The sequence below is a fragment of the Stegostoma tigrinum genome, chromosome 35 (genome assembly GCF_030684315.1).
Source record: "Stegostoma tigrinum isolate sSteTig4 chromosome 35, sSteTig4.hap1, whole genome shotgun sequence".
Taxonomy (NCBI): domain Eukaryota; kingdom Metazoa; phylum Chordata; class Chondrichthyes; order Orectolobiformes; family Stegostomatidae; genus Stegostoma; species Stegostoma tigrinum.
The window spans coordinates 2,650,788-2,721,892 of NC_081388.1; the positions used below are offsets into that span (position 1 = coordinate 2,650,788).

General features: G+C 48.1%; 2 protein-coding genes across 2 annotated transcripts; both read left to right on the top strand.

The window, feature by feature from the left end:
• Nucleotides 1-9,482: 9,482 nt before the first annotated feature.
• Nucleotides 9,483-12,012, top strand: LOC132206312 (zona pellucida sperm-binding protein 3-like). Its single transcript, XM_059639904.1, has 8 exons — nt 9,483-9,668; nt 10,444-10,559; nt 10,654-10,757; nt 10,849-11,026; nt 11,110-11,236; nt 11,316-11,404; nt 11,488-11,609; nt 11,891-12,012. The coding sequence occupies exons 1-8, from the start codon at nt 9,483-9,485 to the stop codon at nt 12,010-12,012; spliced, it is 1,044 nt and encodes a 347-aa protein (XP_059495887.1).
• Nucleotides 12,013-18,204: 6,192 nt separating this feature from the next.
• Nucleotides 18,205-37,730, top strand: LOC132206313 (zona pellucida sperm-binding protein 3-like). The gene is made up of 11 exons (XM_059639905.1): nt 18,205-18,254; nt 20,673-20,769; nt 34,678-34,869; nt 36,137-36,252; nt 36,342-36,445; nt 36,539-36,716; nt 36,800-36,926; nt 37,007-37,095; nt 37,183-37,304; nt 37,376-37,510; nt 37,597-37,730. Exons 1-11 carry the CDS (start codon nt 18,205-18,207, stop codon nt 37,728-37,730), a joined length of 1,344 nt encoding a protein of 447 aa, XP_059495888.1.
• Nucleotides 37,731-71,105: the final 33,375 nt, after the last annotated feature.

The window sequence follows — 71,105 nt, forward strand, 5'->3', positions numbered from 1 at the left end:
GAAACCTGGTACAGTTAAAGGGTGAGCAGCAGGGGAGCAGGAAAGCTGGTGTTTCAGTTCTCGACCCCCTCTTCAGAAAACATGAAATGGTGCTTGGTCTGCTGTGTTCATCCAGCTGTACACCTTGTTATCTCAGATTCTCCAGCATTGGGAGTTTGCACTTTCTCTGAATCACAGTTACAGAGGGTGCACTGTTGTGGAGGATAATTTTCTTTGTTGTGATTTGGACCAATTGAGTGAGTGGGTAAATAAACAGTAAAGGCAGTTCAAAAAGAACAAAGAAAATTACAGCACAGGAACAGGCCCTTCAGCCTTCGAAGCCTCTGCCGATCCAGGTCCTCTATCCAAACCTCTTCCCCATTTTGCAAGAATCTGTATCCCTCTGCTCCCTGCCCATTCATCAATCTGCTTAGATACATCTTAAATGACGTTAACGTGCCTGCTGCTACCACCTCCGCTGGCAACGTGTTCCAGGCACCCACCACCCTCTGCGTAAAGAACTTCCAAGGTATATCTCCCTTTAAACTTTTCCCCTTTCACCTTGAAATCGTGACCCTGAGTAACTGAGTCCCCACTCTGGAGGTGTGGGTAAGGGGGAAAGAAAGCTTCTTGCTGTCCATGCCTCATGATTTTGTGGACCTCCAATGAGGCTCCCCCAACTCAATCTCCATATTTCTAATGAAAATAATCCGACTCAAGCTTTCTGCATAGCTAGTGCCCTCCATACCAGTCAACATCCTGGTGAACCTCCTCTGCTCCCTTTCCAAAGCATCCACATTCTTTTGGTAATGTGGTGACCAGAAGTGTATGCACTTGCGCTGTACGATGTGGATCAAGATGAGGTTATCCCCTCTGGAAGCAAAAACAGGAAGGCAGGTTTCTATCTGAATAGAAATAGAATGGAGAACAAGGGCGGGTGTGATGAATCCTGGGTCTTTTGACATCAGTTGCTGAAAGTCTGCACGAAGATGCAGCAGATAGTGAAGACAATAAATGGTATGTTGTCCCTCAGTGTTAAAGGACAGAATTAGAGCTGCCTTGCTGCAAATATACAGGGCCTGAGAGCGGCCACACCTGGGATACTGTGCACTGGCAGTGTCTCCTTTCCTGAGGAAGGGTGTATTGGCTACGGAGGGAATGCAGCAAAAAGATTTACCAGACAGATTCCTAGCTTTGTAGCGTTGAGGAAAGAAGAGAACGAACCAGTTAAAACTACATTAATTGGTGCTGAGGTGCTAGAGTTGGAGTGGGGTTGACAAAGTCAGAGGTCACGAGGCACCAGGTTAAGGTCTAACAGGGTTTCCAGCGCCACAAAAGCTTGTGATTAGGGTTCTCCAGTGTACTTCCCCTGACAAAGGAGCAGTGCTCTAAACGCTTAAGATTTCAGTCCTGTTGGATTGTAACCTGGTGTCATGTGACTTCTCAAGTGAATATAGATAGTTTTGAAGAATAAAGGGGAAATCTCATAGAATATTGTAACAGGGCCGAGCAGAGTAAATGCAGGAAGGATATTTCCAATGACCATGGAGTCCAGAAACTGGCAATCTGTCTCAAACTGATTCCTATCAGACTGATTTCTCATCAGCCACTAAAATAATAAGAGTAAGTGACTTGGTTCCACCATTCACTGTGACTGTGGCTGATCTGATGATACTGACATCCACTTTGCTGGATTGTCGCTATGACCTTTCATTTCACCTCATAATCACTGCACTAACCTCTGGATCCAACGCATCATCCTCCGACACTTTCGCCATCTGCCATCCGACCCCACCGCCAAAGACATTTTTCCCTCCCCACCCATATCTGCTTCCCGGAGGGGCCACTCTCTTTGTGACTCCCTTGTTCGCTCCACACTCCCCTCCAACCCCACCAGACCTGCCACTTTTCCCTGCAACTGCAGGAAGTGCTATACCTGCCCCCAAACCTCCTCCCTCATCCCCACCCCAGGCCCCAAGAAGACTTTCCAGATTAAGCAGATGTTCACCTGCATATCTGCCAATGTGGTACACTGCATCCGCTGTAGCCATTGGGGCCGCCTCTATATTGGGGACCACTTTGCAGAGCACCTATGCTCGGTTCACATTAAACAACTGCACCTTCCAGTCACGAACAATTTCAATTACCCCTCCCATTCCTCAGATGACCTGTCCATCCTGGGCCTCCTGCAGCCCTGCAATGACGCCGCCCGAAGGTTGCAGGAACAGCAACTCATATTCCACTTGGGCACCTGCAGCCCAATGGTATCAACGTGGATTTCACAAGCTTCAAAATCTCCCCTCCCTCCACTGCATCTCAAAACCAGCCCAGCTTGTCCCAGCCTCCCTAACCTGTTCTTCCTCTCACCTATCCCCTCTTTCCACATCCAGCTGCACCCCCATCTCCTACCTTCGAACCTCATCCTGCCCCCTTGACCTGTCCATCCCTGAACTGACATAATTCGTCCCTAGCTCCCCACCTACACTCACCTCTACTGGTTCCACCCCCAGCTCTTTGACCTGTCTATCTCGTCTCCACCTATCTTCTCCTTTATACATCTTCTATCCGCCTCCCCTCCTACCTATTTATTTCAGAATCCCCTTTCCCCTCCCCCATTTCTGAAAAAGGGTCGAGGCCAGAAACGTCATCTTCGGCTGCTCTGATGCTGCTTGACCTGCTGTGTTCATCCAGCTCTACACCTTGGTATCTCAGAGACAAAGCAGGAAAGGGGATGAAGTGGATGATCAGCCACAATCATAGCGAATGGCAGAGCAGGTTCAAAGGTCCCAACAGGCTTATCCCTTCCAGTATTTGCTCAGCTTCTGTGTTTCTTTGTTACTGAGAGCATGTTCTCTGGTAATATGCTATTCCACAAGGGGAAACAATCTACCTGCATCGATCTTGAGAATCCCCCTTTATAATCTCTTATTTTTCACAAGATCTTCACTCATTCTTGAAATTCTAATGAGTAGAAGCCTGTTGAATTCAAGTCCTCATGAGAAAATACTTCCATCTTTATCAGCCTGATGAACCTTCTGTGGACAGCTTCCGATGCCAATATATTATCTCAGATAAGGTGACCAAAACTGTTCACAGTATTCTACATGTGGCCTCGTAATCATTTAGCAAGAGTTGCACATTTTTATTTCTTCTCAAATCAAGAATCACCTTCCCTTTGCCTTTCCTGTTAGTTGATGAATTTGTCGATAAGCTTTTTGAGATTCATGCAGGTGGACTCCCCAATCCCTCTGTGCTGTTGCTTTCTGCAGTCTTTCTCCACTTAAATAATGTTCAGATTATCTATTCGTTCTGCCAAAGTGTAACACCAGATTTTTGACCAATCACCAAAACTATCTATATTGCTCTACAAACTCCAAGTGTTATCCCTACTGATTGCCCTCTCACTTCTAGCCAGGTTTGCAACTGATGCTCTCTCACTTCCCTAAACAAAGTCAATAAAACAATTCAAATAATTGAGTCCTTCACTGGCCCATGTGACATGACATGAGAAACAGATTGCCATCCTCAAAGTTTCACCTTTAGTTCACCCCTTGTCTTCTATCAGTTCTCCAATCCTCTATCCATGCTGATATGCTATCCCCAACAGTATGGACTCTTATTAAGGTGCCTGACCTGTAGCCTGTCAAGAACATTTTAAAAATCCAAATATTCTATTTCTACTGATTTCATTTTATCCAATCTGTCTGTGTCCTCTTCTCAAAATATGATAAATTTGAGCAGGAACAATGCCCCCTTCATGCAGCAAGGCTGATGCTGTTTGACCATGTAATGTATTCATGAAAGTTCTCCAATCGAAGGTAACATTATCATTGTCCCGAAGGACCACTTGGCTGCTGTCTCATTAGATAGAGGTGATTGGTGGGGAACTTAACGTGGAGGTCACCATGCTTCAGGTAAGAGGCCAGGATGAGAACGTGGAAACTTCACGGTAAAGTCATACAGCATGGGAATTGAATTTTCTCCATTTGTAATAGACTCTTTTGAAATGGAATTTTGACAAGTCTTCCCCTTTCTCACACCACCCATGACCTTGGCATGAAATGGTCGTTTTAAGATGTCCAAGGTCTTTCTTGATGCTTTCCCACAGGATGGACCCTTTGTAAAGACATTTCAGTTAATTTCCATGTCGCGGGATATGAAACACTGCCCCAATATAATACTTTCCTTTATCTCTGCCATGAGTACACAAAGCCTAATTGGTTAAGCTCAAACTTCTGAGGTGACAGAGGTTCATTTTGTCCGACCCACTTTATTAATTGTTTATCTGACACTGTCTGGGACATGGTGATCATGCAGTTGTAGCACATCAGTCCCAAGCTTGGTCAACATCCAGTGGGTGTATATGGCACACCCCTCGACTTTGTGGGCCTCCTCAGAAGTATTGGCCATAGGCTCAATAATTCCTGTAAAAGATTTAGAAATTCAACCGAGACCAGCGTCACTTGTGACCCATCATGACCTCTCTGGCTGGTCTAAGTTACCTTCCCCAGTCATGAGCTGCATTTTCTTCTGAAGGGATTGTGTCTGACTTTCTAATTCTGCTGTGTCCAAGGTGTTGACAGTTGCCACTCCTGATGCATATCCTGCCCCGTGGCCAACTCCAACAGTCCTCTTTTCTTTCTATTCTAGTTGATCATAAGCTCACTCCCGCTCGATCGTTCATCAAGGAGGTGGGCACATAGTTGTTTTGTAGCGGATGGGCACTGTTGTGGAGCAGTCATTTCAGTCAAATTAACGACCACCTGCACATGCCGATAAACTGGTACCAAAGTGACAGATTCTCCCGCCTCCTCGTGTACCAGACCCACACCTTCCATCCTGTACTGTCACTCACTGCATCTCGGTTCTGGTGTGTTTTTAATCTCTGAGAGACATGGGGTCATCGGCTTCCTACAGGTCATGAAAATGATGAAGGGCCTTGTCCTCATCTCTCAATGCCCTTTATCATCTATCTCGCTCCTGTATCCATTCTGCCCATTACAATTGATAGTGATCCAACCAATTTATTTGAATTGCTTTGAGTAACCACTCCAGCCGATATACCTTTGTCATTTCCCCAGTCGATATTCAGAGGTGAATCATAATTTTACCTCAATTGCCGTTAACCAATGGTTGCTTAATAAATGGTCCGATAAAATGATGTTGAAATTTTTCTTCTGGGATTAGAGCCAATGTCACCTCGAGAACCCTGTTGTATGAAAATAGCACCCCTGTTCCTTCAAGTATACCCAGTGTCATTCCCATCCATGCCAGCCTATCTGCTCCTGTATAATACAAATTTTAGTCCCCTCTGCTTCCTGACTTAGTTCGTATTATCTTGTGCTGCCGACCAAAGTCATTCTTGATCACTGAATATCCTTCCAGCCTTGACACTCCTTGAGGCAAATTCACTCGTCACCATGACTCTAATACCTGCTCAAACATCGTCCCAAACATGATCATTCCGATAGGAATGTGTCACTCCCCTCATCTGAGGTTAAAGCTGCAACGTACAAGTATAATTTCTGTTCTTAGTGACAATTGTTTTCTTCTTTCTAATGAGAAGCCCATGTTTTCTTTACTCTGTACCAGATCATCCCTCCCTGGCTCTGTTTTGGATTCTAATTGTATGTATTGTATTGCCCGCTGACCTTCTCCACCCTTTTTCATTTCCTTTTGTTGTTTTCCTCGGCCCTCCCCATCTCCCTGGGAATCTGTAACTGATCTTGTTCCTGCTCTCCCTGACCTTGGGAACTCAAAACATCGTTAACATCGAGCACCACGTGCCAAGTATGGCCATCCTGTTACCCCCACCTACTGGCTTCAGCACTAACCTGGCAACTGCTAATGCCTTGCATATGGATGTGATAGCTCTATCTGCTTGCTCACAGGGACGAGTGAGCTTTGGGCTGAAGAATGCACTGGGCTGGTATACTCTTATCATGACTCTTTATCCAAGCCTCAATTCTATCACGCTGGCTTTTGTGTCAAACTAGGCCTTACTTTGCTGCTTCTTCTTCCCTTGCTGGTGGGCTGCTACATCATTTGCTTCTTTTACCATTTCTACCAACTGTTGTACCTATTTGTCTGAAAAGTATTGTCTACCTCGAGTTCAATCGAGTCCAAACCGACCAACTTCTCCATTCCTCTCATGTCCCTTCCTGTCATTAGCTTGTAAGGAGTGAAGGATGTAGATGAAGCCACACTGTTCCTCAGTATCATTAACACATGAGGCAGAACAACCTGCCAGGGTGTCTTGTGCTGCTGCTGCTGCTGCTGCTGCTGCTGCACTATTTTGGCGATGATGGTTTTCAGTGTCCGATTCAGTCTTGACCACAATTCCACTCGACTGTGGTCTACAGGGCGTGCGGAATCTCTGTTTGATCCAAAAGTAAAGAGTTGTTACATTTTGCATGACTTGGGCGTAAAATTTGTCCCTGGTCTGATTCTATATTTTGGGGTATACCCAAATGAGTAAATAGACATTGCAACAAAATATTCACTGCATTCAACGCTGTGTTTTTTGTTGTCGGGAAAATTTCAACCCATTTAGTGAAGGTATCCACAATGACCAGGGCATATTTGTATCCTCCTGGAGTTTGGGTTTCGAGGTCCTGTATAGTCTATTTGTAGATTACTCCTTGGCCCTTCTATTGGTCCACTATGTCAGTGAGCCCCTTTCATAATGTTATGCTGTGTGCAGATCAGACAATTCGTAACATAGTGTTCACCATCACCTTTCATTCCAGGACACCCGGACACTTCCTACACCTCATCCAGTGTACTGTCTACCCTTTGTGTCCCCATAAATAGGAGAGGTTCTTAATGAATACTTTTCTTTGGTGTTCACAACTGAGAGGGAACTATTTGTAGGAGAGGACAGTGTGAAACAGGCTGGAAGGCTAGAGGAGGTGGATGTTCGTGAGGAAGATGACTTCTATGGGAAGTGAGGGAAGAGATCACAGACCCCTTGGTGATAATCTTTTTGTCCTCACTGTCCATGGGTTTAGTGCTGGCAGATTGGAGAGAGGCAAATGCCATTTCCATTTCAAAAAAGGGAATAGAGATAACCCCAGAATTTACAGGCCAGTTAGTCTGACTTCAGTGGTGGGCAACCTATTGGAAAGGGCTCTGAGAGATAGGATTTATGATCGCTTCTATAGACACAGATAGATTTATGATATTCAGCATGCCTCACAAACCTTACTCAAATCTTTGAAGAGGTGACCAAACGTGTAGAGAAGGCAGAGCAGTGGATGTGGTATACATGGATTTAAGTAAGGCATTTGATAAGGTTGCCCGTGGTAGGCACATGCAAAAAGTAAGGAGGCATGGGATGCGGGAAATTTGGAAGATTGGATTCAGAATTGGCTGAACCTGAGAAGATAAAAGATGGTAGTTGTCGTAAAATATTCAAAATGGTGCTCAGTTACAAGTGGCGTACCACAAGGGTCTGTTCTGGATCCGCTTCTGTTTGTGATTTTTGTAAATGATTTGGATGTCGGAGTGCAAGTGTGGATTAGTAAGTTTGTGGATGATATGAAGATCGGTCAAGTTGTGGATAGTGCGGTGGGCTGTTCTAGGTTACAAAGGGACATTGATAGGATGCAGAGCTGGGCTGAGAAGTGGCAGATGGAGATTTTCCCTGAAAAGTGTGGGGTAATTCGTTTTGGAAGGAGAAATTTGAAAGCAGAATACAGGGTAAACAGGAAGATTCTTGGCAGTGTGGAGGAGCTGAGAGATCTTGGGATTCATGTCCACAGTTCCCTGAAAGCTGCCACCCAGTTGGATAGAGTTGTTGAGAGGGCCTATGTTGTGTTAGCTTTCATTCATGGAGGGACTGAGTTCAAGAGCTGTGAAGTTATGCTCCAGCTACACAAAAGCCTGGTTTGCCCACATCTGGAGTATTGTGTCCAGTTCTGGTCACCTCATTACAGGGAAGAATGGGGGTGTTGGAAAAGGTGCAGAGGAGAATTACCAGGATGTTGCCTGGAATGGAGGGAAGGTCTTACAACGAAAGGATGAGAGAGGTAGGTTTTTTTTCTTTTGAACGACAAAGGATGAGAAGTGACTTGATAGAAGTGTACAAAATTATCAGAGGTTCAGATGGAGTGGACAGACAGAGTAGCGACTATGATGGGCATAGTTTTAAAGTGCGCGGAGGTAGATACAAAGGAGACGTCAGAGGTAGGTCCTTTCCTCAGGGAGTGGTAGAGACGTGGAGTGCATTGCCGGAGAGGGTAGTGGAGCCGGTCTCATTAGGGGCATTTAAGAGGCGGGTACAACTCAGGGCTTGATACAAGGTAAAGTTCCTTCCACAGTGCGCTATTTTAGCAGGCTGGAAGTAAATCTCCCTCTAACTTTTTAAACTGGAAGGAAAGCTACAGTACACGGTCCTGAGAAACAGTTCTTGGTCAGGGACTGCACATGATTAGTTAAAGATTGCAGCTCCTTCTACACCTATAAACTGAAAGTGAAAGTTTGTCTGCTCCTTTCATCTGAAAGTGCAGCTGCCACCACACTGTTCTGATCAAACATTCCCAGGACGTGTACCGCCCAGAGTTAGATGCAGGAAAATGTTCCCCCTACTGTTTCAAACAGAAAACAATGCTTCAAAACATTCTCTGTTATAGATAGTCAGGAACATTGCGGGATAAGATCCAGAGTAAAGCTGTCTCTACACTGTCCTCACTGACACTCCAAGGAAGAGGACAGCACAGGGTTAGATACAGATTAAAACTACCTCTACACCGTCAGCATCCAAATCGACCAAGGCAGGTAATAGCATGAGGTGCGATAGCCACTCTCTCTTTAAATTCAAAGTAAAGCTCCTCCATGCAGTCTCAAATAAACAGACACAGGGAGGCGCACAGCATGAGGAAAATATAAGGAATGTTCCTTTTGTTCTAGCCAAACCCAGTTTCCAAACACCATCCAGAGACAATCTTTCTGTATTTCTCACTGTCAGACACCTGAGATCAGAGAAATGTTGAAATGATCCATGTTTAATGATTTTACTCAGGGGGCCACACCATGAGGACTTGTGGAGCTGAATGCAGTCAGGTGACAGCACAGCAACTCCCAGGCATTCCTATTGGTCCAAATGGAACAGGCCCTCCTGGTCAGAAATCCATGAGTTTAGTCAGTGCTGGAAATTGTAGTGACTGGGGCTGGTTCATTGGTTCAATGTTGCTGCTTCTGGTCTGATTGGTGTCAGGTGAGTGCAGGTTGTGTGTATAAAAGGAGCTGGGTGGGGGCTGGAAGGGATGCTTGAGTTGTTTGGGATCATGGGGGATTTTGTAGTGAGGGGTTTTTTTCCAGTGCTGGTGTTAGTTGGAGCTGTTTGTTGCTCTGAAACTTGGCAACAGTTTCTGAGCCAGAGGTATCCATGGAGAATAGTGAGAGCCACTCCTGTACCTGAGAGAGTCCCTCCTCATGGGGATCCCACTGGTTCCAGTTTCAGAATGTCTGAGGGTGGGAGTGTGTCTCCACTGCAGACCGTGATGGTGCAGTGTGGAGAGCACAAGCTGTTGGTCAGGGCCCAGTTGGATTTATTTGGAACAAGGCACCTGATTAAAGCTGCTGACCTGACCCTGGGGACAGCAGGTTGTCGGCCGACCAGGATTTACCCTGAGAACCACACTGTTCTCTTTGACTATGGGCTGCATGAGTGTGGCAGCAGGCTGCAGGTAATGAGTCCTCCCATACTTGAAAGTTTGGGCTGGTTGCTGATGCTCACTGTAACCACTGCTTGGATATAATTGGTCTTGAGTGGTCTCCTACTTTAAGAACCTGTAAGCTATCCTTATATTCTGACTGGAATTGGGTTTTTGCTGCTGTCCATTTTTGGTGTTCTGCCATCTTCTGTTTCCTCTTTGCTTCTAGCTCATTCCCCTCAGTAAGACACATGTGAATGTTGAGTTCTTTCAATACAGTTCCCAATAGTTCTTTCTTGAGTCTAAGATGGGTTGAAATAATGATCATGGAATTGAGTGCTGCACTGTTGACTGTCCCTGATGTTGGAATGAATGCACTGATTGGAATATGGACACAGAACAACTTCCATTTTTCCAGACGGCCAATGCGTGCCTTCACTTCCTTTTTTCTGTCCTAACTTGGTAGGACCCAAATGCCTGTCTCTTCATGATCTCTCTTTTAACTGCACCCCATTCATCCTGAATGCCCATGTTCCTGTCTCTCATCATGATTTCACTCCAGAATAAATCAGTGCTTTGACCAGAGTGTTCAGCCTCTGTTAGAGCATTCCAATGATTTGGAGTTCCTTGTTACATTGATCCTGTATGACTGACGACTGACTCCTGACCTGTGACTAGCACTCCAGCAGTGCTAGGAGGAAACTACATCTTGGCACTTGGGTCCCAAAAGAGATGATGTCATTGTGAGCCCTGTGTTGACCCTCCTCATTTCAGATCATTGCTCATTCCTTAACCTGGTGTCTTTCAGATGATGGGAGATTTTCTGATCTACACCACCCACTTGTCACACATCCCAAACTATCCTGGGTCTGTCATTGTGAGAACTAACGGAGCTGTCATTCCCATTGTGTGTCGGTATTTCAGGTGAGAATCTTTACTCGCTTGATCAATATTATTCCCAAGCACAGTTGTTACCTGACCTTGTCCTAAAATGGTTACCTTGTCGCCCTTCCCCCAGGAAGGGCAATGTGAGCAGTAACTCCATCAAGCCCACCTGGATCCCATTCAGCTCCACCAGGTCTGCAGAAGGGCACCTGTCCTTCTCCCTGCGTCTAATGAATGGTATGTGATGGCTGGCTGGGGAGGGATCTCCTGGTGTCACTCACTGGGGGTTGTACCCACTTTCTCCAACCCTTGTCCTCTTGTACTTCAGGTGACTGGCTTACAGAGCGCACTTCCACTGTCTACTCCCTGGGAGACCTCATTCACATTGAGGCATCTGTTTCAATGGACAACCACATGCCCATGAAGCTGTACATTGACCGCTGTGTAGCTACACTGAGCCCAGGCAAGGACTCCAGCCCCAGATACAGCATCATTGACTACAATGGGTAAGGAGCTCTCGGCTTTCTCCAGCTGCTTCCATCTCGATGACTTCACTCCATTCACTTCATGTACCTTTGTTCACCTGCAGTTGCCTCGTGGACAGCAAAGCTGAGGACTCCCTTTCAACCTTTGTGTTGCCGGGAGACCGGCGGGAGCCGGACAAGCTCAGGTTTGACCTGGATGCCTTCCGCTTCTATGGAGATGAGCGTTCCTTGGTAAGAGCAAGCTGCTGATTAGTCACTCAACTCAATGGGCAGAAGCCAAACACTGACTTGTGCTGAATGTGTCCCTCAGATTTTCATCACCTGTCACCTGAGAGTTGCTGCAGTGGGTCAGGGAGATTCCAGGAACAAAGCTTGTACTTTCCAGAAGCTGCACAAGATGTGAGTGTCACCCACTCCCTGTCCCTTCATGATGTTGCAGAGATGTGATGCACCATGTGGTTGATGGGCTGTTTCTCGTTTAGCTGGACCCCACTGGGGGAATCGACCAGTGACATTTGTGCCTGTTGCCATGTGGGGAACTGTGGTAGCACAAGGGAGATCGCGTTTCCCTCCAGAGGCAGGAGAGACCTTGGACTTGAAGCTGGTAGGTCACTGACCCACTGGGGGCTATATCCCATTTTCCCTGACCCTGACCGTACTGTTTGTTCCTGCAGAGAGTGAAGCTGGATTGAGGTGGGAGGGTGAGGCCTCAGTTGGCCCCCTGCTCATTCTGGATCCTGAGCTGACCAGCCTGGCAACTGAGCCCCTGACTGAGGTTGAGCAAAGGATGCAGGAGATGTCTCCAGGCGGTGAGTTGCCTGACTGCTAGTTTCCCTCTTTGTCCCAGTTTCCCTCAGTAACCATTGGTTTCTCCTTGTTGTGTAGGTCTGCAGTCTGAGCTGGTTGTGATGTTGTCCCTGACAGTGACGGCTGTCTCCCTGATCTCTGCTTCGTTGATGGCCTTGTTCATTTACAGGAAACACAAGCAAACTCCTTTCACCTCATGAAATGACCAATAAAGCAGTGATTCTTTGAATTGTCTGTTCAGACCTTGTTTTTTATTTTTCCATCCTCACGGAATTTTTTAGTATTCACAGAGGATTTCTAGTTCTGATTTTGGCATTGACTCCCACAGTTAGGTTTCTCTTGTATCCCCTGGAGATTGAGCTTTCTTTTAACCTCTTGTGTTAAGCTTTGGAGGAATTATTTTCAAGGCTTACATCAAACTGTAACTGCAAACAATAACTTGTAAACCACCTGGTATTTGGTCCCTTTTCAGTATTTAGGGAAAGCTTGTGTTAACTATGACTATGCCCAAATTTGAGGAGGGCACATGGCACTTGGCCCTTGAGTACATCAATAAACAATTGTCTGAGGGAAACATCTGTGTTTAACCCTGAAATAGGCTGAACTGTCAGGTTGCCCTGAGGGGCCCATCTTTCTTCCAAGATTTCCTGAGCAGAGCACAACCTGCTCGCACTTGCTTATTCTCAATCGAACCCTGATGTCACCTGGCAGGGCTGGTGGGTATGAAGGCTTTGTGACTATGCCACACTTCTCCCCTGGTGGTCATCTGAAACTGCCTGCTGTGCCTCTTGTGGTAAAGGAGGGTGTAGCTGACTGTGAACACAAGTTGGCATTCAGAGAAACGAATTCTCAACTTCGGTAGGAAATGCTGAGGAGGTCAGTTCTCATGAACGCAATGTGATGTGTAGCTGAGAATACAGGTATCTGATCTGCCCTGACTGGTGTCTGAAGACTCAGTGGAAAAAGCTTTCTGGCCAAATGCGTCTAACTCCCCTTTTGCTCAGGGCTCGATGTTAAATGGAATGACTGCTCATAGTCAGTGGGAGACTGAGCAAGTTGTCCTGTGTCACTGTAGCCATGACATGGAGTGCTATGTTTTGTACCTGAAATATTCAGCAACTAAGTAGATAAATTGTGGCCAAAACACCATTCTGTTAATATAACTGACCTAACCGCCCTCACCTGGTAGCCTCTCTTTTGGAAGAGGAAGTTTGACACTTGGTGGGTTTAATCCATGTTGCATTCTGACTCTTGGCAGCATGATCTGAGGGGTTGGGAAAGTGCATTTTACGGAAGGCACTGAAACAAGGTCTACAGGCCTCAATACTGTTGTTGTCTTTGTATTTCAGTTGTGCAGCCTGATGTCTGACCGGAGTATGCCAGCTGTGGTCAGGGCATGTGTTAAGCAAGTGTCTGTCTGATGTGGGTGAGGGCTGTTAGTGATTTGAGGGTTACAAATCTGTTTCCTTTAGGGAAGCGGTTCAAATTCCACGAAAGCCTGAGTACCAGATTCCATGGGTTTGAGCTGAGAGCTTTGATTCCTGTGGCAAGGTCCTCAGTAAGAGGGGAGGGTCTGGGGGCAAGGTGGCTCCACAGATCTGTTGTTGGGGGACATTGGAGAGCGATTTCCTGAGATGAGGGGAACATCAATGAACATGGAGATCAGGAAGGGGAAGTTGTGGCCAGCGGTTTTAATGAAGGGAGGATGGATGCAAGATGTGGGCCCAAAAAAGTTGCGGGTGCGGGGGGTGTGTAGGGAGATGATAAAATGGGGAGGACCTCTTTAACTGGCACCACACTGAGTCTTCTGCGTAGAGGGACTGCACTGTTAGCTCCAGAGTTATCCTTTGTCTAAGCTTTTTTTAAATGTGAAGGTACCTTTCTGTCCAGACTTGAGCTCCATCTACAGTACTGAATTCCAACATCCCCAGGAAATGCACCTAACTAGGTTAGGTACAGAGTGCAGTTCCACGTTCCCTGTTCAGACAAGGGTTCAAGAGCAGGTACTGCATGTGTTCATCTGGTATAATGCTGTTTCAAACTGCTCCCTTGACTGTCTCCCTATTAACTATATTGCTAGTTTGGGAAGCAGTTTAGCAAGGTGAACTATTAAGGAGGATAATAACACTCTTCCTTGTGATTTGGACAACTAGAATAAGTGGGTAAATAGTAAAGCGAGTACAACGTGGATAGAGATGAGGTTATCCACTTTGGAAGCAAAAACAGGAAGGCAGGTTTCTATCTGAATAGAAATAGAATGGAGAACAAGGGTGGGCGTGATGAATCCTGTGTCTTTTGACACCAGTTGCTGCAAGTCTGCATCAAGATTCAGCAGGTGAAGACAATCAATGGTATGTGGTCCCTCAGTGTTTAATGACAGAATTAGAGCTGCCTTGTTGCAAATATACAGGGCCTGCGTGGTCATCTGTGGAGTACTGTGCACAGGTATTGTCTCCTTTCCTGAGGAAAGGTGTACTGGCAATGGCGGGGAAGGCAGCCAAAAGATTTACCACAAGATTCCTAGCTCTGCAGAGTTGAGGAAAGAGAATGAACCAGCTAGAACTAGATTAATTGGTGCTGAGGTGCTCGTGTTGGAGTGGGGCTGACAAAGTCAGGTCACTAGGCACCAGGTTACGGTCCATCAAGCTTTTTTCAATGAACCACTTTGTGGTGCTGCGTTCTCCAGTGTACTTGCCCTGACAAAGGAGCAGCGCTCCAACAGCTGAAGCTTTGTGTCCTGTTGGACTGTAACCTGGTGTCATGTATCATGTGACTTCTCAAGTGATACAGATAGATGTGAAGAATAAAGGGGAAATCTCATAGAACCCTGCAATATTGTAATAGGACCAGGCAGAGTAAATGCAGCAAGGATATTCCCAATGACCTTGTAGCTGAATCTTTTAGGATCTTCAGATGCAAATCAGCAGCTCCAGGGGATAATTCAGCCATTAGTTTGTATAATACGACCTTCGTGATGGTGATGGGACTTAAGTCCTGTCCCACGTTCCTTAGTATTTGTGGAATGTGCAATGTACCTGCCACTAGAAACACTGATGCCAAATATCTGTATAACTATTCTGCCATCTCCTGGCTCCCCGTAACAGACCTGGAAGGTTCGTTATCAGTGGTGTATCTTCACTTGATTTTAAAAAAATTACGTGCAAAGAGAATTTTATTTTCTCTTTGAACTGCTTGCTAAATTCCTCCTTTGCAGGTTATTTTTCTGTTGTCTTTTTAATGTGCTTTTAGTCCTCCTTTACTCATTTGAATTTATCACTGATTTTTAATCTCCAAAATGCTTTTGCCCACAACTTGATACCTCACCCTTCCTCAACTTCCTTGGTTGATCAACTTTGGTTTCTCGACTACTGGTGAGGGGGAGATGCCATCCTTGAAAATCGAGGACGGCTGAGGTGTACGGGAGTGGAATGCCTCAACCTGAGAGCGGATATGGAAGATGGGGTGGCCATGGGTACCAGCATGGGCCCAAGCTATGCCTGTCTCTTTGTAGGTTATGTAGTACAATCCCTGTTCCGTAGCTAAACTGGCCCAAATCCCCACTTCTTCCTCTGTTACATGGACTGTGTTTCGGTACCGTCGCGTGCTCCCATGAGGAGCTCAAACAGTTCATCCACTTCACCACCAACACCTTCCACCCCAACCTTAAGTTCATCTGGAACATCTCTAATCCCTCTCTCTCCTTCCTGTACCTCTCTGCTTCCATCTCTGCAATCCACCAAGAAACCAATATCAATTTCAAGCGCATCGACTCCCACAGCTACCTAGAATAAACGTCCGTCCTCCCTCCAGCAAAAATGCTACTCCCTATTCCCAATTCATGGACCTGCAGCACAGGTATGGAGACCTGGTTCCCAGGATGAGGCATTCCACTCCCAGACATCTCAGACGTCCACATTTTTTAAGGACCACAACTTTGCCGACCCCCACCCCCGCTCAGTGGTGGAGAACACCCTCTACCGTGTCTCCCACACTTCCCTCACACCCCCTCCCCACAACAAGAACCAAAACAGAACCTCCCTCATCCTCACATACCACCCCACCAACCTTCAGATCCAACACATCATCCCCTGACACTTCTGCCATCTGCAATCCGACCCCACCACCAAAGACGCTTTTCCATCACCGCCCCGTCTACTTTCTAGAGGGACCACTCTCTCTGTGACACCCTTGTCGGCTCCGCGCTCCCTTGCCCCACCACCCTCAGCACTTCCTGCGGCTGCAGGGGAAAGTGCTACACCAGCCCCTTCACCTCCCCGCTCACCCCCATCCCAGGCCCCAAGAAGACTTTCCACATTGAGCAGATGTTGACTGCCCATCTGCAAATGTGGTATATTGCATCCGCTGTTCCTGATGTGGCCCCCTCTGTATGGGGAAACAAAGCAGCGGCTTGGGGAGCACTTTGCAGAACACCTACGCTCGGTTCGCACGAAACAACTGCGCCTCCAAGTCGCAAATCACTTCAACTCTCCCTCCCATTACCTCAGACAACATGTCCACCTTGGGCCTCCTGCAGTGCCAAAATGATGCCACCTGAAGGTTGCAGGAACAGCAACTCATATACCGCTTGGGAACAGTGCAGCCCAATGGTATCAAAGTTGACTTTACAAGCTTCAAAATCTCCCATTTCCCCCTACTGCATCCCAAAACCAGCCCAGCTTGTCTCGTCTCCCTCACCTATCCTTCTGCCCACCAAAACTCTCTTCCCACCTCAAGCTGCACCCCTATCTCCTCCCTACCAGCCTCATCCCACCCACTTGACCTGTCTATCCTGACCTATCCCTGCCCTAACTCGCCACCTACGCTCTCCTTTCCTGGCTCCATTCCTGTCTCTTTGACCTGTCTGTCTCCCTCTACCTATCTTCTCCTCTGTCCATCTTCTCTTCATCCCTTCTCTCCCTATATATTTCAGAAACCCCTTCCCTTCCACCTTTTCTGAAGAAGGTTCTAAGCCTGAAAAGTCAGCCTTCCTCCTCCTCTGATGTTGCTTGGCCTGCTGTGTTCATCCAGTTCTACACCTTGTGATCACAGAATTTTTCCTCTTTACTGGGATGTAGTATTACTGCGGGCCATGAATTACATTCTGAAATCTCTGCCTCTGCTTTCTTACTGTCATTCCTGCTATTCTGTCAGACAAGTTCCACTTTCCTCAATCTGTCCCCATTTCACTGTAATTCCCTTTATTTCTGTTAAACGGTACAGAGAGAAAATGGGGACAGGGATGAATTGGATGATCAGCCACAATCATAGTGAATGGCAGAGCAAGTTCAAAGGTCCAAAAGGACTACCACTTTTCCTACTTGCTATGTTTCTGTGTTTCTTTGCTGCTGAGTGTGTTCTCTGCTATTAGGCTATGACATAAGGGTGAACAACCTTCCTGCAGCTATCTTGATAATTTTCCTAATAGTCTCTTATTTTTCATTAAGTTCTTCATTCTCTAAATTCAAATGAGTGGAAGCCTATTGAACTCAACTCTTCATGAGAAAATGCTTTCATATTTATCAGCCTGGTGAACTTTCTCTGGACAACTTCCAAAGCCAACATATCATTCCTCAGATAATGAGACCAAAACTGTTCAGTATTTTACGTGTGACTTCGTACTCTTTCAGCAAGAGTTGCAAATTTTTATCTGTTCAAACGAAGAATAACATTTCCTTTGCCTTTCCAGTTACTTGATGGCTGAAAGCTTTCTGTGATTCATGAAGGAGGTTTCCCAAATCCCTTGGTGTAGTAACTTTCTGCAGTCTTTCTCCACTCAAACAATATTCAGATTGTCTATTCCTTCTCCGAAAATATAACCGCAGGCTTTTGATCGCTCACCTAACGTATCTATATTGCTCGACGATTCCCATGCATGATCCCAACCGATTACCTTCCCACTTATTTCTGCGTCATCTCCAAACTGGGCTAAAATACTTTCACTTTCCAAAACCAGGTCAATAATGTCTAATTTAAATAATTGTGAACCCAGCACTGACCCATGTGACACGACACGAGAAACAGATTTCCATCCTGAAAGTTTCCCTTTAGTTCACCCCTTGTCTTCTATCAGTTCTCCGATCCTCTATCCATGCTGATGTGCTATCCCCAACAGTATAGACTCTTATTAAGTTGCCTGACATGTAGCTTGTCACAACCTTCTAAAAATCCCAATATATGCTATATCGACTGATTTCACTTCATCCAGTCTGACTGTATCCTCTTCTCAAAATACGATAAATTTGAGCAGGAACAATGCCCCCTTCACGCAGCCAGGCTGACCCTGTTTGCCCATATAATGTATTCCTGAAAGTTCTCCAATTGAAGGTGACATTGTCATTGTCCCAAAGAACTGCATGGCTGCTGTCTCATTAGATAGAGGTGATTGGTGAGGCATGGTGACCTCCAGGTTAAGAGGCCAGGATGAGAACGTGGAAACTTCATGGTAACCTCAGACAGTGCGCGAATTGAATTGACTCCCTTTGGCAGAGACTCGTAATATTTTTCTCATCGTAGAAATTATGCTAACCGATCTATAGTTAGCTGTGTTTGACTCCCTTCACTATTGCATGAATTCAAACAGGTTACTTTGTCCTGGATGGTGTCGATCCTCATAAGGCTTCATCGATCTAGGTAACTGAGGAGGAGTTTATCACTGCCCTGACTTGTACCTTTTTGATAGTGGGCAGGGTTTGAAGAGTCAGGAAGTGAGTAACTTGCCACGGTATTCCTGACCTTTGAGCTGCTCTTGTAATCAGAATATTTAAGGGGCTTGCCCAGTTCAGTTTCTGGTCACTGGTGAATCATAATCTCTCTACTTTTGAGATAAAATGTTTATTTTTTATTCTTTCTGCTAAAGAGGATAATATCACACTTTCTCACATTGTCGTCTATTCGCCTGATCTTTGCTCCCACTGCATGCATGTGAGCCTCTGTCGCCTCCTCATGAATTATTCACAACCTAATGACTTACCTTTGTGTCATCTACAAATTTGCTGACCGTACCTATCATCCCTCCATCTCAGTTACTTATATAAATTGTGAGCAGTTTACCCCAGATACTAATCTTAGGATCATTTTCTGCCCCTTTCTATGAATTGCTACTGGAACCGTCAGTGACTCCCCCATGGATTTTTCACATTGACATTATTATACCATTACAATAAGGTACAGAAATGAGAGTGCATATAAATGTTGATATATGAAAATATGAATAACATATTTTGGACAATGATGTTACAGAACAAACAAAATCTTAGGAGGAGCAACAACAAGCAAATAATTTAGTCACACTGCCGTTTTGCAGCACTTCTTGTGTAACATTATAGCCTCAATGTCCACTCTTGGCTTGATTTCCTCTCTCCACCTTCTAAGCTGGCATTTATTAAATATGGCAATTATTAACGCACCCAGGATCACCACAATAGCAATGTGTAATAGAATTCTGATCCATGGATGTATTTGGACATTGGATCCCCAATCCAGAAGCTGTCTTACAATCTGGGTTACAGATTTCCTTATCCACATGAGTTCTCATTATTTTAAGATGTTTCATCCACTGATGAATTATCTCTCTCGCCTCCCCTCACTATACGTGTCCAATCTGCTGTCAGGTGTGGAATGGGTTGTAATTCTGGGGGAACAAACCTCTGTCGGTCCTGCTCTGTATCTGTATGATGGAGCGTGAGGTTTTCCCTTATCACTGCACCAGTTAGTGGCTGGGGCAGCACCTGCTCACCAGTCTTCAAATCAGAGATCACATTATTAATAGCCACATTGTGCGCTTCCAAAGGGAATTGTCTCCGTCCCTGGGTATGATTCATTGTTGGTGTGGCTGTGCAGTCTGTTTACCCCACAAGGGCACATTGTAACAAGGACGGGTTATTCACCAGGAGAATAGACAATGAACAATATTCATAGGTGCTGCAAGCGCACTCTGGAGATCTTTGTCTCATTATCTCGTCAGGGCAGGCCCAGTGATCCTCTCGTCGGTGACATTTTGAGAAGTCTCACACTTTCTCAACACCATCCATTACCTTGGCTTGAAATGGTCGTTTATTTTAAAGATATCCAAGTACTTTGATGCTTTCCGAAATAATGGACTCTTTTTAAAGGACATTTCAGTTTATTTTCAAGTCGGGGCATATGAATCACTGCCCTAACATAATACGTCCCTTTATCTCTGTCACAAGTACACAACACCCTATTGGTAAGGGCCAAACTTCTGAGGTAACGCCGAGTTTCACTTTCCCCATCCCATTTTATTAATTGTTCATCTGTCTGGGATATTGTGACCATGTAGTTGTCGCACATCAGCCCCAAGCTTAGTCAATGTCCAGCTGGTGTATATGGCACACCCCTCGGGCTTGTGGGCCTCCTCAAAAGTATTCGCCATCGGCCGATGGGTGTAAAAGTTTTAGACATTCAACCGAGTCCAGGGTCACTTGTGACTGATCCTGACCTCTCTCGTTGGTCTGAATCTGGATGAAGTTACTTTCCCCGGTAATGAGCTGCATTTTCTGCTGAAGGGATTGTATCCGACTTTGTAATTCTGCTGTGTCCAAGGTGTTGACAGTTGCCTCTCCTGATGCATATCCTGCCCCTGGCCAACTCCAACAGTCTTTTTTTCCTTTCTATTCTCGTTGATCATAAGCTCACTCCTGCTCAATTGTTCATTCAGGAGGTGGGCACCATTCGGGAGTATTTGTTTCAGTCAAATTAAAGACTGCCTGCGCATGTCGATATCCAGGTACCAATGTGACAGATTCTCATGTCTCCCCTCGTATCGGGCCCACACCTTCCATCCTGTGCTGTAACTCACTGCATCTCGGTTCTGGTGTGGTTTAATCTCTGGGAGACACAGGGTCATTGGCTTCCTTCGGGCCCTGAAAATTATGAAGGGCCCCAGCCGTGAGCAGAAGCACCTGTCCACGTCTCTCAATGCCCTTTACCATCTGGATGTGAGTTTGCTCGTTGAGCTGGAAGGTTCATTTTCAGACGTTTCGTCACTTTTTTTTGTTTTGAAGAAATATACTTTATTCAGAGAATGTACAAAAAATAAAACATTTATACACCTAGCCAGTCATGCAAGCCGCTCCGGGTTACCCGGGGGTACATACACCAACGAAAGGAAAGAAAAACAAAACAGAGAAAAAAAAACAAAGCAAAGAAACCGCCCCAGCAGTCGTCACCCCGCACAGACCCAGTTGGCCCCCTGACCAGTTGGGGAAGGCGCCAGCTGGGCCCAGTTACCAGATAGGGTTCTTTTCCCTTTTCTGGACGAGGGGTTTCATACGGTGGTCTTTCCCCACCGCGCCTTGGCGGCGGCTGCCCCAAGCTTTAGCGCGTCCCTCAGCACGTAGTCCTGGACCTTGGAGTGCGCCAGTCTGCAACACTCGGTCGGGGTCAGTTCTTTCAGCTGGCAGACCAGCAAGTTGCGGGCAGACCAAAGAGCGTCTTTCACCGCATTGATAGTCCTCCAGGCGCAGTTGATGTTGGTCTCGGTGTGCGTCCCCGGAAACAGCCCGTAGAGCACAGAGTCCCGCGTCACGGAGCTGCTCGGGACGAACCTCGACAAATACCACTGCATCCCCCTCCAGACCTCCTGCGCATAGGCACACTCCAGAAGGAGGTGATCGACAGTCTCGTCCCCCCCGCAGCCACCTCGAGAGCGGCGTGCGGTGGTGCAGAGCTTGCGGGCATGCATAAAGGAGCTCACTAGCAGAGCCCCTATCACCGCCAACAAAGCAATGTCCTTGTGCTTGTTTGAAAGTTCTGGCGATGAGGCATTCTGCCAAATGACTTTGGCAGTCTGCGTGGGGAACCACACGACGGGATCCACCCTCTCCTTTTCGCGAAGGGTCCCGAGGATACTACGTGCTGACCACTGCCTGACGGCCTTGTGGTCAAAGGTGTTTCCTTTCAAAAATTTCTCCACGAAGGACAGGTGGTACGGAACGGTCCAACTACTCGGAGCGTTCCGCGGCAACGAGGCCAGGCCCATCCTTCGCAACACCGGGGACAGGTAGAACCTCAGTAAGTAGTGACACTTGGTGTTTGCGTACTGAGGATCTACACACAGCTTGATGCAGCCGCACACAAAGGTAGCCGTCAGGGCGAGGGTGGCGTTCAGTACGCCCTTTCCCCCATTTCCCAGGTCTTTGTACATGGTGTCCCTGCGGTTCCGGTCCATCCTCGACCCCCAAATGAAGTGGAAGATTGCCCGGGTGACCGCAGCGGCGCAGGTCCGGGGAATAGGCCAGGCCTGCACCACATACAACAGTACCGAAAGCCCCTCGCACCTGACAACCAGATTCTTACCCGCGATGGAGAGGGACCGGAGCGTCCACCTGCCCAGCTTCTGCTTCAATTTGGCGATATGCTCCTCCGAAGTCTTAGTGCATGCCCCAACTCCCCAAACCAAACACCCAGCACCTTCAGGTAGTCTGTGCTGACGGTGAAGGGGATGAAGGAGCGGTCGTACCAGTTCCCGAAGAACATGGCCTCGCTCTCACCCCTATTGAGTTTGGCACCCGAGGCCAGTTCAAACTGGCTGCAGCTGTCCAACAGTCTACTCACCGACCGACGATCGGTGCAGAAGACGGCGACATCGTCCAAGTACAGGGAGGTCATGACCTGAAGGCCTCCGCTGCCTGGGATAGTCACGCCCTTCAGGCTCACGTCCTTCCTGATGGAGGCGGCGAAGGGCTCCACACAGCACACGAACAAGGCAGGAGAGAGTGGGCAGCCCTGCCTGACTCCAGATCTAACAGGAAAACTGTCTGATTCCCACTCTTGATCGAGACTGCGCTAACGATGTTGGCGTAGAGCAGCCGGATCCAATTGCGGATGCCCTCCCCGAACCCCAATTTGGAGAGGACGTCCCTCATGTAAGCATGAGAGACCCTGTCGAAGGCCTTCTCCTGGTCCAGGCTGACGAGGCAGGTGTCCACCCGCCTGTCCTGTACGTAGGCGATCGTATCCCTGATGAGCGTGAGGCTCTCAGCAATCTTCCTGCCCGGCACAGCACAGGTTTGGTCACGGTGAATCACTGACTCCAGGACAGACTTGACCTGGTTGGCAATGACCTTGGCCAGGATTTTGTAGTCCACGTTCAAAAGTGAAATGGGACGCCAATTCTTAATTTCTTCCCTCTCCCCCTTCCTCTTGTAAATGAGGGTGATGATGCCCTTCCTCATGGACTTGCACATTTCCCCTGCCCGAAGCGCACTATTGTACACCTCCAGCAGGTCCTGGCCGACCAGGACCCACAGAGCGGAATACAGCTCGACCGGTGAGCCGTCGCTTCCGGGAGTCCTATTCCTCTGCAAGGACTTGAGGGCTCTGGCCAGCTCGTCCGGGGGTATCGGCCGGACCAGCCACTCCCTCGTGCCGTCATCTAAGACCTCCGTGATAGACGACAGGAACGACTCGGAGGCCGTGCTGTCCGTGGGCTTCGTGTGTAACAGTCCGGTATAGAAGGATCTGCTGATCCTCAAAATGTCAGGCCGCGACGACGTCACCGGGCCGTCGTCCTCCTTCAGCCGGCTAAGCACAGAGCTCTCTTTGTGTACCTTCTGAAAGAAGAAACGCGAGCACGTCTCGTCCTGCTCCACGGAGCGGACACTGGACCGGAAGATTATCCTGGAGGCCTCCGCGGTGAAGAGCGAGGCTTGCTGGCCCCTCACCTCGCGGGGGTCCTCCGTGACATCGACCCCCATCAACTGCAGAAGGAGCAGGTTCTGCACCCTTTTCTGGAGTCGCGACAGCTTTGCCCGCCTCTCTCTTGCCTTCCAAACACGCTTGAGGACAAAGAACCTCTTGATGTTCTCCTTCACCGTCTCCCACCAGTCGCCTGGAGACTCAAAGAGGGGTTTCACGGTTCTCCAACCGGCTTAAGCTCTTAACTCCCTCTTAAGCTCCTCAACGTTCTCTGGGGTCAACAGAGTCGTGTTGAGCTTCCACGTCCCCTTGCCGACCGGCTGGTCGTCCTGTAAGTGACAGTCGGCCAGCAGGAGGCAGTGGTCAGAGAAGAACACCGGCTCGACGCCGGTGGACCTCAGCGAGAACGTCCGTGACACAAACAGCAAGTCTATCCTTGAGCGGATAGACCCGTCTGGCCGCGACCAGGTGTACCTCTGCTGCGCTCCGTCTGCAGGGGTGCTGAAGACGTCGAGCAGCTTGGCGTCCTTCGCCATGCCCATCAGGAATCTGGGCGTGACGTCCAGTTGACTCCCCCCACCCGCTGTCCCCACGCCGGATCTTCCATCTGCATCGATGATGCAGTTGAAGTCTCCGCCTAGGATGACCGGCCTGGACGTAGCCAGCGGGGGTGGAAGCCGCTGCAGGACGGCCAACCGCTCACGCCGTACCACTGGGGCGTAAACGTTGACCAGCCTCAGGGGAGCATTTCTGTAGGTGATGTCAGCCACTAGGAGGCGCCCCCCCACCACCTCCTGAACTTGAGAGATGGTGAAGTCGCGCCCCGCAGCAGAATAGCCACGCTCGAGGAGCGACAGTCGTTACCCCCCGACCAGATCAAAGGCCCACAGGTCCAGGCTCCGGACCATTTCCCGTGCCTGCCGAGGTGCGGTATCCCGCACTCCTGCAGAAACAGGAGGTCCGCCTTGATGGTGGTGAGGTAGGCCAACGTGTACACACATTTCGCGGTTGACTTGACGCTGCGCACATGAATGCTCGCAACTCTTACCCCCATTGAAGGCAGTGACCACAGTACCCTCCCCAAGTCCAAGGTCCAGCCCCTCCATCTGTCCCTCCATGCCCATTGCCCGGGCTAACTGCTGGACGCTCTCTGGGCTCAGGAAACCGTCCGTGCTGCCTTCCGGTTGGCATCCCCCCGCCATGGGTGCGGAGGCAGGAGGGTCCAGCTCCGGATCAGGCTGGGGACGCGCTGTTTTATCCTTCCCGCCTGGAAGTTCCTGGGGGCCCTCCAGTGCTCAGCGGCACTTGACTTGGTGTCGGAGGGAGCCTCAGGACTCCTCACGTCACCTGGAAGCGGGGTGCTGCTTTCCTTCACCCTCGAGACCTTTAACTTCTGCTTCAGGTGGGCCCTCTCCGAATCCTCCTCGTCAGAGGAGCTCTTATAGCCCCCCTGTAGCTGCCTCTTCCCGCCTGATGGTTGCGGTTCGTGGGCCCGTTGACGCACCTTCCTCCTCGCTTTCCGGACTGTTGTCCACTCCCCTGGGTCGCCTGCCGCCTCCTCCATTGGCTCCGGGTTGTCGGGGGGGATCGGAACCTGCAGGGGTGCTTTGCTGGCCTCGGGCCCATCCTGCAGGGCTCGGCCCTCCTGTATGGCCTGGCCCTCCTGCACATTAGTGGGGTCCTTGCTGGGCCCTGGTGCCTTCCTCTCCTCCGGGGGGCTGGCCCCGCATTTCCCCTGCCGGCGACCTGGGCGTAGGTGGTAACCCGCCGCGGGCATGCCTTATAGAAGTGGACCGCTTCCCCGCAAATATTGCAGCTTCTCTCTCGTGGGCAATCCTTTGCAAGGTGTCCCTCCTCCCTGCAGTTCCTGCAGATGGTGGCTTTGCAGTCGGCCGCCATGTGACCTGACCTACCACAGGCATGGCAGACTTTAGGTTGCCCTGCATAGGTCAGGTAGCCCCTGCTCCCGCTGATCGCGAAGCTGGACAGTGGGTGTGTGACATTCCCGTCTGCACCCTAACTCAGCGTCACCTTGACCTGCCTCTTACTCGTCCAGATGCCAAAGGGGTCCACGATGTCAGTTCGGTCACCTTCCACCTTCACGTACCTTCCGAGGAAGGTCAGGACATCAACCGCTGGCACATGCGGGTTGTACATGTGTATAGTCACCATACGGCTCCTCTGCGCTGGCATCACAAACAGCGGGACAGCGGTCAATACAGAGAGGGGGCCCTCACCTCCTTTCTCCTTGAAAACCTCCAGGAAGCGCTCGCAAAGCTTTGAACTCCTGAAGGTCACGTCATAAAAACCTCCTCCGGGGAAATCCTGCAGGCAGTAAATGTCCGCAGCAGCGAACCCACAACAGCCCAACAGGACCCTCTTCACGAAGAAGGTGCGGTCCACAGGTGCACCTTCATCCACCTTCTTTACGGAAACACGGATGGTGTTCCGGACCCCCTGACCTGGGGCACGAGCACTTGCCGCAGCCATCGTTGCAGGTTGGCTGCTCCCCTGAACCAACGTTAGGCTGAAGCCAGCATTAAGACCACTGGTTGCAAGGGTGCACAGCCAACCCGACGTCCTCCTTTCACCTCCAAGACAGCACTCTCCTCCTCTCGGCCCACAAGAGAGTGGGTCGTTACTTTGTTCCAGATGTAAGCTGGTTCTCTGAGCTTGCCAGTTTGTTCCCAAACGTTTCGTCATCATTCTAGGTAACATCATCAGCGAGCCTCCGACGAAGCTCTGGTGTTACGGCCCGCTTTCTATTTATCTGTTAGGTTTCATATATACATATAGAACATAGAACATAGAACAGTACAGCACAGAACAGGCCCTTCAGCCCACAATGTTGTGCCGACCATTGATCCTCATGGATGCACCCTCAAATTTCTGTGACCATATGCATGTCCAGCAGTCTCTTAAATGACCCCAATGACCTTGCTTCCACAACTGCTGCTGGCAACGCATTCCATGCTCTCACAACTCTCTGCGTAAAGAACCTGCCTCTGACATCCCCTCTATACTTTCCACCAACCAGCTTAAAACTATGACCCCTCGTGCTAGCCATTTCTGCCCTGGGAAATAGTCTCTGGCTATCGACTCTATCTATGCCTCTCATTATCTTGTATACCTCAATTAGGTCCCCTCTCCTCCTCCTTTTCTCCAATGAAAAGAGACCGAGCTCAGTCAACCTCTCTTCATAAGATAAGCCCTCCAGTCCAGGCAGCATCCTGGTAAACCTCCTCTGAACCCTCTCCAAAGCATCCACATCTTTCCTATAATAGGGCGCCCAGAACTGGACGCAGTATTCCAAGTGCGGTCTAACCAAAGTTTTATAGAGCTGCAACAAGATCTCACGACTCTTAAACTCAATCCCCCTCCCCACCGACAACCCTGTTTCCTTAGGTTGGTGATGTCATTTCCTGCATTGCAGATGTCATTTTCTGTTCTTGTTCTCAGGGGATGGTAGATTGGCTCCAGCTCAATGTGTTTGTTGATGGAGTTCCGGTTGGAATGCCACGCTTCTAGGAATTCTCGTGCGTGTCTCTGTTTGGCTTGTCCTAGGATGGATGTGTTGTCCCAATCAAAGCGGTGTCCTTCCTCATCTGTATGTTAGGATATGAGTGATAGTGGGTCATGTGGTTTTGTGGCCAGTTGATGTTCATGTATCCTGGTGGCTAGCTTTCTGCCAGTTTGTCCAATGTAGTGTTTGTCACAGTTCTTGCAAGGTGTTTTGGAGATGACTTTCGTTTTATTTGTTGTCTGTATAGGGTCTTTTAAGTTCATTAGCACTAACTTCACAGCTGATGAACTTAAAAGACCCTTTACAGACAACAAACAAAACGAAAGTCATCTACAAAATACCTTGCAAGAACTGTGACAAACACTACATTGGACAAACTGGCAGAAAGGTCCACACCAGGATACATGAACATCAACTAGCCACAAAACCACATGACCCACTATCACTCGTATCCTTACATACAGATGAGGAAGGACACCGCTTTGATTGGGATAACACATCCATCCGAGGACAAGCCAAACATAGACACGCACGTGAATTCCGAGAAGCATGGCATTGCAACCGGAACTCCATCAACAAACACATTGAGCTGGAGCCAATCTACCATCCCCTGAGGACAAGTACAGGAAATGACATCACCGACCCAAGGAAACCTAACCAGATAAATAGAAAGTGGGACATAACACCAGCATTTCATCGGAGGCTCACTGTTGATGTTACCTAGAATGGTTCTGAAACATCTGGGGACAAACCTTCAAGCTCAGTGAACCAGCTTCCATCTGGAACAAAATAAAGACCCACTCTCTTGTGGACCGAGAGGAGGAGAGTGCTGTCTTGGAGGTGAAAGGAGGACGTCGGGTTGGCTGTGCACCCTTGCAACCAGTGGTCTTAATGCTGGCTTTGGCCTAACACTGGTTCAGGGGAGCAGCCAACCAGCAACGATGGCTGTGGCAAGTGCTCGTGCCCCAGGTCAGGGGGTCCGGAACACCATCCGTGTTTCCGTAAAGAAGGTGGATGAAGGTGCACCTGTGGACCGCTCCTTCTTCGTGAAGAGGGTCCTGTTGGGCTGTTGTGGGTTCGCTGCTGCGGACATTTACTGCCTGCAGGATTTCCCCGGAGGAGGTTTTTATGATGTGACCTTCAGGAGTGCCAAGCTTTGCGAGCACTTCCTGGAGGTTTTCAAGGAGAAAGGAGGGGAGGGCCCCCTCTCTGTATCGACCGCTGTCCCGCTGTTTGTGATGCCAGCGCAGAGGAGCCGTATGGTGACTATACACATGTACAACCCGCATGTGCCAGCGGTTGATGTCCTGACCTTCCTTGGAAGGTACGTGAAGGTGGAAGGGGACCTAACTGACATCATGGACCCCTTTGGCATCTGGACCAGTAAGAGGCAGGTCAAGGTGATGCTGAGGACAGGCGCGAACGGGAATGTCGTACACCCACCGTCCAGCTTCGCAATCGGCGGGAGCAAGGGCTACCTGACCTATGCAGGGCAACCTCAAGTCTGCCATGCCTGTGGTAGGTCAGGCCACGTGGCGGCCGACTGCAAAGCCACCATCTGCAGGAACTGCAGGGAGGAGGGACACCTTGCAAAGGATTGCCCACAAGAGAAAAGCCGCAACCTTTGCGGGGAAGCGGGCCACCTCTATAGGGCATGCCCGCAGCGGGGGACCACCTACGCCCAGGTCACTGACAGGGGCATTGCGGGGCCAGCCCCACCGGAGGAGAGGAAGGCACTAGGGCCCAGCAAGGACCCCACCAATGTGCAGGAGGGCCCGGCTGTGCAGGAGGGCCCAGCCCCGTAGGATGGGCCCGAGGCCAGCAAAGCGCCCCTGCAGGCTCCGCTCCCCACCGACAACCCGCAGTCGATGGAGGCGGCGACAGGCGACCCAGGGGAGTGGACGACGGTCCGGAAAGCGAGGAGGAAGGTGCGTCGACGGGCCCACGAACCACAAACATCAGGCAGGAAGAAGCAGCTACAGGGGGGCGAAAGAGCTCCGCTGACGAGGGGGATTCGGAGAGGGCCCGCACGAAGCAGAAGTTAAAGATCTCGATTGAGAACGAAAGCAGCATCCCGCTTCCAGGTGACGGGAGGCGTCCTGAGGCTCCCTCCGACACCAAGTCAAGTGCCACTGGGGCACTGGAGGGCCCCCCGGAACTTCCAGGCGAGAAGGAGGACACAGCGCGTCCCCAGCCAGACCCAGAGGGGAGCCTCCTGCATCCGCACCCCTGACGGGGGGATGCCACCCGAAAGGCAGCACGGACGGTTTCCTGAGCCCAGAAAGCGTCCAGCAGTTAGCCCGGGCAATGGGCATGAAGGGACAGACGGAGGGGCTGGACCTTGGACTTGGGGAGGGTACTGCGGTCACTGCCCACAATGGGGGTACGAGTTGCGAGCATTAATGTGCGCAGTGTCAAGTCCACCGCAAGATGTGTGTCCACATTGAAGACTTCAATTGCATCATCGATGCAGATGGAAGTTCCGGCACGGGGACAGCGGGTGGGGGGAGTCAACTGGACGTCACGTCCAGATTCCTGATGGACACGGTGGAGGACGCCAAGCTGCTCGACGTCTTCAGCACCCCTGCAGACGTAGCGCAGCGGAGGTACACCTGGTCGCGGCCAGACGGGTCTACCCGTTCAAGGATAGACTTCCTGTTTGTGTCAAGGGCGATCTCGGTCAGGTCCACCAGCGTCGAGCCGGTGTTCTTATCTGACCACTGCCTCCTGCTGGCCGACTGTCACTCACAGGACGACCAGCTGGCCAGCAAGGGGACGTGGAAGCTCAACACGACTCTGTTGACCCCAGAGAACGCCGAGGAGCTTAAGAGGGAGTACGCCGGTTGGAGAACCGTGAAACCCCTCTTTGAGTCTCCAGGCGACTGGTGGGAGACGGTGAAGGAGAACATCAAGACGTCCTTTGTCCTCCAGGGTGTTCGGAAGGCGAGAGAGAGGCGGGGAAAGCTGTCGCGACTCCAGAAAAGGGTGCACAACCTGCTCCTTCTGCAGTTGATGGGGGTCGATGTCACGGAGGACCTCCGCGAGGTAAGGGGCCAGCAAGCCTCGCTCTTCACCGCAGAGGCCTCCAGGATAATCTTCCGGTCCAGGGTCCGTTCCGTGGACCAGTACGAGACGTGCTCGCGTTTCTTCTTTCAGAAGGTGCACAAAGAGAGCTCTGTGCTTAGCCGGCTGAAGGAGGACGACAGCTCGGCGACGTCGTCTCGGCCCGACATTTTGACGATCAGCAGGTCCTTCTATGCTGGACTGTACGACACGAAGCCCGCGGACAGCACGGCCTCCGAGTCGTTCCTGTCGTCTATCACGGAGGTCTTAGACGACGGCACGAGGGAGTGGCTGGACCGGCCGATATCCCTGGACGAGCTGACCAGAGCCCTCAAGTCCTTTGAGAGGAATAGGACTCCCGGAAGCGACAGCTTACCGGTCGAGCTGTATTCCGCTCTGTGGGACCTGGTCGGCCAGGACCTGCTGGAGGTGTACAATAGTGCGCTTCGGGCAGGGGAAATGTGCAAGTCCATGAGGAAGGGCATCATCACCCTCATTTACAAGAGGAAGGGGGAGAGGGAAGAAATTAAGAATTGGCGTCCCATTTCACTATTGAACATGGACGACAAAATCTTGGCCAAGGTCATAGCCAACCGGGTCAGGTCTGTCCTGGAGTCGGTGATTCACCCTGACCAAACCTGTGCTGTGCTGGGCAGGAAGATCGCTGAGAGTCTCGTGCTCATCAGGGATACGATCGCCTACGTACAGGACAGGCGGGTGGACACCTGCCTCGTCAGCCTGGACCAGGAGAAGGCCTTCGACAGGGACTCTCATGCTTACATGAGAGACGTCCTCTCCAAATTGGGGTTCGGGGAGGGCATCCGTAATTGGATCCGGCTGCTCTACGCCATTATCGTTCGTGCAGTCTCGATCAACGGGTGGGAATCAGACAGTTTTCCTGTTAGATCTGGAGTCAGGCAGGGCTGCCCGCGCTCTCCTGCCTTGTTCGTGTGGTGTGTGGAGCCCTTCGCTGCCTCCATCAGGAAGGACGTGAGCCTGAGGGGCGTGACTATCCCAGGCAGCGGAGGCCTTCAGGTCAAGACCTCCCTGTACTTGGACGATGTCGCCGTCTTCTGCACCCATCGTCGGTCGGTGAGTAGACTATTGGACATTTGCAGCCAGTTTGAACTGGCCTCGGGTGCCAAAGTCAATAGGGGTAAGAGCGAGGTCATGTTCTTCGGGAACTGGGACGACCGCTCCTTCATCCCCTTCACCGTCAGGACAGACTACCTGAAGGTGCTCAGTGTTTGGTTTGGTGGAGCTGGGGCGTGCACTAAGACTTGGGAGGAGCGTATCACCAAATTGAAGGAGAAGCTGGGCAGGTGGACGCTCCGGTCCCTCTCCATCGCGGGTAAGAACCTGGTTGTCAGGTGCGAGGGGCTTTCGGTCCTGTTGTATGTTGTGCAGGCCTGGCCTATTCCCCGTACCTGCGCCGCTGCGGTCACCCGGGCCATCTTCCACTTCATTTGGGGGTCGAGGATGGACCGGGTCCGCAGGGACACCGTGTACAAAGACCTGGGAAATGGGGGAAAGGGCGTACCGAACGCCACCCTCGCCCTGACGGCTACCTTTGTGTGCGGCTGCGTCAAGCTGTGTGTAGATCCTCAGTACGCAAACACCAAGTGTCACTACTTACTGAGGTTCTACCTGTCCCCGGTGTTGCGAAGGATGGGCCTGGCCTCGTTGCCGCGGAACGCTCCGAGTAGTTGGACCGTTCCGTACCACCTGTCCTTCGTGGAGAAATTTTTGAAAGGAAACACCTTTGACCACAAGGCCGTCAGGCAGTGGTCAGCACGTAGTATCCTCGGGACCCTTCGGGAAAAGGAGAGGGTGGATCCCGTCGTGTGGTTCCCCACGCAGACTGCCAAAGTCGTTTGGCAGAATGCCTCATCGCCAGAACTTTCAAACAAGCACAAGGACATTGCTTGGCTGGCGGTGAGAGGGGCTCTGCTAGTGAGCTCCTTTATGCATGCCCGGAATCTCTGCGCCACCGCACGCTGCCCTCGAGGTGGCTGCGGAGCGGGGAGGAGACTGTCGATCACCTCCTTCTGGAGTGTGCCTATGCGCAGGAGGTCTGGAGGGGGATGCAGTGGTATTTGTCGAGGTTCGTCCCGAGCAGCTCCGTGACGCGGGACTCTGTGCTCTACGGGCTGTTTCCGGGGACGCACACCGAGACCAACATCAACTGCGCCTGGAGGACCATCAATGCGGTGAAAGACGCTCTTTGGTCTGCCCGCAACTTGCTGGTCTGCCAGCTGAAAGAACTCACCCCGACCGAGTGTTGCAGACTGGCGCACTCCAAGGTCCAGGACTACGTGCTGAGGGACACGCTGAAGCTTGGGACAGCCGCCGCCAAGGCGCGGTGGGGAAAGACCACCGTATGAAACCCCTCGTCCAGAATCGAAAAAAAGAACCCTATCTGGTAACTGGGCCCAGCTGGCGCCTTCCCCAACTGGTCAGGGGGCCAACGGGGACTGTGCGGGGAGACGACTGCCGGGGTGTTTTCTTTGCTTTGTTTTTTTTGCCTTCTTTATTTTTTGCCTTTAGTTGGTCTATATACCCCGTGGGTAACCCGGAGCGGCTTGCATGACTGGCTAGGTGTATAAATATGTTTTATTTTTGTACCTGTTATGAATAAAGTATATTTCTTCAAATAAAAAAAAATCATCCCAACCCACATCCCCATCACTGCCTCCCCAACTTCTCACAGACACAAAGACACACATTATGTCTCTGTGTGCAGCGAGCTGACCCTGCAGCCTTTCTCTCTGTCTCTGACATTTTGTGAGATCTGCAGCACTCCTCCTCATTTCCTGAACATCTCTCTGGATCAAGTTCATTGCAGCTTTTAAATCATTGCGTTTTCCTTCCATGTTTCCATTTCAGCTTTAACTGTTTGGAATTTTCCCTCTCACTTATTCTCCTTGTGAGCAGTTTCTCACATTGCACCTGGTCCTGGTTCATCTGTACCAAGTCCCATATTCTTCTGTCCCTGCAGATTGGTTACTCTGTCACTGAGGCAGGCTCCCTCCTCACAGAGTCTCTTGTCCTCTTTCTCTAGTCTTTCCCTCTCTACCTTCTCTGCCTTAACTTGCTGTCAGCCTTCCATCCATTCAGCATTGTGTTAACATCAGCCATCTAGTCTCAGTGTCTGGTACCCCCCGTCTGCACCTTTCTTCCTGCAGCTTCTGGTCAGCATCTCCCAGGCAGCGATGTCAGCAGCTTGTCCCCTTCTCCTGTCTTTCCATTCCTATTCCCCCTCCCTCTCCCTGTCCCCTCTGCAGCCTCTGGCTAACGGTGTGAAGATGTGGACTGAACGTTGCCTTCTCAAGGACAGTTGGAAGACGGATATTAAAAAGTTGGCCTTTCCAGGACGACACATCCATTACCAATAAAACTAAGCGGGCAAGTAACAAAACAAGGGAGGACCCTTGAGGGGAGTGAATGGAACGACAATGGGTAATTTCCATCTAAAATTGAAGCCAAGGTGAAAATACATTTGAAGGAAAAGTGAAGACAGGATTCACCACTGCTGGTGGATGCCAACGCATTTGATTTCATCCCAATTGAATCCACAGTGGCAGGGATTGCTGAGGTTTAGCTGCAGAGTAAAGCGCATTCTGCTCTCTCCACATAGAACACTCCCAGGACAGGTACATTGTGGAATTATATACAGAGTAATGTTCCCTTACGATGTATCAAACTCTCCCTGGACAGCTGCAGATAAAGCGTAAAGCTGTATCTACACTGCCCGCATTGACACTCCAAGGAAAGGGACAGCGCACGGTTTGATACCGAATACAGGTGACCTTCAAACGGTACCAGGACAGGTAATAGTATGGAGCAAGATAGTGAATAAACTTACTCTTTCTTTTAAACTGAAAGAAAGGTTCCCTTTACACTGCCTCAATTAAACATTCCTGGGATGCAGTGGGTTGGGAGTTGACCGGGGGAGCGGTGGTCGCTGGGTTAGGATAGAGCATGGAACATGAGACAAACCTGAAGAACACTTCTTTTGTCCTGTCCAATCCCCATCCAGGGACACTTCTCTGTATGGCTCACTGTCAGACACTCGAGGTCAGGAAAGGTTAAACCCACCAACACCCGCCTGAACCAATGATCCATGTTTGATGATTGTCCTCAGGAGCCCCGTCACCATGAGAAATTGTGGAGCTGAATGCAGTCAGGTGACAGCACAGCAACTCCCAGCCATTCCTAATGGTCCAAATGGAACACGCCCTCCTGGTGATCAATGCCAGAGTTTAGTCATTGGTGGAAATTGCAGAGACTGGGGCTGGTTCATTGGTTCAATGTTGCTGCCTCTGGCCTGATTGGTGTCAGGTGGGTGCAGGTTGTGTGTACAAATGGAGCTGGGTGGGGGCTGGAAGGGATGCTTGTGTTGTTTGGGATCATGGGGGATTTTGTAGTGAGGGGTTTGTTCCTTCTGTTGGTGTTAGTTGGAGCTGTTTGTTGCTCTGAAACTTGGCAACAGTTTCTGAGCCAGAGGTATCCATGGAGAATAGTGAGAGCCACTCCTGTACCTGAGAGAGTCCCTCCTCATGGGGGTCCCATTGGTTCCAGTTTCAGAATGTCTGAGGGTGGGAGTGTGTCTCCACTGCAGACTGTGATGGTGCAGTGTGGAGAGCACAAGCTGCTGGTCAGGGCCCAGTTGGATTTATTTGGAACCAGGCACCCAATTAAAGCTGCTGACCTGACACTGGGGACAGTGGGTTGTCGGCCAACCAGGATCTACCCTGAGAACCACACCGTCCTCTTCGATTACGGGCTGCATGAGTGTGGCAGCAGACTGCAGGTAATGAGTCCGCTGTACTTGCCTGCCTGACTTGTTCTTCCCCCCTCCTACCTTCCCACTTCAAGCTGCACCTTCTTCACTTCCTACCTACTAACCTTATCCCACCCCCTTGATCTGTCCATCCTCCCCAGACTGACTTATCCCCTTCCTACCTCCCCACCCATACTCTGCTCTTCTCCTCTATCCATCTTTAGTCTGTCTCCCTGCTTCTCCCCACTTATTTCAGAATTGCCTCCCAATCCCCTCTTCTGATGAAGAGTCTTGGCCTTTTCAGCCAAGTCAGCTTTTGGGGCCCTAAGATCCTGCTTGGCCTGCTGTGTCCATCCAGCCCCACACTTTGTTATACCTGCTGGTAGCTTGGTCTGGGTGTTGTTCAACTTGTGTAACCCTGGCTGCGGTGACATGAATGGTCTCTAGCTGTATTAATCCACAATCTGGCCTTAGGCTGTGCTTGGCCTCTGCTTGAATTTCTGTCTGTTCTAGATGTTTTGAAATGTTCTGTTTCTTTGTGTACTTCCAGCTTGTTCTCAGTCAGATTTGTTTGGATGTGGTATTTTCAATTCAGTTCTCAACCATGCTCTACTGACAGCAAGATGCTGTATTGATTTGAGCTCCAAACTGTTGACTGATTAGAATTTGTGTAATATTTCTAAAGTAGTAACTTCTGTTTCTGTATTCCAGACAGCCATAGTCCCATAAGACATGGGAGTGGAAGTGAGGCCATTAGGCCCATCAAGTCTACTCTGCCATTTAAATCATGGCTGGTGGGCACTTCAACTCCACTTCCCTGCTCTCTCTCCCTGTAGCCCCTGATTCCTTCTGAGATCTGCCATGTCCTGGCCTCGACTGCACTCCATGGCAATGAATTCCACAAGCCCACCACTTTCTGGCTGAAGAAATGTTGTCTTGTTTCATTTTCGACTTTACCCCCTCTAATTTTCAGGCTGTGCCCACAGGTCCTAGTCTCGCCGCCTAACAGGAACACCTTCCGAGTGTTAACCCCTTCTAGGCCACTTTTCATTGACTTATTGCCCCTGAACACTCATGCTTATGCCTCAGATCTTTCTACCCCTGTCCCACAAATCTTGGTTCTTTACAAGTCTGTTTAGTCTCTCTCATAGAGAATTCGAGTTATTTGGAGTTGCTTGTAGCTTTGCTTGTCTGGGTCCTTAAAGAATGCATCCAATGGGATGAAGCCATTGTGAGCCCTGTCCTGCCCCTTCTCAGTTCAGATCAGTTCCTAATTCCTTAGCCTGGTATCTTTCAGATGACTGGAGATTTCCTGATCTACACCACCCACCTGACCCACATCCCAAACTATCCTGGGTCTGTCATTGTGCGAACCAATGGGGCTGTCATTCCCATTGTGTGTCGTTATTTCAGGTGAGAGTCTTCATTTGATTGATCAACATTTATTTTCAGCCACAGTGGTTGTCTTTGTGTTGTAAAATGGCTGCCCTGTCTCTACCCAGGAAGGGCAATGTGAGCAGTAACCCCATCAAGCCCACTTGGATCCCATTCAGCTCCACCAGGTCTAGAGAAGGGCATCTGTCGTTCTCCCTGCGTCTAATGAATGGTATGTGATGGCTGGCTGGGGAGGGATCTCCTGGTGTCACTCACTGGGGGTTGCACCCACTGTCTCTCCAACCCTTGTCCTCTTGTACTTCAGGTGACTGGCTTACAGAGCGCACTTCCACTGTCTACTCCCTGGGAGAACTCATTCACATTGAGGCGTCTGTTTCAATGGACAACCACGTGCCCCTGAAGCTGTACATTGACCGCTGTGTGGCTACACTGAGCCCAGGCAAGGACTCCAGCCCCAGATACAGCATCATTGACTACAATGGGTAAGGAGCTCTCTGCTTTCTCCAGCTGCTTCCATCTCAATGGCTTCACTCCATTCACTTCATGGCCCTTTGTTCACCTGCAGTTGCCTCGTGGACAGCCAAGCTGAGGACTCCTTTTCGACCTTTGTGTTGCTGAGAGACCAGCGGGAGCCGGACAAGCTCAGGTTTGACCTGGATGCCTTCCGCTTCTATGGAGATGAGCGTTCCTTGGTAAGAGCAAGCTGCTGACTGGCTTCTCCCCACAGGGTGGGAGTGGCTAAACACTGACATGTGCTGAATGTGTCCCTCAGATTTTCATCACCTGTCACCTGAGAGTTGCTGCAGTGGATCAGGGAGATTCCAGGAACAAAGCTTGCACTTTCCAGAAGCTGCACAAGATGTGAGTGTCCCCCACTCCATGCCCCTTAGTGATGTTGTTGGAGAGGTGATGCACCGTGTGGTTGAATGGGCTGTTTCTCCTATTTAGCTGGACCCCACTGGAAGAGTCGACCAGTGACGTTTGTGCCTGTTGCCATGTCGGGAACTGTGGTAGCACAGGGGAGATCGTGTTCCCGTCCAGAGGAAGGAGAGATGTTGGAGCTGAAGCTGGTAGGTAACGGCCCCACTCTGGGGACTATACCCTCCTTCCCTGATCCTGACCGTACTGTTGCTTCCTGCAGGGAGTGAAGCTGGATTGAAGTGGGAGGGTGAGGCCTCAGTTGGCCCCCTGCTCGTTCTGGATCCTGAGCTGACCAGCCTGGCAACTGAGCCCCTGACTGAGGTTGAGCAAAGGATGCAGGATATGTCTCCAGGCGGTGAGCTGTCTGACTGCTAGTTTCTTTGTGCTAGTTTCTTTGTCCCAGTTTCCCTCAGTAACCATTGGTTTCTCCTTGTTGTGTAGGTCTGCAGTCTGAGCTGGTTGTGATGGTGTCACTGACAGTGACGGCTGTCTCCCTGATCTCTGCTTCGTTGATGGCCTTGTTCCTGTACAGGAAACACAAGCAAACTCCTGTCACCTCATTAAATGACCAATAAAGCAGTGATTTGTTGAGTTTCCTGTCCAGGCCTAGTTTTTATTTTTCTACCTTCGTGGAATTTTCTAGTATTTCCAAGGAGGATTTCTCGTCCTCATTTGGCATTGACTCCCACAGTTAGGCCTCTCTTGTAACCGCCTGGAGATTGAGCTCTCTGTCACCTCTTCTAAGCTTCAGAATTTTTGATCTTCAACCTCCAACTTGCAAACCATGCGTTATTTGGACCTTTCAGTATTTGGAGAAAGCTTGTGTTAACTGTGACTCTGCCCAAATTTGAGAAGGGCACATGGCACTTACCCCCTGAGTACATCAATAAACAATTGTGAGACAGACATCTGTGTTTAACCCTGAAATATGCTGAACTGTCATGTTGCCACGTGGGTCTACCTTTCCTCATCCCAAGATTTCTTGAGCAGAGCCCAACCTGCTCTCTTGCTTTTTGTCAATTCAAACCTGACGTTGTCCTCAGGCAGTGCTGGTGGGTGTGAAGGCAGGGTGACTATGCCACATTTCTTCCCTGGTGTTCATCTGAAACTGTCTGCTGTGCCTCTTATGGTGAGGGAGGGTGTAGCTGACTCTGAACACGAGTGGGAATTCATTTCACTGAATTCCAAACCTTGGTAGGAAATGCTGAGGAGGTCAGTTCTCAGAACACAACGTGATGTGTAGGTGAGAATGCAGTTATCTGATGTTCTTCAGACACCAGTCAGGGCCTCGGTGGAAAAAGCCTTCTCGCTAAATGCATCTGACTCCCCTTTTCTCAGGGCTGTATGTTAAATGAAATGACAGCTCATGCTCAGCAGGAGACTGAGCAGCCTTGTCCTGTCACTGTAGCTATGACATGGAGTGCTATGTTTTGTACCTCAAATATTCATTAACAAGATTAAATCAGTGGCCACAACACCATTTCAGTGTAACATAACTGACCTTCCCACCCTCCCTTGACTTCCTCTCTTGGAATAGGAAGTTTGACACTTGGTGGGTTTTGTCCCTATGGCTTTCTCACTCTTGGCAGCATGATGTGAGGGGTTGGGAAATGATTCTTAGTGCAGGGACTGGAACAAGTTCTGCAGGCCTCAATAGTGTTCTCTATTTCAGTTGCGCAGCCTGATGTCTGACTGGAGTATACATGTTGTGGTCAGGGCATGTGGTGAGCAAGTGTTTGTCTGATGTGGCTGAGGGTAGTTGTGGAGTTAGTGATCTCAGGCTTACAAATCTGACTTTCAAGTAGTTCACAATCCGAGAAAGCTGGGTACCAAATTCCATGGGTTTGAGATGAAAGCTTTCATTCCTGTGGAAAGGTCACCAGTAGGAGGAGAGAGTCTGGGGTCAAGGTGGGTTTTCAGATTTGGTGTTGGGAACCTTGGAGAGCAATGCCTGAGTGGAGGGGAAACCTCAATTAACAATCCTTCTTCTGTAGAAGGACAGCACTGTTAGCTCCAGAGTTATCCTCCCTCATTCCTCTAAATGTAAAGGTACTTTTCTCTCCACAAACTAGCACTCCAGCTACAGTACTAAATTCCAACATCCCCAAGAAATGCACATGACCATGTTAGGTACAGAGTGCAGTTCCATGTGCCCTGTTCAGACAAGGGTTCAAGAGCAGGTACTGCATGTTAGATATGGTGTGATGCTGTTTCAAGCTGCTCCCTTGACTGCCTCCCTATTAACTTCTTCCCAAACCAGCTACAGTTACACCAGGTGAAATATTGAGGAGGATAATAACATTGTTTGTGATTTGGAGAAGTTGAATGGGTGTGTAAACAAATGGTAAAGCTAGTTCAATGTGGATCAAGATAAGCTCATCCACTCGCAGCAAAAACAGGACCATGGGTTTCTATCTGAATAGAATGGAGAACAAGGGTGGGTGTGATGAATCCTGTGTCTTTTGGCACCAGTTGCAGAAAGTCTGTATGGAGATGCAGCAGGTGGTGAGGACAGTAAATGGTATGTTGTCCCTCCGTGTTTAAGGACGGAATTAGAGCTGCCTTGCTGCAAATATACAGGGCCTGAATGGCCACCCCTGGAGTACCGTGCGTGGGTCTTGTTCTCCTTTCTTGAGGAAGGGGGTACTGGCTATGGGGGTAATGCAGCAAAAGATTTACCAGACGGATTCTGAGCTTTGCAGTGTTGAGGAGAGAAGCGAACAAACTAGTTAGAACTAGATTAACTGGTGCTGAGGTGCTAGTGTTGGAGTGGGGTTGACAAAGTCAGAGGTCACGAGGTGCCAGGTTACAGTCTGACAGGCTTTTCCAATGACACTTTGTGGTGCTGCATTCTCCAGTGTCCTTCCCCTGATAAAAGGAGCAGCGCTCCAACAGCTGAAGCTTTCAGTCCTGTTGGACTGTCACCTGGTGTCATGTATCGTGTGACTTCTCAAGTCAAAATAGATAGATTTGAAGAATAAAGGGGCAATCTCATAGAACCCTGCAATATTGTAATAGGACCAGGCACAGAAAATGCAGGAAGGATATTTCCCAATGACCATGGAGTCCAGAAACTGGAATCACCGACTTAGGGACCAGATTGCAGAAATCATGGACTGCCAGACGGTAAGAAACAGTAACAAGAGTAAGTTGTTAGGGCCCTCAATCTTGCTCCACCATTAAGTAGGACTCTGGCTGATCTGGTGTTCGTGACATCCACTTTCCAAGATCTTCCTCAACCCCTTCTTTCCCACTCCTGGCCAACAATCTATATAGTTCAACCTTGGACTATAGACAAGGACTCTGCCCACACAGCTCACTATGGCAAGGAGATCGAAGGACATCGTACCCTCTGAGGGAACAAGTTCTCTCCATCTTAGTCTTATGACTTTTACCTTTTGTGAGTTGTTGTTGTCCAGAACCTTCTGGACACTTGAATACAACACACAATGTTTCACCTGCCTTTCAACCCCGCTTCAGACTCCCTCAAACTTAAAATCGGCTCTCTCAAAGCTATGCTGCCTGTTGGCTTGCGATGAAGATTCTGAAAATGTTCTTCCAGTAATGGTCAAATGATTGCAATGCACTTCCAGCAATGTGCTGTGTTAATTAGCCCCTGACTACTTGCATTTAGACGTACACAATGCAGAACTGAGTACAGAACCACAGCAGGCTGTTTGCCAATGTTGTGACAAACATGACGCCAGATTAAACTAATTCCTTCTGCCTGCATTTGGTCTATGACAATCATTGATTCATTGTAGATTAGTGTTTGTCTAACAGCTGCTTAAATGCACCTTTTTCTACCACTGCAGCTCATTGACTCCTCCCACTCTGAGCATATAAACTTGCACATCACATCTCATTTGAAATTTACCTCACCGATATTACATGCATGACTCTCCACCCTCTCATTTCCTCAGCCGAGTTGAGACAGTTCTCCTCAAATAATCTTAGAAACAAAGCTAGCTATGCCTTTCAAGTTCCCCTCTTAAAACAGTTTTACCAGCCTCTCCTAATGCTCTCAACAGGGGTGTCACATTGTCAATTTTCCCATCTTTTGCTGACTTGCTAGAAGGTAAGGATTTTTGAAAAATGTCAACTCTCACATCCATTGTCCCTGTAGCTCAATCGTTTAGGATCCTCGGATGCAAATGAGCAGCTCCAGGGGATATTTCAGTCACTAATTTGTATAATGATACATAGTGATGTTGAAGGGGCTGAAATCCTCTCCCGCGTTCCTTAGTATTTGTGGAATGTGCAATGTACCTTCCACTAGAAACACTGATGCAAAATATCTGTAACTATTTTGCCATCTCCTGGCTCCTCATAATGAACCTTCCAGGTCTGTTATCAGTGGCGTATCTTCATTTTATGTTTTAACAATCACATGCAAAGAGAATGGTCTTTCCATTTGTTTGCTAAATTACACTTGGTAGTTAATTTTTCTTTGTTTCAACTATGCTTTTAGTTGTTCTTTGCTCAAGTTTGAATTTACCACTGTTTTTAATCCCCTGAAATGGTTTTTTTTTAATGCAAAACTTGACACCAACTTTCCTGGGTTATTCAGGTTTGGTTTTTTGACACCTTGGATGGGGGGTGGTGTTGGGAGTGGGCGTCCTTTAAAATTGGACATCGAGAAGTACGGGAGTGGACTGTCTCATGCTCGGAGCAGATACGGAAGAGGGGGTGGCCATGGGTACCCGCATGGGCCCAAGCTATACCTGTCTCTCTGCAGGTTACAGGTAACAATCCCTCTTCCGTAGCTACGCTGGTCCTAAACCCCACTTCTTCCTGTTACGTTGACTGTTTTGGTGCTGCCTCATGTTCCCATGACTAGCTCAAACAGTTCATCCACTTCAACACCTTCCACCCCAACCTTAACTTCATCTGGGCCATCTCCAATACCTCTCTGTTTCCATCTCTGGCAACCAGCGAGAAACCAATATCCATTTCAAGCCCATCGAGTCCCACAGCTACCTAGAATACGCCTCGTCCCACCCAAACTCCTGCAAAAAAAGCCATCCCTATTCCCAATTCTTTTACCTGTGGCACATCTGCTTCCAGGATGAGGCATTCCACTATATAATCTCAGATGTCCATGTTTTAAGGACCACAACTTCCCCAACCACCCCCTGCTCAGTCAAGAACACCCTTGACTATGTCTCCCACATTTCCCCCTCACACCCACCCCTCAATAAGAACTAAAACAGAATCTCCCTGGTCCTCACACACCACCCCACCAACCTCCAAATCCAACCCATCATCTTCTGACACTTTTCGGCCATCTGCAATCTGACCCTACCACCCAAGACACTTTTCTGTCACCACCCTTGTCTACTTTCCAGAGGGACCACCCTCTCTGACACCCTTGTCCACTCCACACTCCCTCCAGCCCCACCACCCTCTGCATTTCCTGCGGTTATAGGAAGTGCAACACCTGCCCCTTTCCCTCCCCACACACCCTGATCCCAGGCCCCAATAAGACTTTCCACATCAAGCAGATGTTCACTGCCCATCTGCAAATGTGCTATATTGCATCCGCTGTTCCTGATGTGGCCTCTACATCCGGGAAACCAAGTGGAGGCTTGGGGACCGCTTTGCAGAACATCTACACTTGGTTCACGCTAAACAACTGCACCTCCCCATTGTGAACCATTTCAACTCCCACTCCCATTCCTCAGATTGCATGTCCACTCAGGGCCTCCTGCAGTGCCACAATGATGCCACCTGAAGGGTGCAGGAACAGCACCTCATTCCACTTGGGAACAGTGCAGCCCAATGGTAGCAAGGTTGATTTCACAAGCTTCAAAACCTCCCCCCGCCCCACGACTGCATCCCAAAACCAGCCCAGCTCATCCCATCTCCCTAACCTATCCTTCCACCCACCAAAACTCTCTTTGCCACCTCACGCTGCACCCCCATCTCCTACCTACCAGCTTCGTCCCACTCCCATGACCTGTCTGTCCGGACTTATCCCTGCCCTCACTCCCCACCTGCACTCACCTTTACTGGCTCCATCCCCACCTCTTTTTTTGACCTGTCTGTCTCCACTCTACCTATCTTCTCCTCTATCCAACTTCCTCCCCCGTCCAATACATTTCAGAAACCCCTTCCCGTCCGCCTTCTTCTGAAGGGTCTAGGCCCAAAACATCAGACTTCCTCCTGTGATGTTGCTTGGCCTGCTGTGTTCATCCAGCTCTACACCTTGTTATCTTAGAATTTTTTCCTCTTTACTGGGATGTATTATTCCTGCGGGTCATGAATTACATCCTGAAATCTCTGCCTCTGCTTCCTTACTGTCATTCCTGATGTTGTGTCAGACAAGTTCCAATTTCCTCAATCACTCCCCATTTCACTGTAATTGCCTTAAGTTGAACGGTACAGAGAGAAAATGGGTACAGGGATGAATTGGATGATCAGCCACAATCATAGTGAATGGCAGAGCACGTTCAAAGGTCCAAAACGACTGTCCCTTCCCCTATTTGCTAAGGTTCTGTGTTTCTTTGTTGCTGAGCGTATGTTCTCTGCGATTAGGCTGTTACATAAGGGTGAACAACCTTCCTGCAGCTATCTTGATGATAATCTCCCTAATAGTTATTTTTCAATAAGATCTTCATTCATTCTCTAAATTCTAATAAGTGAAAGCCTATTGAACTCTTCATGAGAAAATACTTCCATATTTATCAGCCTGGTGAACTTTCTCTGGACAGCTTCCAATGCCAATATATCATTTTACAGATAAAGAAACCAAAACTGTTCAGTATTCTGTGTGTGGCCTCATACTCTTTCAGCAAGAGTTGCAAATTTTTATTTCTGTTCAAACAAAGAATAACATGCCCTTTGCCTTTCCAGTTACTTGATGTATGAAAGCTTTCTGTGATTCATGCAGCAAGCTTCTCCAATCCCTTGGTGTAGGAGCTTTCTGCAGTCGTTCTCCACTCAAATAATATCCAGATTGTCTATTCCTTCTCCCAAAATATAACCCCAGACTTTTGATCACTCACCAAACCTATCCCTATTGCTCGACAATACCCATGTGTTATCCTGACCCTTTACCCTCCCACTTGGTCTTGCATCATCTCCAAACTGGGCTAGAATACTTTCACTTCCCAAAACCAAGTCAATAATGTCTAATTGAAACAATTGTGAACCCAGCACTGACCCATGTGGCACGACACAAACAGATTTCCACCCTGAAGGTTTCACCTTGAGTTAACCCCTTGTCTTCTCTCAGTTCTCCAATCCTCTGTCCATGCTGATATTGCTATCCCTAACAGTATGGACTCTTAAGGTGACTGATGTGTCGCTGGTCAAAAAACCTTCTTAAAAATCCAAATGTACAATATCTACTGATATCACTTCATACAATCTGTCTGTGTCCTCTTCTCAAGATGTGATAAATTTGAGCAGGAGCAATGCCCCCTTCATGCAGCCAGGCTGACCCAGTTTGACCATATAATGTATTCCTGAAAGTTCTCCAACTGAAGGTGACATTGTCATTGTCCCAAAGAACTGCACGGCTGCTGTCTCATTAGGTAGAGGTGATTGGTGGGGAACTTAACCTGGAGGTCACCATGCCTCAGGTAAGAGGCCGGGATGAGAACGTGGAAACTTCATGGTAACCTCGGACAGTGTGGGAATTGAATTGACTCCCTTTGGCAGAGTGTCTAATATTTTTCTCGTCAGAGAAATTATGCTAACCAATCTATAGTTAGCTGTGTTTGACTCCCTTCACTGTTGCATGAATTCAAACAGGTTACTTTGCCCTGGATGGTGTCGATCCTCAGAAGGCTGCATCGATCTCGGTAACTGGGGAGGAGTTTATCACAAGCCTGACTTGTACCTTTTTGATTGTGGGCAGGGTTTGAAGAGTCAGGAAGTGAGTAACTTGCCGCAGTGTTCCTGACCTTTGATGTCGTACCATTGCCACACACCAGAACCACAAATTTTTCTGATGTAAAACTGCTCTATCCTGAACATAAATGTCCTTGTCTGCTTTATATGTGTCTGATTCTATTCCATCGGTTTGTTTTTTCAATTTCCTGTCTTTCTTTTGTTTCTCTGTTAAATCCATTACCTCGACCGGTTTCTCTTCCCGGTCCCCGATTTCTTCAGTTGGTGGTCACCGTTCCTGCCCATTTACAGCACCTTGTTTCGCTAAATCATCACCTTCTGGTTGCCCCTGGGAATGAGCTTTTACCTTCCTGATCCCACATTCTGTCCCTTGTGCTTCCTCAAGGATATATTGTAACAGTGCAGCTGATCAAAGGGGCTTCCCATCTGCTGAGACTGACCCTGCCATCTTCCATGGGAGCAAATATTCCGTGAGGATGTTACAAACTGACAGGCTGTCAGAGTACATCACTGATCCGGGTGGAAGGAGTTCCTGGTGACCAACCACATATGTTACGGCCACGAACTCTGCTGCCTGTGCACTCATGGTCTGAGGTAATTGAAGAGCCGCACTGTATCTTTCCTGTCTGTTCCCATCCTCGACGTATGTCCCAACCCCAGCTCTCCTCTTCTCGTCCTGTACTGATGAAGAGCCATCCACAAAATTTTCACATGGGAATCTTCCTTTCCTGTACCTGCCTGCTTTCAGATCCTCTCTTACACCCTTCTTTTTGTTTTGATGGGTAATGGTCCCAAAGGTGCATTTCTATCAACATTTGACACCTGTTTCTCTCCCTGGTACACTGTTATCTGCTGACACAGTAATGGCTTTTACTCCATTCACAGTGATATCCCTTCCATGTAACAACATGTCCTCCTTGCGATTCTATTCTGACTGACTGAACTAAACAGTGAGGTTTTGAAATCCCTTTACCACTTCGTTTGGATGCTGGTGGAATGTGAATGAAGAATGATGAAATCCCTGTGTCAGGGCGGTCCATATATATTTCTGGCCTTGGAGAATAAACACATACTTGTATTGGTACTGGGGTCAGAGATGAGGGGAACTGCAGATGCTAGAGACTCCAAGATAACAAAGTGTGGAGCTGGATGAACGTTGCAGGCCAAGCAGCATCTCAGGAGCACAAAAGCTGACGTTTCAGGCCTAGACCCTTATCAGAGAGCTGGTATGGTTACCCCTTTTCCAGTGGCATGGACCAAAACCTGTTGCTTATGTCCAAAAGCGTGAACCAGTCCTTGACACCTGCTTCTGGGTAATCGCGATCGTGGGGGTGGTTAATGGGGCGTTGTTTCATGTTCAGTAAGCTTCCATTCGGTTTCCTCAATAGCCAAGTCGGTGAGGTATTAGCGGAAGCTCCCGGTCTAACTATCCCTTGTGTCAGACTCAGTATCACCTTCCCTACCTCTTCCTGTGCCTGTTTCGGAATACCATACTGCTCCTGTGGATTGGGGTCTGGGCCCTGTGTACACGCACTCCCAGCCATCTTCCCACAGTCATGTTTATGTCGGGCTCATACTGCAGATTGCGGGACAATGAGCAGTGACACTTCGTGATCGTCATTCACCTCTTCTGGCTTTATCCACACTTTGTTATCTCTGTACAATCCCGTGCTGAAATTCCCCATCAGCAATGAGTGTGCTGTTTACGCTGCTCGTACCGACAGGTATTTACCAAATCATGCAGTAAACAGTATCGAAACAGTGATACTGGGAACTGCAGGATCGAAACAGTGTCCTGCTTTTACCATGGAATCGCTCCCCAAAACATGTTCTTGTTCACTGGGCTAATTAAGAAGAAATACTGAATGATCTAATGCTACATCTCCCACACTGAGCACCAACATGTCCCTCTTGTAAATGTCCCGTAAATCTATTTAAAATGGTTGAAGTTTGAATTTGCCAACGTGGGTCATTGAACTGGATGGTATTGACGGTGGTTCGGGATCACTCAGTGTCCCAAAGGAATGTAATACAGCAGCCTCCGACCCCTCTGTTCACTCTGGGTCTCCCTGTTTTGGCCCACCGCACATCACATCCATAACAGAGAGGCCTGTGACTCTCCTTGCAGTTCAGAATCCATCCCCATAGACGGTAGTGTCTCCGTGACATCACATTGAGGGTTAGGCCCACTAGGTCCGTCTACAGGTAGGCACCAACACCCTGAACCCACATTTTCACGTCTCATATTCAGGCATTTTCCAACAAAATGCCCCTCCTGGCCACAATTGTAGCACCTAGACACCCTGCCGTCAGTTCTCCCAGTCCACAAGACATTCCCTCCACCTTTCCCTCTTCCCACACTGAATAGTCTGAAGGGTGAGTCCTCCCAGTAGATCTTCCCCCTTCAGTTCTCCAGATTGTTGGGATTGATAAGAAGGGTGAAGGGAGTAACAAATTAAAAATATTACATCTGAATGCACGAAGCATAAGAAATAAGGTGGATGAGCTTGAGGCTCAGTTGGAAATTGGCAGGTGCGATGTTGTGGGGATAACTGAGACGTGGCTTCAAGTGGACAGGGCCTGGGAAATGAATATTCAAGGCGATACGTGCTCTCGAAAGGACAGACTGACGGACAGAGGGGGTGGGGTTGCCCTGTTGGTGAGGAATGATATTCAGTCCCTTGCGAGGGGGGACATAGAATCAGGAGATGTAGAGTCAGTTGGATAGAGCTGAGGAATTCTAAGGGTAGAAAGACCCTAATGGGAGTTATCCACAGGCCCCCAAACTGTAGTCTGGATGTAGGGTGTAAGTTGAATCAGGAGTTGTAATTAGCCTGTCTCAAAGGTATCACTACAGTTGTAATGGGAGATTTCAACATGCAGGTAGACTGGGAAAATCAGGATGGTACTGGACCCCAAGGAAGGGAGTTTGTGGAGTGCCTCAGAGATGGATTCTTGGAACAGCTACCAGGGAAGAGGCAATTCTGGATCTGGTGTTGTGCAATGAACCGGATTTGATCAGGGACCTGAAAGTAAAGGAGCCATTAGGAGGTAGTGAGCATAATATGATAAGTTTTAATCTGCAGTTTGAGAGGGAGAAGGGAGAATCAGAAGTGTCAGTATTGCAGTTGAATCAAGGGAACTATGGAGCTATGAGGGAGGAGCTGGCCAAAGTTCAATGGCTCACTACCCTAGCAGGGATGGCAGTGGAACAACAATGGCAGGTATTTCTGGATATAATGCAGAAGGTGCAGGATCAGTTCATTCCAAAGAGGAAGAAAGATCCGAAGGGGAGGCAGGGCCGGCCGTGGCTGACGAGGGAAGTTAAGGACTGTATAAGGATAGAAAAGAAGTATAACATAGCAAAGCTGAACGGGAAGCCGGAGGACTGGGAAAGTTTTAAAGAGCAACAGAGGATAACTAAAAAGGCAATGCACAGAGAAAAAAATGAGGTACGAAGGCACACTGGCCAAAAAAGTACAAAGGAGGATAATAAAAGCTTTTTTAGGGATGTGAAAAGCAAAAAAACTGGTTAAGACTAAAATTGGGCCCTTGAAGACAGAAACGGGTGAATTTATGATGGGGAACAAGGAAATGGCAGAAGAGTTGAATAGGTACTTTGGATCTGTCTTCACCAGGGAAGACACAAGCAATCTCCCAGATGTTATAGTGGCTGAAGGACCAAGGGTAATGGATGAACTGAAAGGAATTTATATTAAGCAGGAAATGGTGTTGGATAGATTGTTAGGTCTGAAGGCTGATAAGTCCCCGGGAGCTGATGGTCTGCATCCGAGGGTACTTAAGGAGGTGGCTCTACAAATCGTGGACGCATTGGTCATTATTTTCCAATGTTCTATAGATTCAGGATCAGTTCCTACGGATTGGAGGGTGGCTAATGTTGTCCCACTTTTCAAGAAAGGAGGGAGGGAAAAAACAGGGAATTATAGACCGGTTAGCCTGACGTCAGTGGTGGGAAAGATGCTGGAGTCAATTATAAAAGATGAAATTACAAATCATTTGGATAGCAGTAACAGGATAGGTCAGAGCCAGCATCGATTTACAAAGGGGAAATCGCGCTTGACTAATGTTCTGGAATTTTTTGAGGATGTAACTATGAAGATGGACAAGGGAGAGCCAGTGGATGTCGTATACTTGGGCTTTCAGAAAGGCTTTGATAAAGTCCCACGTAGGAGATTAGTGAGCAAAATTAGGGCACATGGTATTGGCAGAATAATACTGGCTTGGATTGAAAATTGGCTGGCTGACAGGAAGCAAAGAGTAATGATGAACGGGTCCCTTTTGGAATGGCAGGCAGTGACCAGTGGCGTTCCACGAGCTTCGGTGCTGTGACCACAGCTGTTTACAATATACATTAATGATATAGGTGAAGGTATTAACAGTAATATTAGCAAATTTGCTGATGACACAAAGCTGGGTGGCAGGGTGAAATGTGAGGAAGATGTCATGAGAATACAGGGTGACTTGGACAGGCTAGGTGAGTGGACGGATGCATGGCAGATGCAGTTTAATGTAGATAAATGTGTGGTTATCCACTTTGGTGGCAAGAACAGGAAGGCAGATTACTATCTAAATGGAGTCAAGTTAGGTAAAGGGGAAGCACAACGAGATCTAGGTGTTCTTGTACATGAGTCAATGAAAGCAAGCATGCAGGTACAGCAGGCAGTGAAAAAAGCTAATGGCATGCTGGCCTTTGTAACAAGAGGAATTGAGTGTAGTAGCAAAGAGGTCCTTCTGCAGCTGTACAGGGCTCTGGTGAGACCTCGAGTATTGTGTGCAGTTTTGGTCTCCAAATTTGAGGAAGGACATTCTGGCTATTGAGGGAGTGCAGCGTAGGTTCACGAGGTCAATTCCCGGAATGGCGGGACTATCATATGATGAAAGATTGGAGCAACTTGGCTTGTATACACTTGAGTTTAGAAGGATGTGAGGGGATCTGATTGAGACGTACAAGATTATTAAGGGATTGGACACTCTGGAGGCAGGAAGCATGTTTCCGTTGATGGGGGCGTCCAGAACCAGAGGACACTGTTTAAAAATAATGGGTAGGCCAATTAGAACAGAGTTCAGGAAAAACCTCTTCACCCAGAGAGTGGTGGATATATGGAATGCTCTGCCCCAGAAGGCAGTGGAGGCCAAGTCTCTGGATAGTTTCAAGAAAGAGACAGATCGAGCACTTAAAGATAGCGGAACCGAGGGTTACGGGGATAAGGCAGGAACAGGTAACTGATTGTGGATGATCAGCCATGATCATAATGAATGGTGGTGCTGGCTTGAAGGGCTGAATGGCCTACTCCTGCACCTATTGTCTATTGTCTATTGTTGCCTGATCTTTAACAGGTGTCATCCTGTACCCCAGAGGCCTTGAAAAGTTCTGTCCTTTCTTTTTCCCATGCTCGAACAATCTTCCTCATGACCCAGGCCTCAGTGTGCAGTTCCTCAGTCGGATCAAACTGCACCAATGCCTTCCTGGTCTCCTCAGTGCCATGTAACACCAACATTCACTCCCTCAGATTCCCACCCACTGCCTCGAGATTGTTCCTATCCAAGGCTGTACCATATACCCGCTGAAACACTGCCCAAAGGCGTGCAGTAAATGCAGTGGGCTGTTCGCCTTTCCTTTGCTAACTGTTTGTCAGCGTCTCCACTGGGTCCCCTCTGTTAGTGCCTGTGATATTTAACTCCTGGTCTTTTAAAGCCTGAGTTGTGCCTCGACTAACTTTCTGCTCTTATGGTAAGACAGAGTGTAGATGTGGGTGCCGGCATATTATTCATGATATCCTTTCCTCAGTGTTATCCTGACCGTTCGGAACAGATCCCTAAGACTGCCCGAGGCGCTCACTTCCAAATATCGTTCACAATGTCCCTCAACTGCTGCACCCCCAATGGGGTATAATAAACAGCCCTCCTACCTCTGCCACCTGACCATCGTCCTCCAATCCCCTTCTAGTGGTTTCTGGGCTGGTCGGGGGGGCGGTGGGGTGGCCCATTACGACGGGAACCAATGGAATCTCTCAAACTGGGTCATAAGCTGGCAGTGGATGCTCTGGAGGAGGTTCCCCTTCATCATGACCATGTCCAGCAGCTCCGTCTGTTAAATCATCCCAACCCACATCCCCTTCACTGCCTCCCCCACTTCTCACAGACACAAGGACACACATTATGTCTCTGTGTGCAGCGAGCTGACCCTGCAGCCTTTCTCTCTGTCTCTGACACTTAGTGTGATCTGCAGCACTTCTCATTTCCTGAACATCTCTCTGGACCAAGTTCATTGCAGCTTTTAAATCATTATGTTTTCTTTCCATTTTTCCATTTCAGCTTTAACTGTTTGAGCCTTTTCCCTCTCACTTATTCTTCTTGTGAGCAGTTTCTCACACTGCACCTGGTCGTGGTTCGTCCGTACCAAGTCCCATGTTCTTCTGTCCCTGCAGCTTGGTTACTCTGTCACTGAGGCAGTCCCCCTCCTCACAATCTTTCCCTCTCTACCTTCTCTGCCTTAACTTCTTGTCAGCATTCCAATCATTCAGCGTTGTGTTAACATCAGAAATCTAGTCTTAGTGACTGGTACCCCCCCGTCTCCACATTTCTGCAGATTATGGCCAGCATCTCCCAGGCAGCAATGTCAGCAGCTTGTCCCCTTGACCCTTCCCTTTCTCTCCTGCCCTTGGCTGACAGTTTTAAGAGGAGGATTCCCACCTTCTCAAGGAAAGCTGGGAGATGGCTATTAAAATGTTGGCCTCTCCAGGACTCCACATAACCACACCGTAGCCAATAAAACTAAACAGGCAAGTAACAGAACAACAGTGCAGCTTTGAGGGGAGTGAATGGAGTGACGAGGAGCACATTCCATCCAAAATTTTAACCAAAAGGAAACTACATTTGAAGGATTCACAACATCTAAAGACTGTGCCAAATCACTTGATTTTATCCCAATCAAATCCACAGAGAAAGCTGAGATTTAGCTGCAGAGTCATGCTCGTTCTACACTCTCCACGGAAAATAGTCTTAGGGCATGTACAGTGAGTGATTATATACAGAGTAATGTTCCCTTGTGCTGTGTCAAACCCTCCCTGAACAACGTGGGGTTAAATAAAATGTAAAGTGCCTTCCACAGTATCTTCACCAAACACTCCCAGGACAAGTACAACTCCGCTTCTTTAAATTAAGAGTACAGCTCCCGCTTCACTGTCCCTGTCAAATATTCCCAGGACAGGTACAATCCTAGATAATAAAATGTGAGGCTGGATGAACACAGCAGGCCCAGCAGCATCTCAGGAGCACAAAAGCTGACGTTTCGGGCCTAGACTCTTCATCAGATTCAGTTGTCCAGTCGAAGTCTCTTCCAGAGACGATCTCTCTGTATGGCTCACTGTCAGACTCACCAATCACCCTCCTGAATCAATGATCCATGTTTGATGATTGTCCTCAGGAGCACATTCACTGTGAGAACATGTGGAGCTGAATGTAGTCAGGTGACAGCATAGCAACTCACGGCCATTCCTGATGGTCCAAATGGAACAGGCCCTCCTGGTAAGAAGCCCATGAGCAGTTATTGGTGAAAATTGTAGAGACTGGGTCTGGTTCATTGGCTTAACGTTTCTGCTTCTGGTCTGATTGGTGTCAGGTGAGTGCAGGTTGTGTGTATAAAAGGAGCTGGGTGGGGGCTGGAAGGGATGCTTGTGTTGTTTGTGATCATGGGGGATTTTGTAGTGAGGGGTTTGTTTCCTGTGCTAGTGTTAGTTGGAGCTGTTTGTCACTTTGAAACTTGGCAGGAGTTTCTGAGCCAGAGGTAACCATGGAGAATAGTGAGAGCCACCCCTGTACCTGAGAGAGTCCCTCCTCATGGGGGTCCCATTGGTTCCAGTTTCAGAATGTCTGAGGGCGGGTGTGTGTTTCCACTGCAGACTGTGATGGTGCAGTGTGGAGAGCACAAGCTGCTGGTCAGGGCCCAGTTGGATTTATTTGGAACCAGGCACCTGATTAAAGCTGCTGACCCGACCCTCGGGGCAGCAGGTTGTCGGCCAACCTGGATCTACCCTGAGAACTACACTGTTCTCTTTGACTGTGGGCTGAGTGTGGCAGCAGGCTGCAGATAGAGTCCTCCATAACTGCTGGAAGCTTGGGCTGTGCACTGTTTCTATCTAATGCTGTCTGAGATATCATTGATATTAGGAATGCTCTCTGGCTTTACCTACCCACGAGCTAGTCCTAGATAATGATTGAGGCTTTAGTTTTACGGCTGTCTACACCAAATGTTTTAGAGCCTTCTCTGATTCCTGTTATGTCTGCTTTGAGCTCATTCCCCTTGCTCAGATGTTTTTGAATGTGGCGTTCTCTTTCATTCTGGTCCTCAACCATCCTTTCCAGCACCTGATAGTGGATCAACTTGTTGATTATTGGTTTGCTTCATAGTGTGGGCTGTCCCTGTTTTGGGTATTCCTGCCCTACTTGTGAAATGGAAACTGTTTGCGTTCACTATTCTTAACTACCACTGTTCACTTTCACTGCTGCATTTCTTACTGTCACTGGGAACCCGATGCCCGTGTCTCCATGATCTCTTTCATTCTTATCCTCATTCCTCTCTTGAATGGACACTTTCCTATCTCTCAACTTGAGCTCTCTAACCATTTGGTGTTTGACCCATTGTGTTTAGTGTTTCCAACTCCATTCCAATGAGTTGGAGTTCCTTGTTACATTCATCCTCTGTGAGTGACCCTTGACCTGTGACCTAAGTTATCCCAGCATTGCAGGGAGGAAACAATATCTTGGCTATGACACTGTCAGTGTCACAAAAGAATGTGTCCAATGTGATGAAGTTATTGTGAGCCCTTTGTTGACCCTTCTAACTTCAGATCAATTCCTCATTTGTTTGATATGGTGTCTTTCCGATAACTGGAGATTTCCTAATCTACACCACCCACCTCATGCACATCCCAAGATATCCTGGGTCTGTCATTGAGAACCAATGGAGCTGTTATTCCCATTGCGTGTTGTTATTTCAAGTGAGTCTTCATTTGATTTTGTCAAAATTATTCCCTGACCACAGCTGTTATGACATTGTCCTGAAATGATTGCCCTGTCTCTCCCCAGGAAGGGCAATGTGAGCAGTAACCCCATCAAGCCGATCTGGATCACATTCAGCTCCACCAGGTCTGCAGAAGGGCATCTGTCATTCTCCCTGCGTCGAATGAATGGTATGTGATGGCTGGCTGGGGAGGGATATCTTGGTGTCACTCACCGGGGGTTGCACCCCCTGTCTCCAACCCTTGTCCTCTTGTGCTTCAGGTGGCTGGGTTTGAGTTAACTTCCATTGTCTAGTCACTGGGAGACCTCATTCACATTGAGGCATCTGTTTCAATGGACAACCACGTGCCCCTGAAGCTGTGCATTGACCGCTGTGTAGCTACACTGAGCCCAGACAAGGACTCCAGCCCCAGATACAGCATCATTGACTACCATGGGTAAGGAGATCTCTGCTTTCTCCAGCTGCTCCCATCTCAATGGATTCACTTCATGGCCCTTTGTTCACTTGGGGTTGCCTCGTGGACAGCCAAGCTGAAGACTCCTTTTCAATCTTTGTAATGCCGAGAGACCAGCGGGAGCCGGATAAGCTCAGTTTTGACCTGGATGCCTTCCGCTTCTATGGAGCTGAGTGTTCCGTGGTAAGAGGAAGCTGCTGATTGGCTTCTCCCCACAGGGTGGGAGTGACTAAACACTGACTTGTGCTGAATGTGTCCCTCAGATTTTCATCACCTGTCACCTGAAAGTTGCTGCAGTGGATCAAGCAGATTCCAGGAACAAAGCTTGTACTTTCCAGAAGCTTCACAAGATCTGTGTGTTTTTCCACCCCCACTCCCTGTCCCTTGGTAATGTTGTTGGGGAACAGGTGATGCACCATGTTGTTAATGGGCTGTTTCTCCTGTTTAGCTGGACCCCACGGGAGGAATCAACAGTGACACCTGTGCCTGTTGCCATGTGGGGAACTGTGGTCACACAGGGGAGATCATCTTTCCCTCCAGAGGAAGGAGGGACCTGGGACCTGAAGCTGGTAGGTCACTGACCCTATCTGCTGGGGCTGTATTTTTTTTTCTGGACCCTGACCAGAATGCTTGATCCTACAGAGTGAAGTGGGAGGGTGAGGCCTCACTTGGCCCCCTGCTCATTCTGGATCCTGAGCTGACCAGCCTGGCAACTGAGCCCCTGACTGAGGGTGAGCAAAGGATGCAGGATATGTCTCCAGGCGGTGAGTTGCCTGACTGCTAGTTCTTCTCTTTGTCCCAGTTTCTCTCAGTAACCATTGGTTTCTCCTCGTTGTGTAGGTGTGCAGTCTGAGCTGGTCCTGATGGTGTCCCTGACAGTGACGGCTGTCTCCCTGATCTCTGCTTCCTTGATGGCCTTGTTCCTGTACAGGAAACACAAGCAAACTCCAGTCAACTAACAAAATGACCAGTCAAGCATTAATGCTTTGAATCGTCTGTTCAGACCTGGTTTTTGTTTTTGTCTTTCAGTCTTCATGGAATTTATTAGTGTCTATCATTATGGATGATTTTCAATTTCTGATTTTGGCTTTGTGTTGACTCCCACAGTTAAGTCTAATATATCCACTGGTGATCATGCTTTCTTTCACCTTTGTGTGAAGCTTCAAGTTTTATATCCAACTGCAAACAAATTTGTCAACCACCTGTTATTTGCACCAGTTCAGTATTTTGGGAAAGCTTGTGTTAACCGTTGTGACTGGTGTGCCCAAATATGAGAAGGGCACATGGCACTAGCCCCCATAATTACATGAATAAACACTTCCATAAGGAATGCCAATCTGTCAATGTTAACTCCTGAAATACTTGGTGAACCGTGAGTTTGCCATGAGGCTTCCTAATCCCAAGACTTGTTGAGCAGGGCCTGACCGGCTCCCTTGCTGCTTCTCCATTCCACCGTGACGTTGAAAATGGGATGTGGTTGAGAGGTCCCTGCCACATCTGTGTTGTGCTTGTCTGGAACTGTCTGCAATGCATCTTGTGGTAACGAAGGGTGTAGTTGACTTGGCCAACATGAGTTGGAATTCCATGACATGAATGATCCTAACTTTATTAGGAAATGCTGAGAGTCAGTTAGTTCTCATGAATGCCATCGTGTAATGTGTAATTGAGCATACAGATATCTGATGCTCTTCAAACCAACAGGTGCATCAGTGGAAAATGCCTTCTGGCCAAATGCATATTCCTCCCATTTTGAGGGCTGTGTATGGTCACTGGAATGAAAGCTTGTCCTCACTGCGTGACTGAATGGTTTTTGCCATGTGTCCCTGTGTCCATGACATTGGGTGCTAGCTTTAGCACCTCAAATGGTCCTTAATTATCCAGTTAATCAAGGGCCAAAAAGCCATGCTGCTCAATATAACTGTTGACTGAGCCACCTTTTTAGTGCCAATATACTCCCTTTGGAAAAGGGAGTTGACATTTGGCGGGTTTTGTCCATATCAGATTCCCCTTTTGTTTTTTGCACAACTTGTTGGGTTGGATAATGCTTTGTCTTCAATCCCTTTAGTTAAATGTCTGCAATCATCTCAATAGTGTTATCAGTGCAGGACATCAGCTGTACAGCCTGATGCCTGAGACAGGGGCCGAGCTGAGTGTGGTCAGGGCATGTGGGAGGGAAGTGTTTGTCCCATGTTGCTGACGGTGGTTGTGCAGTTCGTGGTTCAGGGAGACAAATCTGACAAAGCAGTTCAAATTCCAGGGAAAGAGGTTCCCAATTCCATTGTCTTGATGAAACATTTCACTGCTGTGGAAAGGTAGTTAGGAGGGAAGGATCACGAGTTGAATTGGAGGCTCAGGTTTGATGGTGTTGGGGACATTGGAGAACAATATCTGAGATGAGAGAAAATGTAATGAATGCGGAAGCCAGGAAGGGAAGGTGTGCGGCCAGCTGTTTAGTGCCCACAAGATGAAGGGAGAGTGGGTGCAAGGCTTGGGCGAAATAAGCTGGGAGCAGGCCTGGGATGGAGCGGGTGATGGAAGTTCATGGGATATCAGGGATCTTTTTAATTAGAACCACACTAAAAATGATGTAAGCACAAAGACAGCACTGTTAGCTCCAGAGTTATCCTCCCTCTAATTCTTCAAACTGATTGTAAAGCTACATTGTTAACTTCCCAGCAGTTTTCAGCAGCAGCGTGAGCCAGAGCACTGATGGGAAGGTAAGTTTTGTTTTTGCATGTTTTTCCCCCACTCTGGAGTATGAAAACTTACCTTGTGCAACAGCAGCCCTCTTGTTTTCAGCGGTGGGTGTGTGGAGAAACTGCGAGCCAGGAACAAACCGATATATTCGGGCTTATTATCTTGGATTCGCCAGCATCTGCAGTTCCCATTATCTGTGATTATATTCGGGCATTGGCTAAACCCAAAACACCACATGTAGTGTCTCCTACCCAACCTCCTCGAACCAAAAGTGTCTGTGTGGAGGGTGGGTAAGGTTAGGCTTTTTAAAAATTCTTCTGGAAATCTAGAGTAGAGGGAATGGAAGCTAGGGAAATTGCATACTCCTCTTGCAGGATGTGGGAGGTAAGGGTGTCTGCTCGTGTCCGCTCTGACCTCACCTGCGAGAGGTGCACTCAACTCCAGCTCCTCATAACCAGTGTTAGTGTTCTGGAGCCGGATGAACTCTGGATGATTTGGGAGTCTGAGGGGGTGATACAGAGGAGTTATAAGGAGGTGGTCACACCCGAGGTACAGGGAAAAGGTAGCTGGGTGCCTGTCAGGAAGGGGAAGGGGGATAGGCAGACAGTGCAGGCATCCCCTGTGGCTGTTCACTTCAATAATAAGTAAACAGTTTTGGATACTGTTTGGGGGTGGGGGCTATCCCCTAACAGGGGAAGCCTGCAGCGGACTGGTCTCTGGCACTGAGGCTGGCCTGTGGCACGGAAGGGAAGGGGGAGAATAGGAGAGCAGTTGTAGTGGGGGATGCGACCGTAAGAGGCACAGACAGATGTTCCATGGATGGGAATGAGATGAGTGGATGGTATAGAACATAGAACATAGAACATAGAACAGTACAGCACAGAACAGGCCCTTCAGCCCACAATGTTGTGCCGACCATTGATCCTCATGGATGCACCCTCAAATTTCTGTGACCATATGCATGTCCAGCAGTCTCTTAAATGACCCCAATGACCTTGCTTCCACAACTGCTGCTGGCAACGCATTCCATGCTCTCACAACTCTCTGCGTAAACTCTCTGCGTATGTTGCCTGCCAGGGCCAATGATGAAGGCACAATCTGAGACAAGATCCTGAAGGGGGAAGGTGAGCAACCAGCAGTCATGGTACACATCGGTACCAATGACGTAGGTAGAAAAAGGACTGATTGTGAAAAACGAGGACAGGGAGTTAGGTTGGAAGCTGAAGTCCAGGACAAACAGGGTAGTTATCTCTGGATTACTACCAGTGCCAAGTGATAGTCTTGTAAGAAAGAGGGAGAGAGTGCAGCTAAACACGTGACTACAGGGCTGGTGTAGGACGGAGGACTTCCATTATGTGGATAATTAGAGCATATTCTGGGGAAGGTGTGACCTGTACAGTCAGGAGGGGTTGCACCTTAACCAGAAGGGCACAAATATCCTGGGAGGGAAGTTTGCTCGAGCTGTATGGGATGGTTTAAACTAAATTGGCAGGGAGTAGGTAACTGGATTTGTAATTGAGGATGAGGTATTCAGCCTTCCAACAGACACAACCGGGCGTGAGGTTGTTGATAAAGACATGTGGCTGATGGAGCGTAATTGTGGCCACAGATGGTTTGAGGTGTGCATACTTCAATGCAAGAAGTATCAGAAATACGGCAGATGAACTTCAAGCAAGGGTCACGACTTGGAACGATGATATTGTGGCCACTACAGAAACTTGGGAATCTCGGAGAGGAATGGCTGTTGGAATTTCTGGGGTTTAGATGCTTTAAAAGAAAGAGGGAGGGTGGTGAAAGGGGAATGGCATTGCTAGTCAGGGCGAGTGTATAGCGGCTACTGCAAGGTAGTTTGAGAGTATATCGACAGAGTCAGTTTGGGTTGAGGTCAGAAACAAGAAAGGAGCAGTCAGTTAGGTTTTTTTTTTCAGACCCCCTAATAGTTGCAGAGAACTGGAGGGGCGGATTGGGACGCAGATACTGGAAAGGTGCAGAAGTCACAGGATCGTAGTCATGGGAAGCTTCAACTTTCCAAATATTGGTTGTAAACATTGTAGTTCTAATAGTTTAGACGGAGTGAGTTTTGTCCAGTGCGTTCAGGAAGGATTCCTGACAGAGTACGTGGATAGACCAACATGAGGAGAGATCACTTTTTGGATCTGCTGCTTGGCAATGAACTGGGCCAAGTGTTAGACCTGTTGGTCGGAGAGCATTTTGGCGGTAGCGAGCACAACTCTATTACTTCTCCAATAGTCATGGAAAAGGATCTGTCCATAGCAGGGTAAGGTTATAATCGGGGGAAGGGTAATTATAATTCTGTTTGGCAAGAACTGGGTCTCAAACTGGGATCAGATGCTTCAGAGTAGTAGGAACTGCAGATGCTGAAGACTCTGAGATAAGGTATAGAGCTGGATGAACACAGCTGGTCAAGCAGCATCATCGGATCAGGAATGCTGACGTTTTGAGCTTGGAGGTCGAGGCCCGGAACATCAGCGTTGCTGCTTGGCCTGCTGTGTTCATCCAGCTCTACACCTTGTCTGGGAACAGATGCTGTCAGGAAAGAGCACGACTGAAATGTGGAGATTGTTGAAGGAATGCATACTGCATGTGCTCGATATGTTTGTCGCTGGCAAAAAAAAACCTTACCCTGGCAAGGGAAGATGCGGTCAAGTGAGGGAGCCTCGGTTCTCGAGAGGTCGATCGACTGGTCAAGAGGAAGGAGGAGGCTTCCCTAAGGTTTAAGAAACCAGGAATGGAAAAGGCTCTAGCGGGATACAGTTTATCCAGAAAGGAGCTGAAGAAAGGGCTTAGGAGAGCTGCAAGGGTCATGAGAAAACCTCGGCAGACAAGTTCAAGGAAAACTCCAAGGTTTTCTACACACGATATGAGGAATAAGAGAATGACGAGAGAAAGGGTAGGGCCGATCAAGGATTGTAAAGGGAATTTGTGCATGGAGCCTAGAGATATAGGAGAGGCCCTTTTAATGAATACTTTGCTTCAATGCTCACAACTGAGGGACCCAGTTGCAGAGGAGGACAGTGCCTGAAGGGATTTATCCAAGGATTGCAGTATGAAGTGAGGGAAGAGATCACTGGGCCTTTGGTGATCTTCTCGTGCTCACTGCCCATAAGTATAGTGCTGGGACTTTGGAGAGAGGCAAACGTCATTCCCTTTTTTCAAAAAAGGGAATAGGGATAACCCTGGAAATTACAGACTAGTTAGTCTTACATCAGTGGTGGGCAAATTATTGGAAAGGGCTTTATGATCACTTGGAAAGGTGCAGTTTGATTTGTGGTAGTCAGCATGGATTTGAGGGGTAGATCATGCCTCACAAACCTTTATTGACCTCTTTGAAGCGGTGACCAAACACATGGATGAAGATGGAGCAGTGGATGTTGTATGCATGGATTTAAGTAAGGCGTTTTGATAAGGTTCCCCATGGTAGGGTCTGCAGAAGTAAGGAGGCATGGGATAGGGGGAAATGTGGCAGATTGGGCTGACCCTGGGGAGACATTCTGAATGCCAAGTGTGGTAGTGAAAGGAAAATATTCAACATGGTGCTCAATTACAGGTGGTGTACCACAAGGTTCTGTTGTGGGTCTTCTTCTATTTGTAATTTTTTGCAAATGATTTTGACAATGAAGTAGAAGGGTGGATTAGAAAGTTCATGGATGATACGAAGGTGGGTTGCGTGGTGATCAGTGTGGAGGGATATTTGAGTTTGCAAAGGGACATTGATAGGATGCAGAGGTGGGCTGAGAATTGGCAGATGGAGTTTAACCCTGAAAAGTGAGGTGATTCATTTTGGAAGGGCAAACTTGAAAGCAGAATACAGGGTTAACAGAAAGATTCTTGGTTGTGTGGAGGAGCAGAAGGATCTTGGGGTTCATGTTCACAATTCCCTGAAAGCTGCCACCCTGGTGGATAGAGTTGTTAAGGAGGTGTATGGTATTAGCTTTCATTAACAGAGGGTTTGAATTCAATCGCCATGAAGTTACGCTCCAGCTGTACAAAAGCCTGGTTTGGCCACATCTGGAATGTTGTTCCGGTCACCTCATTACAGGAAAGATGTGGAAGCATTGGAAAAGGTACAGAGGAGATTTAGCAGGATGTTGCCTGGAATGGAGGGAAGGACTTGTGTGGAAAAGTTGGGAGCTAGGGCTTCTCTCCTCTCTCATTCTAAAGAGAAGTGACTTGATAGAGGTGTACAAAATGATCAGAGGTAGAGAGAATAGGTAGCCAAAGACACCCTCCTCAGTTGGAGGTAGCTATTAGGAGGGGGCAGTTTTAAAGTGAGTGGAGGTAGAAAGAGGGGAGACGTTAGAGGAAGGCTCTTTACTCAGTGGTCGGAGCGTGGAATGCATTGCCAGAGAGGGCAGTGGAGTGGGCCTCATTAGGGTCACTTGAGCAGCTATTAGTTAGGTATATGGATGACAGTATGTACTGTATGGCCTGTACTGTGCTGTTCTATGATAATGCTCCATCTACAGTGTGCCATTCAAACATTCCCAGGCAATGCCAAGTTACAAGGTTAGGTACAGGGTAAAGTTCTCTGTGCACTGCAGATGACTGTTCCAAGAGCAGTTACTACATGTTAGATATGGTGTAATGCCCTTTTTAAATTCAATGCTCCCTAGATCTCCTCATTACCACTCCGAAACCTGGTACAGTTAAAGGGTGAGCAGCAGGGGAGCAGGAAAGCTGGTGTTTCAGTTCTCGACCCCCTCTTCAGAAAACATGAAATGGTGCTTGGTCTGCTGTGTTCATCCAGCTGTACACCTTGTTATCTCAGATTCTCCAGCATTGGGAGTTTGCACTTTCTCTGAATCACAGTTACAGAGGGTGCACTGTTGTGGAGGATAATTTTCTTTGTTGTGATTTGGACCAATTGAGTGAGTGGGTAAATAAACAGTAAAGGCAGTTCAAAAAGAACAAAGAAAATTACAGCACAGGAACAGGCCCTTCAGCCTTCGAAGCCTCTGCCGATCCAGGTCCTCTATCCAAACCTCTTCCCCATTTTGCAAGAATCTGTATCCCTCTGCTCCCTGCCCATTCATCAATCTGCTTAGATACATCTTAAATGACGTTAACGTGCCTGCTGCTACCACCTCCGCTGGCAACGTGTTCCAGGCACCCACCACCCTCTGCGTAAAGAACTTCCAAGGTATATCTCCCTTTAAACTTTTCCCCTTTCACCTTGAAATCGTGACCCTGAGTAACTGAGTCCCCACTCTGGAGGTGTGGGTAAGGGGGAAAGAAAGCTTCTTGCTGTCCATGCCTCATGATTTTGTGGACCTCCAATGAGGCTCCCCCAACTCAATCTCCATATTTCTAATGAAAATAATCCGACTCAAGCTTTCTGCATAGCTAGTGCCCTCCATACCAGTCAACATCCTGGTGAACCTCCTCTGCTCCCTTTCCAAAGCATCCACATTCTTTTGGTAATGTGGTGACCAGAAGTGTATGCACTTGCGCTGTACGATGTGGATCAAGATGAGGTTATCCCCTCTGGAAGCAAAAACAGGAAGGCAGGTTTCTATCTGAATAGAAATAGAATGGAGAACAAGGGCGGGTGTGATGAATCCTGGGTCTTTTGACATCAGTTGCTGAAAGTCTGCACGAAGATGCAGCAGATAGTGAAGACAATAAATGGTATGTTGTCCCTCAGTGTTAAAGGACAGAATTAGAGCTGCCTTGCTGCAAATATACAGGGCCTGAGAGCGGCCACACCTGGGATACTGTGCACTGGCAGTGTCTCCTTTCCTGAGGAAGGGTGTATTGGCTACGGAGGGAATGCAGCAAAAAGATTTACCAGACAGATTCCTAGCTTTGTAGCGTTGAGGAAAGAAGAGAACGAACCAGTTAAAACTACATTAATTGGTGCTGAGGTGCTAGAGTTGGAGTGGGGTTGACAAAGTCAGAGGTCACGAGGCACCAGGTTAAGGTCTAACAGGGTTTCCAGCGCCACAAAAGCTTGTGATTAGGGTTCTCCAGTGTACTTCCCCTGACAAAGGAGCAGTGCTCTAAACGCTTAAGATTTCAGTCCTGTTGGATTGTAACCTGGTGTCATGTGACTTCTCAAGTGAATATAGATAGTTTTGAAGAATAAAGGGGAAATCTCATAGAATATTGTAACAGGGCCGAGCAGAGTAAATGCAGGAAGGATATTTCCAATGACCATGGAGTCCAGAAACTGGCAATCTGTCTCAAACTGATTCCTATCAGACTGATTTCTCATCAGCCACTAAAATAATAAGAGTAAGTGACTTGGTTCCACCATTCACTGTGACTGTGGCTGATCTGATGACACTGACATCCACTTTGCTGGATTGTCGCTATGACCTTTCATTTCACCTCATAATCACTGCACTAACCTCTGGATCCAACGCATCATCCTCCGACACTTTCGCCATCTGCCATCCGACCCCACCGCCAAAGACATTTTTCCCTCCCCACCCATATCTGCTTCCCGGAGGGGCCACTCTCTTTGTGACTCCCTTGTTCGCTCCACACTCCCCTCCAACCCCACCAGACCTGCCACTTTTCCCTGCAACTGCAGGAAGTGCTATACCTGCCCCCAAACCTCCTCCCTCATCCCCACCCCAGGCCCCAAGAAGACTTTCCAGATTAAGCAGATGTTCACCTGCATATCTGCCAATGTGGTACACTGCATCCGCTGTAGCCATTGGGGCCGCCTCTATATTGGGGACCACTTTGCAGAGCACCTATGCTCGGTTCACATTAAACAACTGCACCTTCCAGTCACGAACAATTTCAATTACCCCTCCCATTCCTCAGATGACCTGTCCATCCTGGGCCTCCTGCAGCCCTGCAATGACGCCGCCCGAAGGTTGCAGGAACAGCAACTCATATTCCACTTGGGCACCTGCAGCCCAATGGTATCAACGTGGATTTCACAAGCTTCAAAATCTCCCCTCCCTCCACTGCATCTCAAAACCAGCCCAGCTTGTCCCAGCCTCCCTAACCTGTTCTTCCTCTCACCTATCCCCTCTTTCCACATCCAGCTGCACCCCCATCTCCTACCTTCGAACCTCATCCTGCCCCCTTGACCTGTCCATCCCTGAACTGACATAATTCGTCCCTAGCTCCCCACCTACACTCACCTCTACTGGTTCCACCCCCAGCTCTTTGACCTGTCTATCTCGTCTCCACCTATCTTCTCCTTTATACATCTTCTATCCGCCTCCCCTCCTACCTATTTATTTCAGAATCCCCTTTCCCCTCCCCCATTTCTGAAAAAGGGTCGAGGCCAGAAACGTCATCTTCGGCTGCTCTGATGCTGCTTGACCTGCTGTGTTCATCCAGCTCTACACCTTGGTATCTCAGAGACAAAGCAGGAAAGGGGATGAAGTGGATGATCAGCCACAATCATAGCGAATGGCAGAGCAGGTTCAAAGGTCCCAACAGGCTTATCCCTTCCAGTATTTGCTCAGCTTCTGTGTTTCTTTGTTACTGAGAGCATGTTCTCTGGTAATATGCTATTCCACAAGGGGAAACAATCTACCTGCATCGATCTTGAGAATCCCCCTTTATAATCTCTTATTTTTCACAAGATCTTCACTCATTCTTGAAATTCTAATGAGTAGAAGCCTGTTGAATTCAAGTCCTCATGAGAAAATACTTCCATCTTTATCAGCCTGATGAACCTTCTGTGGACAGCTTCCGATGCCAATATATTATCTCAGATAAGGTGACCAAAACTGTTCACAGTATTCTACATGTGGCCTCGTAATCATTTAGCAAGAGTTGCACATTTTTATTTCTTCTCAAATCAAGAATCACCTTCCCTTTGCCTTTCCTGTTAGTTGATGAATTTGTCGATAAGCTTTTTGAGATTCATGCAGGTGGACTCCCCAATCCCTCTGTGCTGTTGCTTTCTGCAGTCTTTCTCCACTTAAATAATGTTCAGATTATCTATTCGTTCTGCCAAAGTGTAACACCAGATTTTTGACCAATCACCAAAACTATCTATATTGCTCTACAAACTCCAAGTGTTATCCCTACTGATTGCCCTCTCACTTCTAGCCAGGTTTGCAACTGATGCTCTCTCACTTCCCTAAACAAAGTCAATAAAACAATTCAAATAATTGAGTCCTTCACTGGCCCATGTGACATGACATGAGAAACAGATTGCCATCCTCAAAGTTTCACCTTTAGTTCACCCCTTGTCTTCTATCAGTTCTCCAATCCTCTATCCATGCTGATATGCTATCCCCAACAGTATGGACTCTTATTAAGGTGCCTGACCTGTAGCCTGTCAAGAACATTTTAAAAATCCAAATATTCTATATCTACTGATTTCATTTTATCCAATCTGTCTGTGTCCTCTTCTCAAAATATGATAAATTTGAGCAGGAACAATGCCCCCTTCATGCAGCAAGGCTGATGCTGTTTGACCATGTAATGTATTCATGAAAGTTCTCCAATCGAAGGTAACATTATCATTGTCCCGAAGGACCACTTGGCTGCTGTCTCATTAGATAGAGGTGATTGGTGGGGAACTTAACGTGGAGGTCACCATGCTTCAGGTAAGAGGCCAGGATGAGAACGTGGAAACTTCACGGTAAAGTCATACAGCATGGGAATTGAATTTTCTCCATTTGTAATAGACTCTTTTGAAATGGAATTTTGACAAGTCTTCCCCTTTCTCACACCACCCATGACCTTGGCATGAAATGGTCGTTTTAAGATGTCCAAGGTCTTTCTTGATGCTTTCCCACAGGATGGACCCTTTGTAAAGACATTTCAGTTAATTTCCATGTCGCGGGATATGAAACACTGCCCCAATATAATACTTTCCTTTATCTCTGCCATGAGTACACAAAGCCTAATTGGTTAAGCTCAAACTTCTGAGGTGACAGAGGTTCATTTTGTCCGACCCACTTTATTAATTGTTTATCTGACACTGTCTGGGACATGGTGATCATGCAGTTGTAGCACATCAGTCCCAAGCTTGGTCAACATCCAGTGGGTGTATATGGCACACCCCTCGACTTTGTGGGCCTCCTCAGAAGTATTGGCCATAGGCTCAATAATTCCTGTAAAAGATTTAGAAATTCAACCGAGACCAGCGTCACTTGTGACCCATCATGACCTCTCTGGCTGGTCTAAGTTACCTTCCCCAGTAATGAGCTGCATTTTCTTCTGAAGGGATTGTGTCTGACTTTCTAATTCTGCTGTGTCCAAGGTGTTGACAGTTGCCACTCCTGATGCATATCCTGCCCCCTGGCCAACTCCAACAGTCCTCTTTTCTTTCTATTCTAGTTGATCATAAGCTCACTCCCGCTCGATCGTTCATCAAGGAGGTGGGCACATAGTTGTTTTGTAGCGGATGGGCACTGTTGTGGAGCAGTCATTTCAGTCAAATTAACGACCACCTGCACATGCCGATAAACTGGTACCAAAGTGACAGATTCTCCCGCCTCCTCGTGTACCAGACCCACACCTTCCATCCTGTACTGACACTCACTGCATCTCGGTTCTGGTGTGTTTTTAATCTCTGAGAGACATGGGGTCATCGGCTTCCTACAGGTCATGAAAATGATGAAGGGCCTTGTCCTCATCTCTCAATGCCCTTTATCATCTATCTCGCTCCTGTATCCATTCTGCCCATTACAATTGATAGTGATCCAACCAATTTATTTGAATTGCTTTGAGTAACCACTCCAGCCGATATACCTTTGTCATTTCCCCAGTCGATATTCAGAGGTGAATCATAATTTTACCTCAATTGCCATTAACCAATGGTTGCTTAATAAATGGTCCGATAAAATGATGTTGAAATTTTTCTTCTGGGATTAGAGCCATTGTCACCTCGAGAACCCTGTTGTATGAAAATAGCACCCCTGTTCCTTCAAGTATACCCAGTGTCATTCCCATCCATGCCAGCCTATCTGCTCCTGTATAATACAAATTTTAGTCCCCTCTGCTTCCTGACTTAGTTCGTATTATCTTGTGCTGCCGACCAAAGTCATTCTTGATCACTGAATATCCTTCCAGCCTTGACACTCCTTGAGGCAAATTCACTCGTCACCATGACTCTAATACCTGCTCAAACATCGTCCCAAACATGATCATTCCGATAGGAATGTGTCACTCCCCTCATCTGAGGTTAAAGCTGCAACGTACAAGTATAATTTCTGTTCTTAGTGACAATTGTTTTCTTCTTTCTAATGAGAAGCCCATGTTTTCTTTACTCTGTACCAGATCATCCCTCCCTGGCTCTGTTTTGGATTCTAATTGTATGTATTGTATTGCCCGCTGACCTTCTCCACCCTTTTTCATTTCCTTTTGTTGTTTTCCTCGGCCCTCCCCATCTCCCTGGGAATCTGTAACTGATCTTGTTCCTGCTCTCCCTGACCTTGGGAACTCAAAACATCGTTAACATCGAGCACCACGTGCCAAGTATGGCCATCCTGTTACCCCCACCTACTGGCTTCAGCACTAACCTGGCAACTGCTAATGCCTTGCATATGGATGTGATAGCTCTATCTGCTTGCTCACAGGGACGAGTGAGCTTTGGGCTGAAGAATGCACTGGGCTGGTATACTCTTATCATGACTCTTTATCCAAGCCTCAATTCTATCACGCTGGCTTTTGTGTCAAACTAGGCCTTACTTTGCTGCTTCTTCTTCCCTTGCTGGTGGGCTGCTACATCATTTGCTTCTTTTACCATTTCTACCAACTGTTGTACCTATTTGTCTGAAAAGTATTGTCTACCTCGAGTTCAATCGAGTCCAAACCGACCAACTTCTCCATTCCTCTCATGTCCCTTCCTGTCATTAGCTTGTAAGGAGTGAAGGATGTAGATGAAGCCACACTGTTCCTCAGTATCATTAACACATGAGGCAGAACAACCTGCCAGGGTGTCTTGTGCTGCTGCTGCTGCTGCTGCTGCTGCTGCTGCACTATTTTGGCGATGATGGTTTTCAGTGTCCGATTCAGTCTTGACCACAATTCCACTCGACTGTGGTCTACAGGGCGTGCGGAATCTCTGCTTGATCCAAAAGTAAAGAGTTGTTACATTTTGCATGACTTGGGCGTAAAATTTGTCCCTGGTCTGATTCTATATTTTGGGGTATACCCAAATGAGTAAATAGACATTGCAACAAAATATTCACTGCATTCAACGCTGTGTTTTTTGTTGTCGGGAAAATTTCAACCCATTTAGTGAAGGTATCCACAATGACCAGGGCATATTTGTATCCTCCTGGAGTTTGGGTTTCGGGGTCCTGTATAGTCTATTTGTAGATTACTCCTTGGCCCTTCTATTGGTCCACTATGTCAGTGAGCCCCTTTCATAATGTTATGCTGTGTGCAGATCAGACAATTCGTAACATAGTGTTCACCATCACCTTTCATTCCAGGACACCCGGACACTTCCTACACCTCATCCAGTGTACTGTCTACCCTTTGTGTCCCCATAAATAGGAGAGGTTCTTAATGAATACTTTTCTTTGGTGTTCACAACTGAGAGGGAACTATTTGTCGGAGAGGACAGTGTGAAACAGGCTGGAAGGCTAGAGGAGGTGGATGTTCGTGAGGAAGATGACTTCTATGGGAAGTGAGGGAAGAGATCACAGACCCCTTGGTGATAATCTTTTTGTCCTCACTGTCCATGGGTTTAGTGCTGGCAGATTGGAGAGAGGCAAATGCCATTTCCATTTCAAAAAAGGGAATAGAGATAACCCCAGAATTTACAGGCCAGTTAGTCTGACTTCAGTGGTGGGCAACCTATTGGAAAGGGCTCTGAGAGATAGGATTTATGATCGCTTCTATAGACACAGATAGATTTATGATATTCAGCATGCCTCACAAACCTTACTCAAATCTTTGAAGAGGTGACCAAACGTGTAGAGAAGGCAGAGCAGTGGATGTGGTATACATGGATTTAAGTAAGGCATTTGATAAGGTTGCCCGTGGTAGGCACATGCAAAAAGTAAGGAGGCATGGGATGCGGGAAATTTGGAAGATTGGATTCAGAATTGGCTGAACCTGAGAAGATAAAAGATGGTAGTTGTCGTAAAATATTCAAAATGGTGCTCAGTTACAAGTGGCGTACCACAAGGGTCTGTTCTGGATCCGCTTCTGTTTGTGATTTTTGTAAATGATTTGGATGTCGGAGTGCAAGTGTGGATTAGTAAGTTTGTGGATGATATGAAGATCGGTCAAGTTGTGGATAGTGCGGTGGGCTGTTCTAGGTTACAAAGGGACATTGATAGGATGCAGAGCTGGGCTGAGAAGTGGCAGATGGAGATTTTCCCTGAAAAGTGTGGGGTAATTCGTTTTGGAAGGAGAAATTTGAAAGCAGAATACAGGGTAAACAGGAAGATTCTTGGCAGTGTGGAGGAGCTGAGAGATCTTGGGATTCATGTCCACAGTTCCCTGAAAGCTGCCACCCAGTTGGATAGAGTTGTTGAGAGGGCCTATGTTGTGTTAGCTTTCATTCATGGAGGGACTGAGTTCAAGAGCTGTGAAGTTATGCTCCAGCTACACAAAAGCCTGGTTTGCCCACATCTGGAGTATTGTGTCCAGTTCTGGTCACCTCATTACAGGGAAGAATGGGGGTGTTGGAAAAGGTGCAGAGGAGAATTACCAGGATGTTGCCTGGAATGGAGGGAAGGTCTTACAACGAAAGGATGAGAGAGGTAGGTTTTTTTTCTTTTGAACGACAAAGGATGAGAAGTGACTTGATAGAAGTGTACAAAATTATCAGAGGTTCAGATGGAGTGGACAGACAGAGTAGCGACTATGATGGGCATAGTTTTAAAGTGCGCGGAGGTAGATACAAAGGAGACGTCAGAGGTAGGTCCTTTCCTCAGGGAGTGGTAGAGACGTGGAGTGCATTGCCGGAGAGGGTAGTGGAGCCGGTCTCATTAGGGGCATTTAAGAGGCGGGTACAACTCAGGGCTTGATACAAGGTAAAGTTCCTTCCACAGTGCGCTATTTTAGCAGGCTGGAAGTAAATCTCCCTCTAACTTTTTAAACTGGAAGGAAAGCTACAGTACACGGTCCTGAGAAACAGTTCTTGGTCAGGGACTGCACATGATTAGTTAAAGATTGCAGCTCCTTCTACACCTATAAACTGAAAGTGAAAGTTTGTCTGCTCCTTTCATCTGAAAGTGCAGCTGCCACCACACTGTTCTGATCAAACATTCCCAGGACGTGTACCGCCCAGAGTTAGATGCAGGAAAATGTTCCCCCTACTGTTTCAAACAGAAAACAATGCTTCAAAACATTCTCTGTTATAGATAGTCAGGAACATTGCGGGATAAGATCCAGAGTAAAGCTGTCTCTACACTGTCCTCACTGACACTCCAAGGAAGAGGACAGCACAGGGTTAGATACAGATTAAAACTACCTCTACACCGTCAGCATCCAAATCGACCAAGGCAGGTAATAGCATGAGGTGCGATAGCCACTCTCTCTTTAAATTCAAAGTAAAGCTCCTCCATGCAGTCTCAAATAAACAGACACAGGGAGGCGCACAGCATGAGGAAAATATAAGGAATGTTCCTTTTGTTCTAGCCAAACCCAGTTTCCAAACACCATCCAGAGACAATCTTTCTGTATTTCTCACTGTCAGACACCTGAGATCAGAGAAATGTTGAAATGATCCATGTTTAATGATTTTACTCAGGGGGCCACACCATGAGGACTTGTGGAGCTGAATGCAGTCAGGTGACAGCACAGCAACTCCCAGGCATTCCTATTGGTCCAAATGGAACAGGCCCTCCTGGTCAGAAATCCATGAGTTTAGTCAGTGCTGGAAATTGTAGTGACTGGGGCTGGTTCATTGGTTCAATGTTGCTGCTTCTGGTCTGATTGGTGTCAGGTGAGTGCAGGTTGTGTGTATAAAAGGAGCTGGGTGGGGGCTGGAAG

Excerpts from the sequence above, each read along its gene's own strand:
- LOC132206312 (XM_059639904.1), top strand. The coding sequence starts at position 9,483 with ATGGTGCAGTGTGGAGAGCACAAGCTGTTGGTCAGGGCCCAGTTGGAT. Across the intron at positions 9,669-10,443 it reads AGTGTGGCAGCAGGCTGCAG|ATGATGGGAGATTTTCTGAT; the intron begins GTAATGAGTCCT and ends GGTGTCTTTCAG. Across the intron at positions 11,610-11,890 it reads AGACCTTGGACTTGAAGCTG|GTCTGCAGTCTGAGCTGGTT; the intron begins GTAGGTCACTGA and ends CTTGTTGTGTAG.
- LOC132206313 (XM_059639905.1), top strand. The coding sequence starts at position 18,205 with ATGGTGACCTCCAGGTTAAGAGGCCAGGATGAGAACGTGGAAACTTCA. Across the intron at positions 34,870-36,136 it reads AGTGTGGCAGCAGACTGCAG|ATGACTGGAGATTTCCTGAT; the intron begins GTAATGAGTCCG and ends GGTATCTTTCAG. Across the intron at positions 37,096-37,182 it reads TTCCAGAAGCTGCACAAGAT|CTGGACCCCACTGGAAGAGT; the intron begins GTGAGTGTCCCC and ends TCTCCTATTTAG.